Here is a 72,089-nt window from a genome sequence, read left to right as displayed (position 1 = left end):
TAAGCTTTCTGTGCGTATGGAAAATTATTAATTCACCGCATGAAACATGGGACCTGGGACACTTTACATGTTTCATTTATATTTTTGTTCAGTATACTTGGAGTATGCTAGTGTCCTACGGTCAAGTGTTCCTAATTAAAGTATTTATCGCAAGGTCTGAGGACGTGAAGTACTTTAGCTTTGTTTAGGGCCAGATGTTTAGGGCGCACAATTGTAGGCCGTCATTGTAAATAAGAATTTGTTCTTAACTGACTTGCCCAGTTAAATAAAGGTTCAATAAAAATAAAAATAAATGTTGAGGTGCATGTGACACCTCTGTTTTAACACCCCAGATATAATGATACTGATGATTGAGAGGGGCAGCAACCCCTGGAGCCAAGCCTATGCAGCCTTCCATCATCATCTAACCTGGACAGTGGGAGTAAGATCTCCAACATTATTTCAATCATCAGACAACATGCTGCTTACAAGCGGGAGAGGAGTTTAATTAGATTAAATTGGATCTGAGATTTAATTATGATCCCCCTACCTTGTCTCAAACCTCATCAGCCGTACAAGGTACATTAGATAATATGGGGCAGTCTTTTATGCCAGCATCTGGGAGTCCACACTCTTTTAGATGTGTGATCATCTGCCAGTCATTTACCTGATTACTTTAGGCTCACACAGCCAGGCCCTTCTCTGGTCCTGCAGCTGGGAAACCAGGGAATGGTTCCTGTGTAGAGAACAGGTGGATGGAGAGCTTTTCCCACAGCCAAGATGATAGTGACCAGGCCTGTGTAGTTAAAAACACAAAAGGACCTCTCAGATACAGTTTCCCAAAAGGAAACATCAAATGCATTTGTGAGACTCATAAATCCATTTAATATTACTGTATATTGGTCAAATGACTTTACCACATCAATGAAATGCATATGATCTTCTCATTCAATTAGCTACAGTATATGCTGTCCCAGACTATAAAATCCAGCAAATCTAGAGGCCCTGTCTATTTCCGTGAGAAACATTTTATTTAACATGGTAAATGTAGTTCAGTTAATGAATCAAAACATACATTCTTGCAGTGCAATAACATAAATTTTGACCCAGTTTTGATTGAATAGAACCAGTGTAAATCCTTCAGTTTCATTTATGTCCTTCTCTGTTTGCCAAAGTTGACAGAAGGCAGGAGGGAGCATACATGCACTGTAGCCCAAAGGCTGGCAGATGGCGATATTGAGTCGTTTCATCTTATCGTCCAAACACTTTATATGCAGCCTGCAATACACTTGTATCCCTTGTAACTGGATGTCATTCCCCTCAGAAATAGAAGGTGGTCTGAAAACGCTAGTTTTGGATAACTTGAGTTAGTGCAGTCCTCCATTTTAAAGAGGGCCTACTGAGGCCAGAGGAGCAGAAAGGCTTGATTGTGTGTTTTTGTGGAGCATGTTAGCCCAAAGGCTGGCAGATGGCGATATTGAGTCATTTCATCTTAGTGATATCCCCCGTGGACCAGTTCTCACCTAAAACATTCTCTATTCAGGCTGCAAATGCTTTGATTTAATGGCAAGAAGGTGAAATTGAAATTATCCATACTTTCTTTATGGAACACAATTTTTTTTTTCACTCTCGCCATTAAATAAAGTTGAGGAAATTGAAGCATTTGCAGCCTGAATGGAGAATGTTTTAGGGGAGAATTGGTCCACAGGGGATACGACTGTATTACCGGCTGCATACAATGCGTTTGGACGGTAAGATGAAACGACTCAATATCGCCATCTGCCAGCTGGAGTAACATCCAGTTCTGGTTTAACTTAGTCTCCTTGAGGAAATTAGTTCTAGGCCCAAGCGAAGTTTCATTGCTTCCAAATAAATCTCACTAAATAGAGTATCCAAGTTCCTGGTCTTGTGGAGTCCTCTTTTAGTTTTCAGATAAGGAGAAGATAGTTGCAAAGAGAGAGAGACATTCTTTGAGGGAAATTACACATGCTCTTTTCAGTGAATCATCCATATTGTTTACACTTTCAGGCAAACAGATAATCAAAATGTGGGAATTGTGAAAATAGTAATATTGTGAATGAGATGAGTTGACCCTATCTGTAAAAGGCTTTGAAATCATGACAAAAATACATATAATCTAATGTAAATTCAAATGTAGTGCAAACATTACCCTTTGATCTCTGTTTTTTAAGTTCATATGACATAGGTAGCAAAGTTGTATTGTTGTTCAGCAATATGTTGATTATTCTCAGTTCAAGAGTAGATTTGTACCCATTACAAGCCAGTTTTCATGAACTTGTTTCCCACATCAAAGAGCGAGCTATTCTCCCATTCAAGCTGACACATTAAAGCATATCCAAAAGGAATGAGAAACACTTTTAGCATTCCTCTAGTTCCCCCAATGCCACATAGGGTTTTCATTAGCTCACTCACTGGCAAACCTGAGACAGCATAAACTTTTTAGATAAGTCTCACAAAATCTGGCAAAGAAACAATCATATATAGGCCGCCATGATTAGCTATGATAATCTGTGTGCCATCTGTAATGTATCAGCTCACTTAAGACAAATTATTCTTTATTTTCCATGGCACCCACAAAACATTGCAATTGGAACATTGCCTTTTGCCCTGAATATCTGCCCATATCGTCCAATGGCCAAAGGACCACAAGAACATGAGGTGTTCTCGCATATATGTTGTTGTAAGTCACACAAACACAACACAACGTGAAAGGACATTCTTGTCACTGAGGGTTAACGGCTCATTTGGCCTGGTTAACCAGGATGACATTCACCCCCCACTCTCACCTCTCCCCCCTAGTGGAGTGTGGCATCAGCTGCAATGAGCTCCAGATGTGGCCTGGCACCCCTCCAGTCACGCCACTGGATGTAGTTTGAGGGCCGCAATGGAAACACCGCCCACCAGCCGGGCCCAATGAAAGTTCCTCAGACTCCAGTGTGTGGTTTCTTTCATGTATCCATATTTACACTAAGCCTGTTGGGAGAGAAAAGCGGAGCAGGGCAGAGAATGACAGAAGACCAATAGGTAGGGTCAGGATAAAAGGAAAGAAAGGGGAGGCAGGAATAAGAACCAAAAACAAAACTAAATGTGGACTATACATGAAGCAGAGAGGAAGGGCATGAAGGGTGAGACTAGAGATTGGGGATGGTGAAGGTGGTGTTCCAGAGTGAGAGAGAAAGTGAGGTTCACATAAGGAAAGTCATGAGCTGAGATCTAATCAGCCTGAACAGACAGCAGACAGAGCAGAGGCATAATGTTTAGCCTCCCACACTTCACAGCTGATACTCTAAACCATTTATTTGGCTAATTATTCATAGGAAAGGGTGTTGGCCAAGTAGCTACTGTCCAGAACATATAAGATGATATTTTTCCTCTGGTGTGCGTAACCACAAAAGCTATAGACTTGATCCAATAAAAGATCTATTGTCAAGATAATAAATCCATTAATTTACACATTATCCAAGTTTTATACAGCAAAATTGAACAGACATTTTTCTTTAAAATGCTTCTCATTAAATATATAATTTATTTGTTGTCAAACTAAAGCCACATCATTTTCTTGATTAATCCTCTTTTTGTGAGGCTGACACTACTTCCTTTGTCCATGGAAAATCCTAGGCTGTCTTTAATGCAGCTGAAGAATTAGTTCTTCCTCACAACACGATCATACACAAAGGTTGCTGGATCGAATCCCCGAGCTGACAAGGTAAAAATCTGTTGTTCTGCCCCTGAGCAAGGAAGTTACCCCATTGTTCCCCGAGCGCCGAAGATGTGGATGTTGAATAAGGCAGCCCCCTGCACCTCTCTGATTCAGTTGTACAACTGACTAGGCATTCCCCTTTCAGTCTCACACCATGGTAAATGTGCTCGCACCATATGGAAAGCCTCTTTTCAGTTTCACAAAGTTCTATGAAAAACAGAAGTACAAGAAGCAAACTACTGCCAGATTTATTCTTGACCCCATCATCAGTTTTCCAGTACATCTTTTTCACAGACGTGAAATTGCTCTATGGCTCAAAGCAGCTAATACAGACAAACAGGCGTCTGCTACTGCAGTTATCCAAGAGCCATCCAGACCTCGTAAATTCAGGGCCAGGTTGTCAGGATCAGCATGCCATGTAGTGATGTAAAGTACTTAAGTAAAAGTACTTTAAATTACTACTTAAATACATGTTTGGGGTATCATTATTTTACTTTACTATTTATATTTTTGGCAACTTTTACTTTACTACATCCCTAAAGAAAATAATGTACTTTTTACTCCATACATTTTTCCTGACACTCAAAAGTACTTGTTACATTTTGACAGGAAAATGGTCCAATTCACACACTTATCGAGAGAACATCCCTGGTCAGAGAACATCCCACTGCCTCTGATTTGGCGTACTCGCTAAACACAAATGCTTTGTTTGTAAATTGTGTGTTGGAGTGTGCCCCTGGCTATCTGTCAATAAAAAAAACTTGAAAATTGTGCCGTCTGGTTTGCTCAATATAAGGATTTTTTTGATACTTAAATACATTTTAGCAATTCCATTTACTTTTGATACTTAAGTATATTTAAAACCAAATACTTGTGAATTTTTACTCAAGCAGTATTTTACTGGGTGACTTTCACTTTTATTTGAGTCATTTTCTATTAAGGTATCTATACTTTTACTCAAGTATGGCAATTGAGTACTTTTTCCCAACACTGATGCCATAGCACTCTGTGAACATTCAAAAATAGCTAGTTCACAAAGTAAACCAATTGCTGGTAGACTTGCTTCCCCTGCTGGTTGACAAAAAACTACACCTGATAAAATCAATCTCATGCCAGGCAGTTTAGGTGGGGACCTCAAGAAAACAAATACAGAACAGCTGCACAAAAGTGAATGTCTCACTGATAAGCTGCTAGTAAACCAGGTGGCTAATGTGTTGAGCTCGATGTTCCAGTGTTATTGTGGGTGTTCAAGGAGCTCCTTCAACAGTCCATCTGGTGCTAGCTGGTAAGGTACCTAGGACTTGTTTGCATGGCTCCAGAGGGAGGGACAGCACTGGAAAAGCAGTCTACATACCTCTTCTTGGCCCTACTCTGCAGCCTGCTCCATTTGTCAACACACAAAAGACACACCATTGTGTGTAATATAATTACAGTATTGCCTTACAACAAATGTTGCACTTATTGTTTTTGAATTGCAGTTTTCGTGTTGCATGATCGCGGTCCTGTGTGGCTCAGTTGGTAGAGCACAGTGCTTGCAACACCAGGGTTGAGGGTTTGATTCCCATGGGTGACCAGTACAGAAATGCATGCACTCACTAATGTAAGTTGCTAAAGGACTAAAATGTATTAATTTCTTTTTTTGACTAGTACTGAACCTTATGTAATGGAGAGGATCCATCATAATCACATAGCTGGGGATCTGCCCCATGGTGACGCAACAGCTGGATGTCCACAGTAGGCCGATCGGTGAAGAGGAGTGGCCCCACCTGGCGTCTGAGGGTTGGCACATGCCCCACCCCACAGAAGGAACTTACATACAGACTCATGCCGACTGCGACTGGCAATGTCCTGAAATAAAATCACAATACAATACAATACAATACCACTGATAGTTAGGAGGATCAGTTCAACTCATTCCTGTGTTATAAAAATATCATAGGTTACAATGATCATGATCATTGATCATGAGCCTAGGAAGCCACATCCTCACCAGAGCAGTGTAATTAGCTGAATATCTTAGGTTAGGTTCTGTACCCTTCTGGATAAGTGATTTGACCTGCTCCAAGTCTCCATCCATTGCAGCAGACCAGTTACCTGTAAAATCACTCACATTTCAGTCACTACAGCAGGGACGATCTTCAGGTCTAGTAAGAGGCCCAGGTTCCCGACTTGCAATTCCGAGTTGGATGACCGTTCAAAACATATTTTCTCAGTTGGAGCATGTTTTTTCCAAGTTCCCAGTTGTCTTGAACTACCTGAAGTCTGAGATTTCCCAGTTACGACTTTTGAGTTGTTTTGAGCGCAGCAGAAGTCATGCTGGTTTGACAGCATGGCCAATGTTGAATGTTTATCCTTTTAAGCTTGGAAAAGAGACCCTTAAACCCAGACTTGGACAACACAAGTCCACTAAATAGCATGCTGGTGATTGCTTTGCAATACTTGCAGTTAGCCACTGTTTCTTTCCAAACCACTCATTGTTGAATTTGCGATTTCCAACTTGTAGTGTAATATTTGTCCAATGAGCACTGATAAGTTTTATCTATAATTTCTCTTCATTATTTATCTTCATATGACAAAAATTGAACAGGATTTGCCAGTGTATTGTCAACTTGATTCATGATGAAAGTATAATGTTAACATGATCAATCCAATCAAAGCTACTGTATATACAGTGGGGCAAAAAAGTATTTAGTCAGCCACCAATTGTGCATATTCTCCCACTTAAAAATATGAGAGAGGCCTGTAATTTTCATCATAGGTACACCAACTATGGCAGACAAAATGAGAAAAAAAAATCCAGAAAAATCACACTGTTGCTGGTATTTTGGCCCATTCCTCCATGCAGATCTCCTCTAGAGCAGTGATGTTTTGGGGCTGTTGCTTGGCAACACGGACTTTCAACTCTCTCCAAAGATTTTCTATGGGGTTGAGATCTGGAGACTGGCTAGGCCACTCCAGGACCTTGAAATGCTTCTTACGAAGCCACTCCTTCATTGCCCGTGCGGTGTGTTTGGGATCATTGTCATGCTGAAAGACCCAGCCACGTTTCATCTTCAATGCCCTTGCTGATGGAAGGAGGTTTTCACTCAAAATCTCACGATACCTGGCCCCATTAGTTCTTTCCTTTACACGGATTAGTCGTCCTGGTCCCTTTGCAGAAAAACAGCCCCAAAGCATGATGTTTCCACCCCCATGCTTCACAGTAGGTATGGTGTTCTTTGGATGCAACTCAGCATTCTTTGTCTTCCAAACACGACAAGTTGAGTTTTTACCAAAAAGTTATATTTTGGTTTCATCTGACCATATGACATTCTCCCAATCTTCTTCTGGATCATCCAAATGCTCTCTAGCAAACTTCAGACAGGCCTGGACATATACTGGCTTCAGCAGGGGGACACGTCTGGCACTGCAGGATTTGAGTCCCTGGTGGCGTAGTGTGTTACTGATGGTAGGCTTTGTTACTTTGGTCCCAGCTCTCTGCAGGTCTTCACTAGGTCCCCCCATGTGGTTCTGAGATTTTTGTTCACTGTTCTTGTGATCATTTTGAACCCACGAGGTGAGATCTTGCGTGGAGCCCCAGATCGAGGGAGATTATCAGTGGTCTTGTATGTCTTCCATTTCCTAATAATTTCTCCCACAGTTGATTTCTTCAAACCAAGCTGCTTACCTATTGCAGATTCAGTCTTCCCAGCCTGGTGCAGGTCTACAATTTTGTTTCTGGTGTCCTTTGACAGCTCTTTGGTCTTGGCCATAGTGGAGTTTGGAGTGTGACTGAGGTTGTGGACAGGTGTCTTTTATACTGATAACAAGTTCAAACAGGTGCCATTAATACAGTCCTCCCGTAGTGGAGGACAGAGGAGCCTCTTAAAGAAGAAGTTACAGGTCTGTGAGAGTGAGAAATCTTGCTTGTTTGTAGGTGACCAAATTTTCCACCATAATTTGCAAATAAATTCATAAAAAATCCTACAATGTGATTTTCTGGATTTTTTTTCTCATTTTGTCTGTCATAGTTGAAGTGTACCGATGATGAAAATTACAGGCCTCTCATCTTTTTAAGTGGGAGAACTTGCACAATTGGTGGCTGACTAAATACTTTTTTGCCCCACTGTACAACGTGATTTGACATAATTTGATCTGTGGCCAATGACTTTGAGCCTTGTTGGATGGGCACTTCTAATGTAACTCTATGGCATCACCCAAGGGCTTGGATTTTCAAGCTCTACCCGTAGATTTTGTGGTGACATAGTTTCCCAATGAGTGACAGAACATTGAGGCAATCATGGAGCAGCTAGAGAACATTACCAAACCCTACGTTCCGTATTTTCCACTGGCTGCTACACCACAACAGAGAGCACTGAGCTAGGCTAAAACACCTGAATTTTGGAGCTGCGTTACTCAAGAAAGCAAAAAAAGAGACCCAAGTTGTATGTGGCTTTATTAACTCAATGCTAAATTTTTTTTTACATTGTTTGCAAATTGATATGTGGGGCTCTGCCCCATCTGCCTTGAATGATGGGTCACTATTGGCTGCTGCATTTGCCTATAGGCTATCTCTGAGTTCTTTGCTCTTATTTCTTTAGCCGCCAATGTATCACAGTGTATAAATGTGTCCATATGGCAGAAGCTAGTGCTCTCCTCATAGTTTAATTTAAACTTTTAGATTTGTATAATTTTACTTCAGATTTGTATGATTAACCACGTGACAATGATTTTGAGAAACAAAAACGTTATTATTGAAATGAAACTGTTCCACGAAAATGCGCATATATAAATCATAACTGGCAGATCGGTAGAAATGGTTGGATAAAGTGCAAGCTTCCCCAAGCTTGAAACTCACAAGATGCCTTTGGTCTTTACAATTCCAACCATTTAAAAATGTGTGAACGGGCAAGCCGTGCAAACATTGGAGGTCCATTGAAAAAAGGGCCCATCTATGGAAATCAAATGCCCATCCAACTGATTTGTTCTGGCACCGGGTTTTCATTACACTTCTATTTGTGTTGTATAAAAATCTAATCAACGTTTATTTGTATTTATTAAGGATCCCCATTCGGCTCGATCCTAGGCCCCACACTCTTCTCAATTTACATCTCTCACCCATTTATATGCATATGATACAGTCTTATACTCTGCTGGCCCCTCCCTGGATTTTGTGTTAAACACTTTTCAACAAAGCTTTCTCTGCCCTTAACCCTGTTCTGAACACCTGCAAAACAAAGGTAATGTGGTTTGGTAAGAAGAATGCCCCTCTCCCCACTGGTGTGATTACTACCTCTGAGGGTTTAGAGCTTGAGGTAGTCACCTCATACAAGTACTTGGGAGTGTGGCTAGACGGTACTGTCCTTCTCTCAGCACATATCAAAGCTGCAGGCTAAGGTTAAATCTAGACTTGGTTTCGTAATCGCTCCTCTTTCACCCCAGCTGCCAAACTAACCAATTCAGATGACCATCCTACCCATGCTAGATTACAGAGTCACATTCTGTTAAAGGTCCCCAAAGCACACACATCCCTGGGTCGCTCCTCTTTTCAGTTCGCTGCAGCTAGTGACTGGAACAATAATAATAACAACAATAATGTTTGTACCATGTTTGGTGCTACCATGCTGTGTTGTCATGTGTTGCTGCCATGCCATGTTGTGGTCTTAGGTCTCCCTTCATGTAGGGTTGTGGTCTCTCTTGTCATGTGTGTTTTGTCCTATATTTTTAATCCCAGCCCCCGTCCCTGCAGGAGGCCTTTTGGTAGGCCGTCATTGTGAATAAGAATTTCTTCTTATTAACTGACTTGCCAATATTAAATAAAGGTTAAAAAAATATAATAATAATGATTTTTTTAATGCTACTCTTCCTGGGGTCCCGCAGCAGTTATATACAATTGAAAATATCATGACATTACATTTCATAACACTTTACACAATACATTAAGTGTGTTCCCTCAGGCCACTACTCTACAATACATATCCATGTGTAGGTATATGTAGAGTGCTTGTTTTATCATGTGTACAGTATGTCTGTGCTTGTGTGTGTGTCTATTCACAGTCCCTGCTGTTCCATAAGGTGTATGTTTATCTGTTTACTAAATCTGATTCTACTGCTTGCATCACTTACCTGATGTGGAATAGAGTTACATGTAGCAATGGCTCTATATAGTACTGTGCACCTCCCGTTGTCTGTTCTTGACTTGGGGATTGTGAAGAGAACTTTGGTGGCATGTCTTGTGGTGTCCGAGCTGTGTGTACCGAAGTATAATTACACACATTTCATAAGTGTCAAAGGCTTTTATTGACAATTACATGAAGTTGATGCAAAGAGTCAATATTTGCAGTGTTTGACCCTTCTTTTTCCAAGACCTCTGCAATCCACCCTGGCATGCTGTCAATTAACTTCTGGGCCACATCCTGACTGTTGGCAGCCCATTCTTGCATAATCAATGCTTGGAGTTTGTCAGAATTTGTGGGTTTTCGTTTGTCTACCCGCCTCTTGAGGATTGACCACAAGTTCTCAATAGGATTAAGGTCTGGGGAGTTTCCTGGCCATAGACCCAAAATATTGATGTTTTGTTCCCCGAGCCACTTAGTTATCACTTTTGCCTTATGGCAAGTTGTTCCATCATGCTGGAAAAGGCATTGTTTGTCACCAAACTGTACCTGGATGATTGGGAGGAGTTGCTCTAGGAGGATGTGTTGGTACCATTCTTTATTCATGGCTGTGTTTTTAGGCAACATTGTGAGTGAGCCCACTCCCTTGGCTGAGAATTAACCCCACACATGAATGGTCTCAGGATGCTTTACTGTTGGCATGACACAGGACTGATGGTAGAGCTCACCTTGTCTTCTCCGGACAAGCTTTTTTTCCGGATGCCCCAAACAATCGGAAAGGGGATTCATCAGAGAAAATGACTTTACCCCAGTCCTCAGCAGTCCAATCCCTGTACCTTTTGCAGAATATCAGTCTGTCCCTGATGTTTTTCCTGGAGAGAAGTGGCTTCTTTGCTGCTCTTCTTGACACTAGGTCATCCTCCAAAGGTCTTTGCCTCACTGTGCGTGCAGATGCACTCACACCTGCCTGCTGCCATTCCTGAGCAAGCTCTGTACTGGTGGTGCCCCGATCCCGCAGCTGAATCAACTTTAGGAGACGCTCCTGGCGCTTGCTGGACATTCTTGGGCGCCCTGAAGCCTTCGACACAACAATTGAACCTCTCTCCTTGAAGTTCTTGATGATCCGATAGCTAGGAAGTTTAACACAAATGGTATATATTTACAACAGAAACTATTTAGCTCCAAACAACAAGTAATTTCTTCTAAGGAGGTAAAATAGGCAGGAGAGAAAAACAGATTGATGATCAGAATGGAAATTACAGACTGCCTGAGGCCCTGCCTGGCCAGGTATTACCCTATGTCCCTGGAAAGAAAGCTGCTGATTGGCTAATAAAATTATGATGATTGTCGTGACCTTATTCCAATAGGAAAACCAACGCTTGGCATTGCGCATAGTGATTTTAGACTTGTGTGCGGCTGCTCGGACACGGAAACCCATTTCATGAAGTTCCCAACAGTTCTTGTACTTACATTGCTTCCAGATGCAGTTTGGAGCTCGGGGGTGAGTGTTGCAACCGAGGTCAGATGTTTACGCACTACGTGCTTCAGCACTCAGCAGTCCCGTTCTGTGAGCTTGTGTGGCCTACCACTTTGCAGCTGAGCTGCTGTTGCTCCTAGATGTTTCCACTCCACAATAACAACACTTAAAGTTGCCCGGGGCATCTCTAGCAGGGCAGAAAGGTGGCATCCTATGACGGTGCCACGTTGAAAGTCACTTCACTCTTCAGTAAAGCCATTCTACTGCAAATGTTCTATGGAGATTGCATGGCTTTTTTTTCTTTCTGTCAGCGAGGGCTGCCTACAAAAAAAACTAAATTAAAAATATAGTTTACAATTTGGATAAAACCTTGAGAGAAAAAAACACATCAATGAAGAAAGTAACTATGAACACAATTTCCATTTATTTTCAACTTATAGCCTCTTGAAAGGAAACTGCCCTATTTGCAAAATAGTAAATGTCACTCACAAATTCCCTTAGCCTGTACATTTTGGCATGAGGTGAGACATCACAGCCAAACAAACTCCATCTTCAGCTATCTGTAGAATTGTCATTTAGCTAGAATTTACTATGCAACTATAGGAACATCCCTCCAATCATTGGATAAGCACCAACACAACCTTTAGTGAATAGACCTACTTCCACATTATGAATAGGTAAAATACTTACATTTCCCATGGTTTCAGACAGGCTGCCAGACTGTCTCTTCAATGCTGACAGTAGTTCCACCACCAACCACAGGACATGTTTGTCTTCTATTCGACAAATAGTCAGCCTTACTCTATCTGAGCAGTTAATGTGTCTGAGGTTGTATTGGCTCCTTAGTCCCATCACGTCTGAGGTCACAAAAAAAAGTGGAATTAAAGAATAAAGGATCCACTCAAAAATATATTGCAGAGCAGCACGAAGTATCTCCACTTCAGGAACCCAAAGGGCATTTTAAAAGCCTAAAATTCTTTGGGCATGATTGTGCACTTTTACAGCAGCAACAATTAAATTAATTAGGCACAGGGCATAGACTTATTTTGGAAAGTTAGTGAAAAGATACCATTATTTAATTTGCACAAGTAATTAATTACACAGATAGTAAAAAAAATAATACCAGTAATTTATTGAATTACATTTTTGTAGTTGAGTGCAATAATTATAGACAGGGAAAGAGAAACACACCTATTTAAAGAACTTTCATCCAATAGTTCTTGAATACAATGTTATATCAAACTAAATAACCATTGTTCTTTCAAGGTTCTGATAATGAGGATCGCCACACTCAAGGTGCAATATTCTTTATGATTGCCTTCATTATCATGACAGATGAGTACCTATTGACAGTGAAATAGAGTATAGAGGGAATATTGCATCTCAAAATCTTTCAGCCTCAGCCAGAGAAAATGCTGTCTTTTAACATGCAGACATTGTTCTAAAAGAACTGATGTGAGATTGTAAAAATCACAGTCCAGCAGTGATAACATTTTGCTATCCTAATAACGTTTTGGAAGCACTAGATTTGAAATACATTGTTACAATCACATTTAACTTGGTGTCCTATGAGTGAATAAAACTGAAGTTATTGACCAACACATACCATTTAGACATTTGTGCAAAGCAAAATTAAGACATGACTGAATGAGATGCCCTGTTCATTGGTTGTCGTCTCCTTGAGGGGAGTGTTATACAACTAAGTGCTACACAAGCTTGAACACGACAGTAACACAATTAAAACACACATTCACTGTGATAACTTATCATATTTGGATATGAAGTTCATACAACAAGAGCCAAAAACTACAGTGAAATGCATGCAACTAGATATCAGACAGGGGTAGAAAATAAGGAGGTAGATTCAGAGAGAACACCAAAAACGACAGGCAGCAAGGAAGAAGAGTACATTGCATACTTGAAATTCAGTTGAATACAGGTCAACACCCACAGTCTTATATGAAAAATGAATTCCACAGCAATTGTGTGGTGCAATAACAGCAAATTATTTGCCATTTTCACCATGCTACGGTATGGCTTTGACTTAGAAAATAAACATCCTAATCATAAAGCATATCTGGCACTTTAAGTACATTGATAAGTATGTACAGTCACAATGTCATCTCCCATTTATGCTTTACCACAGTCTTGATTGAGGCCCTTTTTTACTTTCATGCAATTATAGTTTGATAATCTTTGATTTACAGACATTAAATAATCAAGAAAATACACATCTAGAAATCATAAAAATAAGTTAGGATTGAATCCAGATATAATAGTAAACATACATAAAGAACATTCAATATTTTGGTTTTGCTAAATAAAATAAGGAAAGACAGACATTTAAAATATTCCACTACATAACAGAAACGAATAACCCTGGATGTGCTGTAGTGCAAGAGATTTAAAGCTAGTATATCAGGTGGAAGGAATGTGGGATGCCACGGATGTGCATAAAATGCATGTATTGCATAAGGGTCCAGGAAGCTTGATATAGTAGGGGTGGGTGGGATTTGCTGGCATAATAACATCGTAGCCAGGCATTCATGAGATTAACCAGCCTGAATCCAGGTGGGATGTGCAGGGGAGTCATCTAACACTCTGAGACATGTGCAATGCAGTCAGCATCTCTTCAAAAATGGCCCCCTTCACATTGGACCCTCTCAAGTTGGCCTCTTGTAGGTCACAGCCAGACAGATCACAATTCTGTGATGAGTAAAACAAAAAACTGTCAGTATTCTTGGTACTACCCAGTCAGTACTCTTTGCAATAACCTTAGATGTCACAGTAATAAAACTGTAATACTTTTCTTAAAATGGATGCTACTTTATGGTATCTGAAAAAACTTGAACAATTATTATAAGAGTTGTCTGATTCCATTTGTTTCAGATTTACTTGATCATTTAGTCTTAAGTTTAATCCACTTAAATACCTTCTGCTTACCTCAAGATCAGTTCCTGCCAAAGTGGCACCCCGTAGGTTACAATTCTTCAGTTTAGCATTTTTTAGAGTGGCCACACGCAGATTAATTCCAGTCATCTGACTTCCCTCCATGTCAACACCTTTTAGATTGGCACCTAATAAGACATACATTAGACGTTCAACACAAGAGGTTATACAAGTGTTACCAGTTCCATATTTCTCATTCTTCTTATAATACAAATAAATTAAAGTTCACCCTCCAAGTTGGCCTTTAGACCAGATGGGTCTTCAAAATTACATCCTTTGAGAGACGCCCCCTCAGCATTTGAACAGAGCATTTTTACACCCTGCAAGTTAGCACCCTAAAACAGAGAAACAAAATGAGTCCCCTCAAAATACTGTTAATTTTTCAAATGTTGACACGCTGTAACAGGTAGGCTTCACAAGCTAATGAAGGAGCTAATGGGTTTACATCGAGGTTGGCCCCAGAGAGGTCAGCCCGCTCCAGGTTTGAACAGCATAGGTTGGCATGTGTCAGGTTGCAGCGACTCAGGTTGGCCATCTTGAAGTTGATGTAGCGCAAGTCGAGGCGAGAGAGATCAGCACCACTGAAATTAAGTCCCTTTTGGATGGAGACAGGTATTATTTGTCATGGTCACATTTTAGGTACACTGCATCGAATGTTCAGCAGTGCGTTGTCCTTGTGGAAAATGTGGTTTTACCTGACAGCGGAGCTCTGATTTGGTGGGTGTAGCCAGCAGAAACCGAACAAACTCCTTGCGAGAGATGGGAGAGTGGTCCTCAGGTGGCTGGTTATTCTGGAGAAAAGCATGTGGTGACATGGATCAATATGCTGTGACAAAATTAAATGAATCATTTGAAATATGGAGCTTGCTTGTCATCCATAAGGCCATGAATTCATCACCTTTATTGCTACTTCCAACTGATCAGCCAGCTGCTCAATTCCAAAGAATCGAGCCTCTTCCAAAACCCCTGAAAAACAGATTCGATTTACTAATCAGAGCAAATATGTTGTCAAGATTTCATGCTGTAGTCAACATGCACAACTGAAGTGATATCATTCATCTGTGAGCTTTATCGTAGAATAAAGATAATGAAAGTGTCACCTGTAAATGCCATACTTACCAAGTAAATTGATACCTTCATTGATAATGAGCTGGCCATGTCGCAGGTAATTAAGAATAGGCTCAAAGTATTCTGGGCTGCGGTCAATCAGATAAGCTCCCCGTTCATCCTGCTTGTTACCCCATACATCTGCAGAGCAAAGAGCTGATAATTATGGGTAAATCACAACAGAAAAGGTCTCATGTATAAGGTCAGCCGTGTTAGAGGTGACAAACTTCATTGTTTACCCTTCTCCCGGAACATGCGAGCAAGCATGCTCTCTGGCTCCTTGCTGACCAAGGTACTGCTGTAAAAAGAACCATAGTTTGTGAGGAAAAAAAGTGACCAAAGAAAGCAGATTTCAATAATATTAACAGAGATATTCCTATGTGACTTTTGATATTCATAGACCATTGAAACAACTCCTCCATTTCTTACCGTGTGGTGGTGAAGAGACGCCCCCCAATATTAAGGGTCAGCCAATCTGTGTGTGCCCTAGGCAGGCCGTCTGTAGTCCTGACATCAATCTGTGGGTCTAAGATAACATTATTCAGAGGGATAACTCACCACATTCTTCAGAACCAAATGGTTTGAAAAGACTAGGAAAGAATTAGAGGACAAACCCACCAACAAAGGGGTCTCCCTCTGAGACATACAAAACATCATCATCCCTATAATAAAGGGATAGTAGAGAAATTAATATGTATTATTGGCTGGAGTAAGGACATTCCAAAGACATAAAGCTACAAAGTGTTGAAGGAAATGTACACTACCTGATGAGCGCTATGTCATCTATAAGACCACCCTTTCCATTGTATAAATTACAGGCTTTGATTCCCAACTTATTGCTTGCTACAGATAACAGGTCGGCCAAGGTCCCATACACAGCTACAACCTAATGAAGGAAAACAGAGCTATTGTCACAAAACATACTTATTTGGGAAAACCCATTCTATCTTGCTAGCAAACTAAAAGGTAGACTCAGCAATATAACATGACGATACACAGCTGGACGACTGCTTATATAGATGTCAACAACAAAGTTAAAATCTTCCAAGACTGGCACCAGTTCTTCCAAATGTGCCCCTCCCTTAAAACATACCAACAGTGTGACGAGGCAATGGTGGGTGGCAGGTTTAAATGTTGTTTGAAAAACTTGACTTCTGTAAGAAGGAAATGGCCCCATTTTGAATGATGTCATATTGCTGAGTCTACCTGTAATGTAGCCATATAGCTAGCTAGGAAATTAGTTAGTCGATAGCTACGTTTGTTCGTGTTCCCAATGCCAAACAACCTCAGATTAACTAGCTACACAAATGATATGGGCCGCGTAGCATCGATGCAACTAAGCGAGTTTGTTGGGACATTTGTCTGTTACAAACTCGCTTAGTTGCATCGAAGCTTAGGGCCGCATTAACGTTACATTACATAGACAGTCTTACCGTACAGTTAGCTATCGTTAGCCCAATAGCTAAGCTAACTGTACGCACCTTGCCATTTTTGGACGTCCCGTTCACAAAAAGAGTAACTCTTCTCATTCTTTGTAACACGTTTAAATACCAATCCCAGAACAATGAGCCCCAGCAAGACGTTCCAGAGCAGCTCGCTAGCAGATTTGACAGTGGGACGAAACGCAAGAAGAAAACTCCAGCCTACCAATGGAATGGACATATTTCTTAGGGGTTCACAATCAAACCAATCAAATTTTGAAACAGAAAGTAGGTGAGCCAATCAAGGGACAACATTGGGTGTACTCGCTTTAACAAGCCAGTGCGTGCCATCATTCTTGAATATGGTTAAGTATTTATGTCACACGGTTCTTGTATAGCCGGATCCACACCCGCTCAGTCGTATGGAGGTCAATTAGTGTTGAATTTGGTCAACAACAAAAATTTATGAATTATTTGCGATGTGAGATTTATTTGATCAAATAGAACTTTCGTAATGCTTAAGTTGTTAAGAGTGTAGGACACATGACATCCCTGGAACTTTGACATAAAACATTTTATATCGGAGTTGTCACAAGATGGCTATGCATATTCATACAATTATGCTAGTAGCATAGCATCCCCATTGGATACAGCCCTCATCGAATATTTAAAAAATGTTTTTAGTGATCTAATGATTCTCTCTCTTCGCAGGAAAATCTGCAGAGCTGGGATGGTTGTATCTCTTTTATATACACTGCTCAAAAAAATAAAGGGAACACTTAAACAACACAATGTAACTCCAAGTCAATCACACTTCTGTGAAATCAAAGTGTCCACTTAGGAAGCAACACTGATTGACAATACATTTCACATGCTGTTGTGCAAATGGAATAGACAACAGGTGGAAATTATAGGCAATTAGCAAGACACCCCCAATAAAGGAGTGGTTCTGCAGGTGGGGACCACAGACCACTTCTCAATTCCTATGCTTCCTGTCTGATGTTTTGGTCACGTTTGAATGCTGGCGGTGCTTTCACTCTAGTGGTAACATGAGACGGAGTCTACAACCCACACAAGTGGCTCAGGTAGTGCAGCTCATCCAGGATGGCACATCAATGCGAGCTGTGGCAAAAAGGTTTGCTGTGTCTGTCAGCGTAGTGTCCAGAGCATGGAGGCGCTACCAGGAGTACATCAGGAGACGTGGAGGAGGCCGTAGGAGGGCAACAACCCAGCAGCAGGACCGCTACCTCCGCCTTTGTGCAAGGAGGAGCACTGCCAGAGCCCTGCAAAATGACCCCCAGCAGGCCACAAATGTGCATGTGTCTGCTCAAACGGTCAGAAACAGACTCCATGAGGGTGGTATGAGGCCCCGACGTCCACAGGTGGGGGTTGTGCTTACAGCCCAACTCCGTGCAGGACGTTTTTAATTTGCCAGAGAACACCAAGATTGGCAAATTCGCCACTGGCGCCCTGTGCTCTTCACAGATGAAAGCAGGTTCACACTGAGCACATGTGACAGAGTCTGGAGATGCCGTGGAGAACGTTCTGCTGCCTGCAACATCCTCCAGCATAACCGGTTTGGCGGTGGGTCAGTCATGGTGTGGGGTGGCACTTCTTTGGGGGGCCGCAAAGCCCTCCATGTGCTCGCCAGAGGTAGCCTGACTGCCATTAGGTACCGAGATGAGATCCTCAGACCCCTTGTGAGACCATATGCTGGTGCGGTTGGCCATGGGTTCCTCCTAATGCAAGACAATGCTAGACCTCATGTGGCTGGAGTGTGTCAGCAGTTCCTGCAAGAGGAAGGCATTGATGCTATGGACTGGCCCGCCTGTTCCCCAGACCTGAATCCGATTGAGCACATCTGGGACATCATGTCTCGCTCCATCCACCAACGCCACGTTGCACCACAGACTGTCCAGGAGTTGGCGGATGCTTTAGTCCAGGTCTGGGTAGAGATCCCTCAGGAGACCATCCGCCACGTCATCAGGAGCATGCCCAGGTGTTGTAGGTAGGTCAAACAGGCACGTGGAGGCCACACACTACTGAGCCTCATTTTGACTTGTTTTAAGGACATTACAACAAAGTTGGATCAGCCTGTAGTGTGGTTTTCCACTTTAATTTTGAGTGTGACTCCAAATCCAAACCTCCATGGGTTGATACATTTGATTTCCATTGATAATTGTTGTGATTTTGTTGTCAGCACATTCAACTATGTATAGAAAAAATGTATTTAATAATAATATTTCATTCAGATCTAGGATGTGTTATTTTACTGTTCCCTTTATTTTTTTGAGCAGTGTATAACATTCTATTTGTTGCAAGAATTTAGTATAATTTAAATTGAATAAAAACATTTCTGGCGTTGTTTTGTACATCGCAAATCTCCTTCCAACTATTTTGAAACCTCTTGTGGTTGTCCATTTTTTGGTCCTTAAATTAAACTAGCATACATTTTTATTTCGCACAATTTTCTTTTGCCAATTTTGGTATTTAGTGCAGGGCTGACGGACAAGTTCCATACGATCTCTAGAGCAGACATTGTCAGTATATTCATAATATTTGGTGTAACACACCCATGGTAGGTGGTAATTGGAATCCTTGGGACGTCATTACACTTAACCCTACCCCTAATTTAACCCTTTTTAAACCCGTTTTAAATTTCAACCTCAATGGCACAATGTCAGAGTTGGACACCCCAAGGATCCCCTTTTCCACACATAAAATAATCAAAGGTAGTGCAAATGTATATTATTTTGCCATTTTAATCAAAATCTTACATTGTATCAGCATTGCTAATGTATTCAGCATAATAAACAATCACATCCCAGCAGAGTGCACTCATTTATTGTAACTAAATTGACTAAATTAAAGTGCAAGAAACGCTCCAATGTACAACTCAATTAAAAAATATTATTTCAGCAATACTGTTATTAGTGTTAGTATTTGCCTCTAAGAGTTATGCCAGCAGGATATGGTCAAACTGTTACCCTTGAAACTAACACAATACATATTTTGATCTAAAATGAAGTCACTAATACCAATTCTGTTTAGCTTGCAAACATCTGCCAGAAAAAGCATGACAACCGACCCATTGTCATGTCACCTTCGGTCCAGTTTAAAAGTTTAGCAAACCATGCAGGTTTGGAACATGAATTCAATCAGAATATTCTCCATCAGCACAACACTGAAAGTGCTTTTAACTCATGTGGTCCACTAAAGATTTAATGTTTAATTCCCTAACAACATTGATTTAAATGGCACCAGGTGATAAACCGATCAAATATTTTCAATACAATTTACAACAACTTGGGTTTGAAAGTTGAGAAGACACTGATGGACTGTTGAAAGACGCTGATGGATATTCAGACAGTGGGAAATAAAGAACTTTATAACAAGAAGTTCTTAAGGTGTCTTTGCACACTGTTTAATGTGCCACAGTAACAAAACCCAAAAGGTAAAAACACATCTCTTAATTGAATCTATACATCAAAGTAAAGCAGAACGTTCCCCTTCATTGCCATTTAAGTTAAGGATTTTATGATCCATTTCATATGGGGCATAACAAATCGTAGAATAAATTAAAGAATTTGCTTAAATGTTAAAAATAAATAAAGTCCACAATATCAAGAGATGCAACTTAAAGCCTTGTCATTGGGACAGGTTCTGGGTCTGTCTGGTAATGGCTGCCCAACACTTTGCCAGTCCTGGCCAGTGTCCCTGTCATTTGGTGTGTGGAGGGGAGTCTGTAGAAGGCATGCCATAGGGAGCCATGAACTCTCCTTATCAAAGGGGTAATGGGGAAGGGGGTGTAGTTGAGTAGTTGGTGGACTTGAACCAGAGGTTTTTGGGCATAATAGGAGCACCGCCCACCTCTTCAAAAGGTCTTCCGATGGATGGCACGTGCTCGGTCTTCCTCATACTCCTTCTTTGACACCCACATCTTCTTGAAGGTGTCCAGTGACGCAAGGATGGAGCCCCTTCAAGCATGCAACAAGAGAGGATCATAACTCTGGAAACAGAGACTAATCTGTTTAAGTCTCTGGAAACAGAGACTAATCTGGCTGATCACATGATGTTACTTACCCTATCCACGTGGAGTAGAGTCGTTCTTGGGGTGCAGAGATCTAACAAAGAGTAACACGGGGAAATAAATGGACTGTGACACAGCGCAACTAGTTCAGAAATGGATGATAATTGTTGAACCAACATTAAACATTTAATACATTGAAATTGCTGCTCATACATATGTAAACGAGTCCCCAAGGTTAGGGCAGCAAATACCTTTATTTTCACATCTTTGGGTGCCAACTTCTTCACTTCACTTAACAATCGATCACCAAAACCTTAGGGAAAGAAAACATGTAAAACAAGGACAGATGAAGACAATTAGCCAATGCTTAAGGAGTGGAGTGAAACGTTTGTTGTTTGCCAGTCCTCAATATGTAATTGGCGGGAAAGAATTCTAATGAATACCTTTGAGGAGAGTGGAGCCCCCAGAGAGGACAATGTTGGAAAAGAGTGTACGTCGCAGGTCCATGTCTGACTTCTGAATGGCAAAAGCCAGAACCTCGTGTATTCCTTCACTCTCGTCCCCTATCAGGTCTGGACGGAAGAGAAGCTCTGGGGCTCGGAATCGAGCAGGGCCAATCTACACAGAGTATAACAAGCTGTCAATACTTTGGTATAAATACAAAAGTTTACGTGCCATGTCAAAATAGCAATATTGAACAACTTTCAGAACAATGCATGTTGCAAATGCATCTAAAATGACTCACATCCAATGTGCTGCCATCAGGAAGAGTGTACTGTGCCTTCTCCGTCTCCAAGGTTTCATCTTTCTGTGGGTTCAGAGATAGGTAGCATGCTCTCTGCAGAGGTAAACAAGATAAAAGTGACAGATGTCAAGGACAAAGGTTGAATCAACAATCTAAATAACAGGACTGACAGAGTGTCTTGTGAAGATTGTAGGGGTTGTCAAACAAGTTAGTCACAATTTTTGAATTTGGCCCTAATGGAAGATTTCTTCTAGAGGTCGACCGACTAATTAATTAACTTGAAATCGGCCATGGCTTCATAACAATCGGTAATCAGCTTTTTTGGACCTGATTACATTGCAATCCACGAGGAAACTGCGTGGCAAGCTGACCACATGTTATGCGAGTGCAGTGTCAAAAGGACCTTGTGGCTGCAAGGAGCCAAGGTAAGTTGCTAGATAGCATTAAACTTATAAAAAACAAATCTTCACAAAATCACTAGTTAACTACACATGGTTGATGATATTATTAGGTTAACTAGCTTGTTCTCTTGCATTCAGTGCAGAGTCAGGGTATATGCAACATTTGGGCCACACCTGGCTCGTTGCGAACTGTGAACTAATTTGCCAGAATTTTACATAATTATGACATAACATTGAAGGTTGTGCAATGTAACAGCACTATTTAGACTTAGGGTTGCCACCCGTTCAATAAAAAAGGAACGGCTCCGTATTTCACTGAAAGAATAAACGTTTTGTTTTCGAAATGATAGTTTCCAGACTTGACCACATTAATGGCTCGTATTTCTGTGTCTATATTATAATTAAGTCTATGATTTGATATTTGATAGAGCAGTCTGACTGAGCGGTGGTAGGCAGCAGCAGGCTCGTAAGCATTCATTCAAACAGCACTTTACTGACTTTGCCAGCAGCTCTTAGCAATGCTTGAGGCACATCACTGTTTATGACTTCAAGCCTATCAACTCCAGAGATTAGGCTGGCAATACTAAAGTGCCTATAAGAACATCCAATAGTCAAATAAATAGGAAATACAAATGGTAGTGAGAGAAATAGTTGACACGTCATAATTCCTATAACTACAACCTAAAACTTCTTAAAACCTCTTACAGCTACCCCCCTACTTTTTTCAATTTCCACCTGAAGACATACCCAAATCTAACTGCCTGTAGCTCAGGCCCAGGACCAAGGATATGAATATTCTTGGTTTCATTTGAAAGAAAACACTGAAGTTTGTGTAAATGTGAATTGAATGTAGGAGAATAACACAATAGATCTGGTTTAGATAATACAATGAAAAAAAACATGTGTTTTTGTCCTAAATGAACAAGACAAAACAAACATTCAGATAGGATGATGGGGACAATTTCAGTGAAAAACATAAGAGGGCAACAGTACTTGTGCAAAGTTTCAGAATGATAACTTCCAAAATGAGTGTGCTACATGACATTTATCATGAAGTCACCCAGGTGTCCCACACAAGTAGCCCAAATGTACCCAAGTGGCCAAATTGGTGAAGTTATACATTTTGAATGGAATAACTATACACAACATACCAAAATGTTATTTTAACACACCCCCTCCCCCCAGAAAAATTGAGAAAAAACATGAAAAAAAATATATACATTTACAAAATAACACTTTCAATATTTGGAAGACCCTCAGTCCTCTACACAATATTGTGCTGCTGATGCCAGGTGCCATAGCAGTCTCTTTCTGCTGTAAAGCAGAGGGTCACCAAGCATGTGGTGCAGGTGATGGGGGACTTCATTTAGCAAAGAACACGGCGACGCCTCCATGCTGTGCCCTTTTGGCCCTGAGGCACATCCATGCCTGCAGAAATACATTTGGGCAGATGAACACCACTTGTGGCAGGAGCTGGATGAACCAGCTTCAGTGGGGGATGGACACCTTGGCACTGGGGGCTCCCATTCGGAGTCAGTGTTACTGTGAAAGAAAATGTTCAGTTAGAATAGTTTCACATATCAGCCCTGTATCAACAGGTATAATAAACACATATGAGTACAGGGAACATAAGGTTGAATATATTATGACAGACCAGCTAGATCTGTCTATTTTATATTATGACATTTCAGCTAGATCTACTGTCTCTATTATATGATGACAGACCAGCTAGATCTACGGTCTCTATTATATGATGACAGACCAGCTAGATCTACTGTCTCTATTATATTACAACAGACCAGCTGTATCTACTGTCTCCATTTCACTTTGGCCATTGTTGTGGGCCTGCCCTCCCCTCAACAGCCTCAAATAGGCTATTTCATTTCACAAATAATATTTTCTACGGCATTGGCATGAGAAAAACTTACCAGTCCAAAACGATGTCCTTTCTGTTCAAAAAATATTCCTCCATTTGGGAATCGCTAAATGAATCGTCCTCCAACAATACCTGTCTCACTTACCCGATCAATTTCTTCTAAAATTGTGCGTACATCTGTATATCTAGACTTAGATTTAGCTTTCCCTGAGTTAGTCGCCATACTGATTGATATATAAACAGCTGAAGATGCTCTTTACCAAAACAATGCTGTACGTAACATGTGGCTCCTTCCGGTATGAATCTTCAATGGCGAATGAACCTCCTTACACCGGAGTTTACTACATGGGTTGGTCTTCCAACACATAAACAGCCACCAATTGTGCAAGTTCTCCCACTTAAAAAGATTAGAGGCCTGTAATTTTCATCATAGGTACACTTCGACTATGACAGACAAAATGAGAAGAAAAAAAATCCTGAAAATCACATTTTTATGAATCTATTTGCAAATTATGGAGGAAAATAAGTATTTTGGTCACCTACAAACAAGCACGATTTCTGGCTCTCACAGACCTGTAACAACTTCTTTAAGAGGCTCCTCTGTCCTCCACTCGTTACCTGTATTAATGGCACCTGTTTGAACTTGTTATCAGTATAAAAGACACCTGTCCACAACCTCAAACAGTCACACTCCAAACTCCACTATGGCCAAGACCAAAGAGTTGTCAAAGGACACCAGAAACAAAATTGTAGACGTGCACCAGGCTGGGAAGACTGAATCTGCAATAGGTAAGCAGCTTGGTTTGAAGAAATCAACTGTGGGAGCAATTATTAGGAAATGGAAGACATACAAGACCACTGATAATCTCCCTCGATCTGGGGCTCCACACAAGATCTCACCCCGTGGGGTCAAAATGATCACAAATCCCAGAACCACACGGGGGGACCTAGTGAATGACCTGCAGAGAGCTGGGACCAAAGTAACAAAGCCTACCATCAGTAACACACTACGCCGCCAGGGACTCAAATCCTGCAGTGCCAGACGTGTCCCACTGTTTAAGCCAGTACATGTCCAGGCCCGTCTGAAGTTTGCTAGAGAGCATTTGGATGATCCAGAAGATTGGGAGAATGTCATATGGGGTCAGATGAAACCAAAATAGAACTTTTTGGTAAAAACTCAACTCGTCGTGTTTGGAGGACAAAGAATGCTGAGTTGCATCCAAAGAACACCATACCTACTGTGAAGCATGGGGTTGGAAACATCATGCTTTGGGGCTGTTTTTCTGCTAAGGGACCAGGACGACTGATCCGTGTAAAGGAAAGAATGGGTCATGTATCGTGAGATTTTGAGTGAAAACCTCCTTCCATCAGCAAGGCCATTGAAGATGAAACGTGGCTGGGTCTTTCAGCATGACAATGATCCCAAACACACCGCCCGGGCAATGAAGGAGTGGTCCTGGAGTGGCCTAGCCAGTCTCCAGATCTCAACCCCATAGAAAATCTTTGGAGGGAGTTGAAAGTCCGTGTTGCCCAGCAACAGCCCCAAAACGTCACTGCTCTAGAGGAGATCTGCATGGAGGAATGGGCCAAAATACCAGCAACAGTGTGTGAAAACCTTGTGAAGACTTACAGAAAACGTTTGACCTCTGTCATTGCCAACAAAGGGTATATAACAAAGTATTGAGATAAACTTTTGTTATTGACCAAATACCTAGTTTCCACCATAATTTGCAAATGAATTCATTAAAAATCCTACGACGTGATTTTCTGGATTTCTTTTCTCATTTTTTCTGTCATAGTTGAGGTGTACCTATGATAAATTACAGGCCTCATCTTTTTAAGTGGGAGAACTTGCACAATTGGTGGCTGACTAAATACTTTTTTGCCCCACTATACATACACGCACGCTACCAATTAACTGATTTTTGCTTACTGTTTTGTATTGAATGTCTACAGTAGCCACAACAGCACTCTGTAGGGTAGCACCATCGTGTAGCCAAAAGACAGCTAGCTTCCGTCCTCCTCTGGGTACATGGACTTCAATACAAAACACAGGAGGCTCATGGCTCTCACCACCTTCCACAGACTTCCACAGTAATATTGACAACTTCCGGAAGAACGTCCTCCAACCTATCAGAGCTCTTGCAGTATGAACTGACATGTCCACCCAATGAAAGTACTGAAACAGTTTTGAACAAATTCATTTATTAAAAAATAAAGCAAAAGAGAACTTTCGTATTTTTCCCCACTTACTTAGCTAGCAAATGTAGCTAGCTAGCTGGTTTACCCTACTAAAACGCCAGTCTCAAAAAGAGTGATGCAAACTAAACAAAATCAAGATAAACATACCTGGATTTCTCCAATAGTAACTTGTTTGCAAATGTTGGACTAATCATTACACCCTAGACCAGCTAGATGCAGGCAAAAGTGTAGAAGGCGGTATTGAAATGTGTCACTGTCTGTCCATGTGTCACCTCAAATTTCTCTCGACCTGTGTGCAATTAAGTTGTAAACTTTAAATCATAGGCTAGGTTGTAGCAACCCTCATGATGGGTAAAGGAAAATTTACAGTATGTAGTAGACTAAACCTATAAATGTTAAATTGAACGGGGTAAATGGAATATGAATGACAATCATCCAATTTGCTGTAATAGAAATAAGGCCATGGTTACGAGAACAAATAATAATATAATCAACCCTCATCTTAAACTGCACCAACCGCCTCACACACACACACACCTTTAAGTACTGTTAAAACTTCAGGTATTCTCAATCAAATAAAATCAAGTTTATTCGTCACATACACAGATATGCAGATGTTATGACAGGTGCAGCGAAATACTTTTGTTTCTAGCTCAAAGTGCAGTAATTGTTTTGTACCAAGCAATACAAAATAAATAAATTATAAAATAGGAGTGAGGAATATAAATATACACGGAACAAAAATATAAGTGGAACATGGAAAGTGTTGGTCCCATGTTTCATGATCTGAAACAAAAGATCCCAGAAATGTTCAACACACAAAAAGCTTATTTCTCTAAAATATTGTGCACAAATATGTTAACTTCTCTGTTAGTGAGAATTTCTCTTTTGCCAAGACAATCCATCCACCTGACAGGTGTGGCATATCAAGAAGCTGAGTAAACAGCATGATCATTACAAAGGAGCACCTTGTGCATTCTTCCGAAGGCATTGAGGAGCACATCACATCAATAAGTGCATCGATGACCATACCCCAACCAGAAACCATGGATCACAGGCAACATCTGCACTGAGCTAAAGGGTAGAGCTGCCACTTTCAAGGAGCGGGACTCTAAACCGGACGTTTATAAGAAATCCCGCTACGCCCTCTGACGAACCATCAAAACAGGCAAAGCGTTGGCCTGGGGGTAGGTTTATGACAGTCATAAATACCTCTTCCCCTCTTTTTCCTCTCTCTACCCTACTGATGTGACATTTGAAAACCCCTTGGTTTTCAGAATAGAGATTACGGGAACATCAGAAGGTGGGGGGAAATGAACTATATTCTGGTAATCCGACCAATTGAACATATGTGGTGGTACTTAATGAATATGATGTCAGTTCGGTTGTCATCTGAGAAATTCTCATCGATGATATGATGATAAACTAACGTGGAAAGTCTACACAGAGTTATCGGATTCACATGGAATTGTTGTTCAATTTAAATGTTTGAATATAAAATTATTGGTGGATGTCATTCGAAAACATAATGTTAACTTTCACTGCTATGCGGATGAAAACACAGCTGTACATTTCAATGAAACATGGTGAAGCCCCAAAATTGCCCTCGCTGGAAGCATGTGTTTCAGACATAAGGAAGTGGATGGCTGCAAACTTTCCACTTTTAAACTCGGACAAAACAGAGATGCTTGTTCTAGGTCCCAAGAAACAAAGAGATCTTCTGTTGAATCTGACAATTAATCTTAATGGTTGTACAGTCGTCTCAAATAATACTGTGAAGGACCTCGGCATTACTCTGGACCCTGATCTCTCTTTTGACAAACATATCAAGACTGTTTCAAGGACAGCTTTTTTCTATCTACGTAACAGAAATCTGAAACTTTCTGTCCAAAAATTATGCAGAAAAATGTATCCATGCTTTTGTTACTTCTAGGTTAGACTACTGCAATGCTCTACTTTCCAGCTACCCGGATAAAGCACTAAATAAACTCCAGTTAGTGCTAAATACGGCTGGTAGAATCCTGACTAGAAGCAAAAAATGTGATCATATTACTCCAGTGCTAGCCTCCCTACACTGGCTTCCTGTCAAGGCAAGGACTGATTAAGGTTTTACTGCTAACCTACAAAGCATTACATGGGCTTGCTCCTACCTATCTCTCTGATTTGGTACTGCCGTACATACCTACACGTGCGTTACGGTCACAAGACGCAGGCCTCCTAATTGTCCCTAGAATTTCTAAGCAAACAGCTGGAGGCAAGACTTTTTCCTATAGAGCTCCATTTTTATGGAATGGTCCGCCTACCCATGTGAGAGACGCAAACTCGGTCTCAACTTTTAAGTCTTTACTGAAGACTCATCTCTTCAGTGGGTCATATGATTGAGTGTAGTCTGGCCCAGGAGTGTGAAGGTGAACGGAAAGGCGCTGGAGCAACGAACCGCCCTTGCTGTCTCTGCCTGGCCGGTTCCCCTCTTTCCACTGGGATTCTCTGCCTCTAACCCTATTACAGGGGCTGAGTCACTGGCTTACTGGTGTTCTTTCATGCCGTCCCTAGGAGGGGTGCGTCACTTGAGTGGGTTGAGTCACTGATGTGATCTTCTTGTCTGGGTTGGCGCCCCCCCTTGGGTTGTGCCGTGGCGGAGATCTTTGTGGGCTATACTCGGCCTCGTCTCAGGATGGTAAGTTGGTGGTTGAAGATATCCCTCTAGGGGTGTGGGGGCTGTGCTTTGGCAAAGTGGGTGGGCTTATATCCTTCCTGTTTGGCCCTGTCCGGGGGTATCATCAGATGGGGCCACAGTGTCTCCTGACCCCTCCTGTCTCAGCCTCCAGTATTTATGCTGCAGTAGTTTGTGTCGGGGGGCTAGGGTCAGTTTGTTATATCTGGAGTACTTCTCCCGTCTTATCCAGTGTCCTGTGTGAATTTAAGTATGCTCTCTCTAATTCTCTTTCTTTCTCTCGGAGGACCTGAGCCCTAGGATCATGCCTCAGGACAACCTGGCATGATGACTCCTTGCTGTCCCCAGTCCACCTGGCCGTGCTACTGCTCCAGTTTCAACTGTTCTGCCTGCAGCTATGGAATCCTGACCTGTTCACCGGAAGTGCTACCTGTCCCAGACCTATTATTTGACCATGCTGGTCATTTGTGAACATTTGAACATCTTGGCCATGTTTTGTTATAATCTCCAACCCGCACAGCCAGAAGAGGACTGGCCACCCCTCATAGCCTGGTTCCTCTCCAAGTTTCTTCCTAGGTTTTGGCCTTTCTAGGGAGTTTTTCCTAGCCAACGTGCTTCAACACCTGCATTGCTTGCTGTTTGGGGTTTTAGGCTGGGATTCTGTACAGCACTTTGAGATAACAGCTGATGTATGAAGGGCTATATAAATAAATTTGATATCAGAGGAAGGCCCCAAAAAATTGCCAAAGACTCTAGCCACCCTAGTCATGGCCGATCCTTCTCTGCTACCGCACGACAAGCGGTACCGGAGCGTCAAGTCTAGATCCAAAAGGCTTCTTAACAGCTTCTACCCCCAAGCCATAAGACTCCTGAACAGTAAATCAAATGGCTACCCCGATTATTTGAATTGACCCCCCCCACCCCCCATTTTCTTTTTTTACAGCTGCTACTCTGTTTAATATCTATGCAGTCTCTTTACCTCAACCTACATGTACAGTACCAGTCAAAAGTTGGTATACACCTATGCATTCAAGGGTTTTTCTTTATTTTCACTATTTTCTACATTGTAGAATAATAGTGAAGTCATCAAAACACAAACATAATCATGTAGTAACCCCCCAAAAAGTGTTAAACATATCAAAATATATTTTAGATTCGAAAAAGTAGCCACCCTTTGCCTTGACAGCTTTGCACCCTCTTGGCATTCTCTCAACCAGCTTCACCTTGAATGCTTTTCCAACAGTCTTGAAGGAGTTCCCACATATGCTGAGCACTTGTTGGCTGCTTTCCCTTCACTCTGCGGTCCAACTCATCCCAAACCATCTCAATTGGGTTGAGGTCAGGTGATTGTGGAGGCCAGGTCATCTGATGCAGCACTCCATCTCTCCTCCTTGGTCAAATAGCCCTTACACAGCCTGGAGGTGTGTTGGGTCATTGTCCTGTGGAAAAACAACTGATAGTCTCACAAAGCCTGAAATAGATGGGATGGTGTATTGCTGGTGAATGCTGTGGTAGCCATGCTGGTTAAGAGTGCCTTGAATTCTAAATAAATCACAGACAGTGTCACCAGCAAAGCACCCCCACACATCCTCTTCCATGCTTCACAGTGGGAACCACACATCCAGAGATCATCCGTTCGCCTACTCTGCGTCTCACAAATACACGGCAGTTGGAAGTAAAAATCACACCTTTGGATTCAGACCAAAAGGACAATTTCACACGGTCTAATGTCCATTGATCGTGTTTTTGGCCCAAGTAAGTCTTCTTATTGGTGTCCTTTAGTAGTAGTGGTTTCTTTGCAGAATTTCGACCATGATGGCCTGATTTACTCTGAACAGTTGATGTTGAGATGTGTCTGTTACTTTAACTTTGTGAAGCATTTATTTTGCCTGCCATTTCTGAGGCTGGTAACTCTAATGAACTTATCCTCTGCAGCAGAGGTAACTCTGGGTCTTCCATTCATGTGGCGGTCCTCATGAGAGCCAGTTTCATCATAGCGCTTGATGGTTTTTGCGACTGTACTTGAAGAAACTTTCAAAGTTCTTGAAATGTTCCATATCGACTGACCTTCATGTCTTAAAGTAATGATGGACTGTCATTTCTCTTTGCTTATTTGAGGTGTTCTTGCTATAATATGGACTTGGTCTTTTACCAAATAGCGCTATCTTCTGTATACCACCCCTACCGTGTCACAACACAACTGATTGGCTCAAACGCATTAAGGAAAGAAATTCCACTATTTAACTTTTAACAAGGCACACCTGTTAATTGAGATGCCTTCTAGGTGACTACCTCATGAAGCTGGTTGAGAGAATGCCAAGAGTGTACAAAGCTGTCATCAAAGCAAAAGGGTGGCTATTTGAAGAATCTCAAATATATTTTGATTTGTTTAACATATGATTCCATATGTGTCATTTCATAGTTTTGATGTCTTCACTATTATTGTACAATGTAGAAAATAAAACCACCCGAGGGCCAAATTCGGCCGGCAGTTAGGGAACCCTATTCTAGATTGTAGCGGGGTGAACAGGCCGTGGCTTAGGTGGGTAAGCTCCTTGATCTTCCTGTGACACAGAGAGCTGTAGATGTCCTGAAGGGCAGGCAGTGTGCCCCCAGTGATGAGTTGGGCTGACCTCACCACCCTCTGGAGAGCCCTGTGGTTGAGGACGGTGCAATTGCAGTACCAGGCTGTGATACAGCCCAACAGGATGGTGCAGCTGTAGAGGTTTGAGGGTCTTAAAGGTCAGGCCAAATTTCTTCAGCCTCCTGAGATTGAAAAGGTGCTGAACTTAAGGGACAATTCAAGGTTGTGTGCACACGGAGAAACTTTAAGCTTTTGACCTTCTCCATTGCGGCCCAGTCAATGTGGAAGGGGACGTGCTCTCTCTGCTGTTTCCTGTCATCCACAATCAGCTCCTTCGTTTCATTGACCTTGAGGGAGAGGTTATTTCCTGGCACAACTCCACCAGGGATCTCACCTCCTCCATGTAGGCTGTCTCGTCATTGTTGGTAATTAAGCCTACCACGGTTGTGTCGTTGAGTTGATCATTCAGTATGAGACGAGCGTGGCCACGCAGACATGGGTGAACAGGAGGGAGTGTCTGTCTGCCCCAGGTCCGTGTTTCATAGCAAGTGAGTCATACTACAAGACAGGTCGTGGGAGACAATGCTCGGAAATTGATTTTAAATATTGACAAGTGGCAGTTGGGACGTTGAGTGCGCATTGTCAACATGCTCATTTTGGCCAAAACACTTGCAGACTCGAGTGTTGACTATCGAACACAACAGCAAGTGGTTCTCGATAAAGGGGTTAAGGGCCAAGTGTTCGGTTTGAGATTCAGCCCTCTCACTCACACCACTCTTGCATATGCAGCCTACCTTTGAAGCATCTTTTCGAGTAGCATATTCCTCTTCAGTTCTTCCTGTGCCATCCACATATGTGCATTGGTCAAGTTATCAGGTTGCTAGCTAGCAAGGTAACATGACTAGCTAGCTAAACAATGTTTGTTATCAAACCAAAAAAATAGCAGCTCAGGAGTAGTTTAAAACGGCCCATGATATGCACATGAATCTGGGGCAGAAAAAAATAAAAATAGCTCCGGTAATATTGGGAGTAACTTTTACATCATTTTGGTTAGAGGCATAGCAACATAAAGGCGCAAGCATCAACTGTACCATCTTTGCTGTAGCCGTGTTTTCCCTTAAAAAGATCTGTGTGGAAACAGATGCACTTAAAACTTCTAGCGTGGTGACGAAATGGACTCGCAATGAATGGAAGAAAAAAAATGTACGCCGATAAATATGTCACGCGTTATTAACACATCAACTTTGACAGCTCAGAAGATTAAAACTATTCGACTAGAATTGTCACATTTTACCCCATCAAAAACGTAACACAATCTCCCCATCCATACCTCTTTGATAGTCCGCACAACCTCAAACTCAGCTGAAGTGTGGAAGTCATAGCCTTCCTTGCGCAGTAGCAGGCGTAGGTAGCGTGAGACATCCCGCCCAGCAATGTCCACCCGCATGATAGAGTGAGGGATGGCAAAGCCCTCATAGATGGGCACAGCATGGGTTACCCCATCACCAGCATCCAGCACCACTCCTGTTGTCCGCCCTGTGGCATATCTGCAATATCCAAAGAGATATTCAAAACTGTTCCACTGTTTATGCTAATGATTATTACATCATTTTCATCTCTCTACAGTTATTAATGCATTATACATGCCATATTAGCCTGGATTTTCAACCTCTGGAGAATTAATTTTGTAATGTTCTGGTATGTCCAACATTACCCTGGCAAACAAGAGCCAAGATAGCTAGCTACAGAGGACAGACAAACTTACAAGCTTAATACTGCCTGCATGGAGATGAAGAGCGCTGGTACATTGAAGGTCTCAAAGAACACCTCTGCTGCACGCTCACGGTTTTTACTTGGGTTTAAGGGGGCCTCTGTTAAAAGCACAGGATGCTAAAGAACATTAGGAGAGATGGAAAAGAAAGTCAATGCAGTTAAACAGTTAAAAACAAAACCCCACATTAATATTCACCTTTCAAGAAACCCTGAGAAAAAAAATTATAAAATCAAATGTTATTTGTTTCGTACGCCAAATACAACAGGTGTAGACCATACAGTGAAATGCTTAGTTACGTCTCATGATCGAATTAAAAGTACCCAGAATGTGTGTCATAGAAACCAGAAAAAAATACCTCTTCAGAGAAGGTCTGTAGTTGCTCCTTAGAGTACACATATTGCCAGATGCGCTCCATGTCATTCCAGTCCTTAACAATACCATGCTCCATAGGGTACCGCACAGACAGAAGTCCCCTGTGTTCCTACAACCACATGGAGATCAACAGGTGTTGGGAATAATGGCCATAACTATATTATTGTATAAAAATACAGCTTCAGTGTCACAACGGCCTAAATATAAGCATACACCACGAAGCCCATTAGCCTACATTGTGAGTTACACAATAGGGCCGTGGGCATCGGTCTTAGAAACCACTGTAGATACCTCTGCTTTTGGGCCAATGAAGAGATCTCCCTCCAGCGCACCTGCCATCACCCGAACATGCTTTGGACGACCCACACTAAAAGGTAAAGACATGGATTATATTACATACTTTAATTTAATCAAAGCATTTCAGTAAAATACATTACAGTGCCTTGAGAAAATATGAATACCCCTTGACTTATTCTCAAGTCTTGCCATAGATTTTCAATCAGATTTAATACACTGTCTTCTTGGTAAGCAACTCCAGTGGGGATGTGGCCTTGTGTTTGAGGTTATTGTGCTGCTGTATGGTGAATTCATCTCCTAGTGTCTGGTGGAAAGCAGACCAGGTTTTCCTCTAGGATTTTGGCACTGTTTTTTATCCTGAAAAACTCCCGTCTTTAACGATTACAAGCATAACCATAATATGACGCAGCCATCACTATGCATCACTAAATGTTGTATTGGATTTGCCCCAAACATAACACTGCCACATTCTTTGCAGTAAAACTTTAGTGCCTTGTTGCAAACAGGATGCATGTTTTTAATTATTTTTATTCTGTACAGGCTTCCTTTTCTTTCAATTAGGCTAGTTTTGTGGAGTAACTACAATGTTGTTGAGCCATCTTCAGTTCTCCTACCACAGCTATGAAACTAACTGTTTTAAAAAGTCACCATTGGCCTCATGGTGAGATGTCTGGCAACTGAGTTGGGAAGGACGCCTGTATCTTTGTAGGTGACTGGGTGTATTGATACACCATCTAAAGTGTAATTTATAACTTCACCATGCTCAAAGACATTCAACGTCCAATTTTACCAATAGGTGGCCTTCTTTGCAAGGCACAGGGAAACCTCCCTGGTCTTTGCGGTTGAATCTGTGTTTGAAATTCACTACTCGACTGAGGGACATTACAGATAATTGTATGTGTGGTACAGAGATGAGGTAGTCATTCAAAAATCATGTTAAACACTATTATTGCACACAGAGTCCATGCAACTTCGTGTATTATGGGACTTGTTAAAACAATTTTACTCCTGAACTTACTTAGGCTTGACATAACAAAGGGGTTGAATACTTGACTCAAGATATTTCAGCTTTCATTTTAAAATGAATTTGTAAAAATTTCTAAAAACATAATTCCACTTTGACATTAGGGTGAATTTATTGTAGGTAAGCCCAAAAGACAAAAAAAATATACGTTTAATCAATTTTAAATTCAGGCTGTAACAATATGTGGAAAAAGTCAGATGTGAATACTTTCTGAAGGCACTGTAGGTATTTAATATTATAGCGTTGAGATGGCTGAAGGTGTGTGATCTTACTAGTTTGGAAAGCAGTATTTGGGGATCTGGTCTCCTGCAAAACCAGCTTTAACAACACCAGAGCCCTGAAAGAGAAAGTAAGAAAATCCAAATGTGGCCCCTTGCAAGCTAGCTACATAAAATAACTAATTTATTATAGAGGCCGAGGGTGGCTCTGACACCATCTGTTCATCTTGTTTGTATAGTGATGTCATGAGACAGTGCTGAGGGGGAAACACCAGCATGCAGGAATCCTATAAACTACTGTATCAGACCCCAATATCAGAAGTAAAAAATATAATTTTCCTTGTTGTTCATCACAATTATTGTACTCTAATGCTTGAATACGGTCAGTAACACAATGATGCACAAGTAAATTAAGCTTTCTTTAATTTCCCAATGATGCTGATTTCAAGTAGCCTGAAGCGGAAACTGATAATCTAACCTAGATGAGCTAATTATCCACCCAAGATGAACTAATTTCCTCATTCATGTCCCTTCTTTCATTGCTTACGTCTTAATTATAGCTGGCTAGATAGCTAGCTCACCCTGACAAGCAAGATAATAGCGAATGTTTGACTGTGAGCTTTCCCTAGTTAGCATAGGGATGAGGATGGGTCGGGGATGCAACCGTCCATTAGCTAACTGTTAGTTATAGGTTAGCTTGGTTACCACCCACATTCCCTACTGCTATAGTAGATTTTAGCTAGCAAGACTAAATTACTGACTGATGAGCAAAACTAGTCTGAGGCTTCAGCAAATATTTCTCTCTCTGGCTTTAGCTAATTTACCTCATCTACACAGAACAAAAATATAAACGCAACAATTGTTGGTCCCATGTTTCATGAGCTGAAATAAAAGACCCCAGAAATGTTCCATATGCACAAAAAAACTAATTTTGCTTACAATTGCAACAAATTTGTTTACATCCCTGTCAGTGAGAATTTCTAATTTGCCGAGATAATTCATCCACCTGACATGTGTGGCATATCAAGAAGCTGATTAAACAGAATGATCATTGCATATGTAGGTGCACCTTGTGCTGGGGACAATAAAAGGCCACTAAAATGTAGAGTAGTCACACAACACAATGTTACAAATGTTTCAAGTTTTGAGTGAGGATGCAATTGGCATGCTGACTGCAGGAATGTCCACCAGAGCTGTTGCCAGATAATTCAACGTTAATTTCTCTACCACAAGCTTTCTCTAACGTAATTTTAGAGAATTTTCAGTATGTCCAACCGGCCTCACAACCACGTGTAACCACGCCAGCCCAGGGCCTCCACATCCAGCTTCTTAAACTGCGAGATCGTCTTGAGACCAGCCACCCGGACAGCTGATGAAACTGTGGGTTTGCACAACCTAAGGGAAGCTCATCGTCCTCACAAGGGTCTTGTCCTGAATGCAGTTTGGCATTGTGACTGACTTCGGTGGGCAAATGCTCACCTTCGACTGTTACTGGCATGCTGGAGAAGTGTGCTCTTAGCAGATTAATCGTAGTTTCAACTGTACCGGGCAGATGGCAGAGTGTATGGCATCGTGTGGGCGAGCGGTTTGCGGATGTCAACATTGTGAACAGAGTGCCCCATGGTGGCGTTGGGGTTATGGTATGGGCAGACAAACTACGGACAATGAATACGATTGCATTTTCTCGACAGCAATATACCGTGACGAGATCCTGAGGCCCATTGTTGTGCCATTCATCTGCCGCCATCACCTCATGTTTCAGCCTGATAATGCTTGGCCCCATGTCGTAAGGATCTGTACACAATTGCTGGAAGCTGAAAATGTCCCAGTTCTTCCATGGCCTGCATACTCACCAAACATGTCACCCATTGAGCAAGTTTGGCATGCTCTGGATCGATATGTACAACAGCTTGCTCCAGTTCCCGCCAATATCCAGAAACTTCATTCAGCCATTGTAGAGGAGTGGGACAACATTCCACAGGCCACAAACAGCCTGATCAACTCTGCGAAGGAGATGTGTTGCTTAGGCAAACGGTGGTCACACCAGATACTGACAGGTATTCTAATCCACACCCCTATTTTTCTGTTTTGTTTAAGGTATCTGTGACAAACAGATGCAAATCTGTATTCCAAGTAATGTGAAATCCATAGATTAGGGTCTACTGAATTTATTTCAATTGACTGATTTTCTTATATGCACTAACTCAGTAAAATCTTTGAAATTGTTGCATGTTACGTTTATATTTATTTAACTAGCAAATGAAATTGTTTGCAAAAGATAACCGTGTTTTCCCCTACTAACACTGACTTTGCTGATACTAACGTTAGTTTATTGAGGTAAATGTAGCTACTTAGCTAAATTATAGTACTACAGTAGCTATATGACTGAAATATGTGGTTGTCCCACCCATCCACTAAAACCCACCTGGCTAGCTTTAGTTATCTAATGAATGGACTAATTGTAGCGGTGGCTACATCGTTCGGGATTAAGAGTACGGATAATATAACTAGCCATTTGATAAGAGCATCTGCTAAATCACTAAAATGTCAATGTAACGTTAGCTAGTGTACGTTAAACAGCTTGCTAGCTAGTTAACGGGTATAAACAAGACAGCAACCACATTGAACCGCAGACTAACGTTAGCGAGTGATGCATTTATTTTTTACTAAGGTCAGTTACAAATTATGTTTGCGAGCTAGCTAACGTTAACCACTTACATTATCAATCACCACAGGCTGATTTGCTATTATATCGTAGGACTCCATGGTGATACAACGAGCTATCCACTCTTTATTGAATCCTGTTTTCCTAGCTAGACCGTAATATCGTCTGTTGGTGGAAAAGCGCAACGCTGAAGAAAGAACATGTACGTATAGAGCTTCTCAACTATAATAGCTAATCGACGTACAGTCGAAGACTACGTACAGCCCCATAAGCCAATCGCAAGCCATTGCAAGTGAAACGTTGACGTTGACGTTGACGCTACAAAGGAACGTACGGCCACAACGTTGCAAAACTTTGAAAAACATTTTTGGTCTGAGTAACTTCTTTTAGATAGACTGTGACCAGACGTTCTTATTATTATACACTTCAAAATATTAAAGGAAGGTCAGCTCTTTGTACATCACGTTACTAGAATTTATGTTAATAGATTAGTTAGGCCTAACTCAAAATGTAAATGTGTTCAAACCATGCAATTACCAGTTATGACTGACACAATAACATTTTTATTTTATCTGATATCTCCATACAAATTGAAAAAAATCTGTGACAAATCTGCAAAAACGTATGTTTCGATTAGGCTACAGCACCACCAGATGGCACTGAAATAACGTGGAATGTGGGACTTTACAATTAGGATAGTGTCTTCCCACAGTTACTGTAGAGTGCCATTCTTTCTTCTGGCAACATAAGCAAGACTACAAATGGGATGTTTCACTTTTCTTACTTGCAGATGTATCATTCAGGCCACTATGTTGTCAAACAATATAAGCCTACTTTGAGAATTTAGAGGATAGTATTAAGAACTGTAAGAAACATTAGCTAAAACAGGCTATATTAAGAATCTAAATGGCATTGGTTATGCTCTTTTAGTCTGACTGACAGATTCAATTTACTTTACATAAGTTATTATTTCTACTCTCCACATTTTGCATGGACCAATGCACTCGACCTGCTTTTCCTTTCAACCACTTCATGTAAAAAGGAATGAGATGGATCTAATTTTCTCTGTGATTATACAGCCAGCCACCAGAGCAGTTAGTACAGTAAGAGAGAGTATCTGTATCCTTTGGTGGGCACCCTATCACTAATGAGATGTCTGCTAAACCAATCTCAAGACTTTCACACAGACAGAAATGTCCTTGTCTGAAACTTCTTTCTTCATGTTATGGTGTTTTAACACCATCTACAGTGGGAGAATGTAACCTCGTCTCGATGACACTACCAACAATGTGTAAATTAACCTTGGCCTAGAGATAATTGTTTTCCCCCAGAACGCTTTGTAACAATTTTACTTTACCACCCACCTTGAGAGGTGGCATGCCCCTAATGATTTATGAAAGGGTACCGGTGTCCAGATCTAACTTTCAATTAATCACTAGTAAAACATGCTATCTTCTAAATGTTTTATCCTACAAATTGATAACATTACAGGAGGATGATCTTCTGCCCTCTGATAACTTTGTCAAGTCTTCAAGCTCAACAGAGAGATATGTGGAAGAACAGTAGAGGTATGAAGATCACTGTCATCACTGGAGACAGTTGATCTTAAAAGTGCAGCAGCTTGGACTGGCTTCTCTGTCAGAGAGGGTCCAATGAGAGAGGAGATAGACAGTGCTCTTCAGCAACAAGGCAACCCACTGGAAGCCCTGTGGAAGCAATAAATAGGCAACCACAGCAGCATTTCAAGGTCTACCTCTCAGTCCTACTCTCATGATTAAAGAGGGAAAGGCCAGATGGAGAGGCCACAGATTAAATATAAAGGCAAACATTGACAATGCACTTTACCAATAAGATTAGATAATATTACGACAAAAGTTGTTGTAATTCACCTGTTTATTTTATTTACTCGATGTGTGTATTATTTCTCATTATGGTGAGAAACATTATCAGTATAAAAAAGTGTTTGTGTTGAAAGCACAGGTGGCACCCAGTGTTGTTACCAGCAGACCTTCTAGAGTTGGAAACATCACCAATAGACAGCAGCACCACATAAATTAATCAGCAAGGTTGCAGGGCTTTGTAAATTCATGCTTGGTTTACTCTGCATGGGAAACTGAGAAAATATAATAAAGATGAGAAAATAGGAGCGTTGTATAGACCGAGAGTGGCGAGGTGCTGTGGCACAATGGTTGGCAATCAGGTTGTGATTTCTGTAATTTCATGTTCCTGTTTTCCTGATCAGTTACAGGGGGGTAGGGATCCATACAAGGTACGTAAATGAAGGCCAAGACCCGCACAGTCAAATGCCATCCGTGTGGGGAAATGAGACTCATCAAGTGGCAGCTGCTTTCAACTGTCATTACCCCTTATACACAGCACAAAGAGACAAGACAATTTTGACTAAAATATGAGATTTATTAAGATATTGTGTTTACAAAGACACAGATGAGTCGTTCTGCTATAGCATAATCTTGAGATGAGTGTGAGGATCTCTGAAAAATATTTCTGTGGCAAAGGTTATCTTACAAATGTCCTTGTGTTCCAGTAGTCATAACAGATCTATTGGCCACACTTTTCCCCAAGCAACTAAAGCTATCAGAGCAACCAGGGCATAAGGGCATCAGGAAATGCCTAATAAAAAATATATGGCATTAGGACAATTCAAAAGCAACATGGAGGAACTGGTAAATATGGACTGAGCCAATATGTGAGTATGGCCCCAGGTGACTGTTTCAATGCAGGTACACGTTCTTGCATGTCTAATACCAGGGTTAGAATTCAAGAGGCAGAGCTGCTTTATATGACCTATTCAACTGCCAAGAACAAAAAGGAATACACTACAAATCCCTCTATTTTTCTTCCACAGAAGTGAGGTTACACACAGGCCAATGTGACTTTGTTCTGTGACCACAGGAGGTATTGGTGGGAATTCATTAACATTTGAACCAATGGCATTTGACTGGGTGATCCCTGCTGTTTCAGACTAAGGATGGGTGGACTAGTGCAGACTTCCTACATCCCAATCCTCATGTGTTTACGAATATGTTGTGTACCTGCTCCAATAAGGAAAAGGGACAGTGTGGTTTTGTTTCATCACTTTACTTGGGTTCAAAATACCCACATAACCCTATAATTTAACATACACACACTTGCCATAACTATTCTTGACAGTCCACAGAAAACATCATCAGCTGAGCAAACTGTTTACAGGGCAAATGCAGATTCGGCTTATTTGGAAGTATCTATATTGGCCCCAACAGGATAAGTGATAAGAAAAGTAAACCCATGAATTGATACAGATTTCTGTTTCTGGGAGAAAATATGTGACTCTTGAAAAAGAATGTCAAACTCAACCCTGTAATCATATCTCACTGAAGAACACAGAATGTGACCGCTTTCTCATCTGTGAATAATGAACAACTTATTAATTAGCTTTTTTACAGCATATGTTGTCTCATAAGTATTGTATAAGTGAGGGATTGATAGTGAGAGAGGTAAGGGGGAGGAATAGAATGCTTGAGAATCTGACATTTTTATTCTTGACTGTATTTGTGTGTTTGGTGAGTGAGTGAGTGACAGGGAGTGGAAACAGAATAGAAAAAGATACCAAATAAGAATCAATAAACAAATTAGAAATGGATACAGTATAGTTTTGTGACAGTTTTACTGCTTGGCTACAAATGGTCATTAACACACTATACATGTTTATTTTCATCTATTTGGAAGACACTTATCTATAGCACCCTGCAAAAAGTGAAAACAATAAGTTTGGGTGGATCTTTCAGTTTCATTAGAGTCAACCTTTAATATAAATATTTTCACATACAGATCTCAACCATTTCCCATTGGTAGTGATATTGATTTTACAGGTATGGGTCACACAGTCTTACTTCAACATTGTCTGCTCATGTTTAAGAACATAAACACTTTCCCTTTGGGGTGTGGATAGCATTTACTAGACTGCTGTAAAACCAGGGTTGCAATTTAAGGTAGTAGAAAATGTGAGTGCACCACAAAATCAAATGTATTATTTTGTGAAAGATTCACTCTAAATCATAATGAAATAGATTGGGGAAAGGAGAAAATGCTGACAGACATTGCTTTGATATATCTAAGGGCACCTACAGAAAAGAAGAAAGAAAAACATGAAATGCAATAAAATACAACTTTTTTTATTTATCTTCTGTAAAGCTACTGTAACATCTTTTGGCATTCTAACTTTTTTCTTGATAAAGATTAACCCTGCAGAAAGGAATACATAGAATGTACAAAACTTTATCTGGCTTATAAAAGCTCATCGCTAACTACCCAGTAAACAGAGAACTTTCTTCAGACATTGGATAAAAATTAAGCAGAGCCATACATTTAAATATATGTATCTGACAAAATTTGAATTATCCAAATTTATGACCTCAAATTATTAAAACATCCTAGAAATGTTCTGAGATTTATATATTTTTAAGAAAAGGCAGCCAGCTTACAAATGTTTAGAGAAAACCTGGCATGATATTTGCAAATACTTACTGTATATGGCATACTGAACTTTATTTGACCTGCAAAAGGAAATATTGCACACATTCATGAATGAGTTACAGTTTGGTCATATTGGATAATCATTCTTGTAACTGCCAAATGGAATGGCTGAAAATGTGTTTACAAGAATAGACTAGAGGGTAAACAGATGGAATGATTTATTCCCATTTATATTATAAACCAATTATCCCACATTGCAATACAAGAGGCATATCAGGTACCATACACACCACACAGGGCTAAACTACACACCAGATCTATTACTGTACATACAAAGACTCAGTGGACCTCAGTGAGAGAGCAAGGATATACAGTAGGATATTATTCCATGTGCTGCTGTCAGAGTACAGAGTGTATTCATTTACTGCCCCTTCTATTTTGTTATATGGCCCTAGATGTATGGTTGCTGCATGGCACATTTTATTATCAAAGTCAGCCACTAGCACAGTAATATATTTGGCAGTAAACATTGGTGGGTACAAAACATGTCTGTGACAGGTACTGTGCTTTAAATCACTAGTTTTCAATGTCAGTCCTTGTCAAAGTTTTGTTTCAATACAAATTCCATAACTTTATTCTGTCATGGGTCTGTTTACAAACAAACCAGTTATGAGGATTTTATTGACATGGTGTGATCTTAGCCAAGTCATTTGCCGGTGTAAAGATCACATGATTCCTATCTATGAAGAAAATCATTAACACATGCTTTTGGAGAACTATCCCTTTAAACCCACATCAATATCATGAATGAACCATTGGAAGTGGTTAGCACTTGGCATCCCTTAACATGCATATTCCATGAGTCTCTGCATGAGGGAAGGAATTGCACAAAGGAGGGTTGAAAGGATAGCGAATTCTATAAAAACACAATTATAGCAGTAGCTATCCATGATCCAGGATTAACAGGAGTAAGATGTGAGAAAAGGACCATCTGAAAATCTCACATTATTCAAACATGACTTTGTGAGTGGAACCCAAGAGGAGTTGAAGGTCAATTTAAAAGTCCTTCAATTATAGTCGATTTTAAAGACTTTTGTGCTGCCATGCAAGTTTGACTATCATGACAACACATTTGGCTACAATCTATAGCAGTGGTACTCAAACCTTTCAAGCAGGAACCCTCTTTTTCTGGCCAGATTATCTTTCTGGCCAAATTATCCAGAAATTATCCTGGCCAAATTATCTTTCTCAAAAAATATATATATATATTCCATTTAGCAGGTGCTTTTATCCAAAGCGTGCATACATTTTGTCCTATAAATTAATCGTACGTTTTTGTTGCATTTTTTTTTTATCCCGCGACCCCACCTCAACTTTGAATGTTACTGCTCTGTAGAGACCCAAATAATACATTGCAATATTATGTTGGTGTTAAGCACATCTTTTACTCCACAGTGCTTGCAGTGAAGAAGACCTTTGCACCGTCATAAAATCATCGACTTCCTCTATGGTGTAAAAACACATACCTAATTGAAAACACTGTAAAATGACTGTTGGGGCACAGTGTTCTCTTACTTTCACATTTCTCTCCATTCCCACTGAAGAGGTCAACCATTGATTGCTAAGAAACAAAACATTGACATGTGAATCATTTGAACAACCCCTGTCAACCCTTGCTCCAGCAAAAATCTCAGCAAGACAATCTTCAATGCATGGTCAAGACAATGACAAGTTCTATACTTTCGCTCTCCATGTCTGAATGGGTTGGGACTATACATTCATGCTGATCGATCCTTTGCTCAAGATCGACCCCTTAGTGACCTCTGTGCTGACAATAGAGAGAGGGAAGCTCTCATAACTCTCTGGTGCCCCCCAGCAGCGGCAGCGGTATAGGGTAGATTTGAGCTCTTTCTGGAAGTTACTGTTGAGAAAGCCATAGATGATGGGGTTGACACAAGTAGAGGCCATGGCTGTGAGGTGGCAGGCAGAGAAGATGATGTCATGCTGGCAGGATGGTATGGCCTGGTGATTCCAGTCAAACACGGTGTTGAAGATGTTGAGCGGGAGCCAGCAGAGGGCAAACACTGCCACGATGGAGGCCAACATGGCATTGATCCTCTTTGACCCCTTGGCCTTCTTCTGGCGGTTGTCCCTGGTTCGCTCCACCATGTATTTTCTCCGTCTGAGACGCAGGAAGATGCGCAAGTAGCAGACCAGGATGAGGATGAGGGGAAGGCAGTACTGGAAGAGCAGCAGGGAGGTGGTGTAGGCCAGTCGTTTGTGCTCTGAGGGCCACCGCTCCATACAGATGAAGTGGTCCGTGAAGGGATTGAAGGGGAGGCTAATGTTCTGGAAAGGACTGTTGGTGAGAACGTTGAAGGAGAGGAAAGGCAGAGAGATGAAGCAGGCCACCATCCAGGTGATGGCTACAGCCAGGTAGGAGTGGCCCACAACAGGCTTCCATCCAGTGGGGTGGATGATGAGTTGGTGGCGCTCCATGGCTATGAGGACCAGGGAGAAGACAGAGACTGTGACAGAGATGCACTGGACAAAGGGTGTGACCTTACAGAGTGCCTCCCCCAAGATCCAGCGATCCATTAGGGTGTAGATGATGGTGACCGGCAGGCACACGATGCACATGAGGATGTCAGAAATTGACAGGTTGGCGATGAATATGTTGGTGACATTCCTCATCTCCTTCTGCCGTGTGATGACAAACACCAGGCAGATGTTACCGATAAGGCCCACCCCAATCAGTGCGCTGTAGGCAACTATCAGGAAGGTTGTGCCACTCATGGAGGTGGGGCACTCGTCTGTGTCGCCCCATGGCATCTCTTTCCACCAGGCGTGATGACTACTATTGTTCATATGGGACATCTCAATGATAGAAGTCAGAACTTATTTTGTAGACTGGGATCCAGAAGTATTAGTATGGTGTTTCCCTCCACTTCAATATGATATACTATCTAATGTGTCTTTATTGTATGTTTGAGTTTGCTGGGGTTTTCATCATACCAGTATTCTTATTAATGGCTGGAACATTGATTGCAGTCTTTGTTTGCTGTCTGAAAGAGAAAACAACACTTATAAGATGACATCTTTCACTGAGCTGATTTCCCAAATGTGAATGCAGTTATTTAATAAACCCAGGATAAATAAAGGACTTGTCTTTGCAACCATGTTAACTCCTGCTCTGAAAATAGCTGGAAGCAGGAAAATACTCTACTTTCGGATCCACTTTAGGTAGTGTGTTTTTGGAGTAAAACAATCTTGAAATGTAATGTAATCTTTGCTTTCTATAACATAGGTTCAATGGGTTCCACTTTGGTGGACACACAATATACTCTGAAATAAATTTAAAAATAAGATAGTAAGTGACTAGATATGCCTACACATTTTAAATTGGTCAAAACAAAACTTAGCCTTGGCTATCACTGCAGTATTCATTAATCTTTGTTAAGGATCTTGAGACGCTTGTGTAAGCACTGAAATTCGATTTATTAGAGTAGACTATTGCAAACCAGAGGAGAATGAATGATGAGAGAGCTTCAAGAGGCGGTGACTGAAAAACATGCAAATGTATCCGCCTGTCTACTTGAGTACTAGCATTCATAACTAACGATGTATTAACACCATATCATCAAGCAAACAGCATGGATGAACGCTGAAATGTGTTACCATCAAAAGGCCTCATGATATCATTTTGACTCCCCATACCAAAGACAACCCGTTCCAGCACATTTCCATGACAATAACCATGTCAATGACATGCCATCCGAATGAAACATGAGAAGGTACTTAATGTCAAGGACAGAATCCTGCTGGGCCACCTCAACTGGGTAGCATACACAATGGATATATTTCTTCCTCTCTCACAATCCAAGAGCTAGATGTCTCCTGTGCGGAAAATTACTCCCCTTCTTTACTCTGTGTCTGACTATGACCTCAAGCGTACCACAAAGATTGTGATAGCTTGAGGAGTCATCTGTCAAAGGGTCAGCTGTACTACAGCATAGGTACTGGTACAGTATCCATTGACATATGTATTTAACCCACTGCCACCTCCTGACTAATATGTGATGTGCAATATGACTGGACTCCAATTCCAAGGATGAAGAAAGACTTGAGGTGCAGGAAATAGGAAGGGGGAAAGGGGGAGCGGACGTCAAGAGAAGGAAGCAGCACTGATTAATAGGATGTTTAGCCCAAGGCTACAACATCGCTCCTGAGAGCAATTGGATAGGATTAAATGAATGTCTTGGGAACTAGTGAATGTCTTGGGAACTAGCAATTCAGGATAAGATCAGCATTCCATTCCAAAGACAACCCATGTTCTTTAACTGCAACAATTTCAATTTCAGTCAAAGCACAGCAAACTCTTGAGTTGAGATGAAATAACACATGGTCATTATTATTACCCCCATCATCATTGACACTATTGTTATAGGGTGTAATTTCCCATTCACCCATTGTGCATAAATGCACCTTTGAGATGATAAATTCAATATTTCTCATGTTTTTGCATCTACCTTTGATGGACCACAACAGATTTATATTCAGTGAGTAATGAAGTGATCTTTTCTTCTAAATGAAGTAGCCTCCAGGTTCTTAGGATGATTATTATCACTTAGTTCAAGGCCCTATGTGATTATAAGCTAGAGACAGGTCTCTGTCTAATCAAACTTGAATAAACCACTTCTGCCTGGCGCTTAACCAGGGTTGTTTCTAATGATTATGTTGACAGTCACACTGCAGATTCTGTGATGATATAGACCTAATCAAAACATAATTACCAAATGGATGGTGGTTCATGTAGGATTATTTATGTGTCTGAACTTTATGTACAAAACCCCAAGGCTCATTACATCAATGGTACAGATGATCTAATGTAGAGCTTGTGATCTAGAGGGAACAGTTTATCAAATAAACAAACAATGCAATTGAATGGGCTAATAAAAGTTAGGCATACAGTACATCTGGTCACAAAATGTGCTACAAGAATCAATATGACTGGAATCAATTCAATGATGTGCTAGACTATAACATAGCATGCTGTTAATGCCCCAGAATCAGATTTAAACCCATTAGGCCTATACTGTACAAAACAACTTAACTGTTTCACACATGTTTATCTACATCATTAACTACTTATTAGCCTACTTAGTCATCTTTAGTATGTGAAACACAAGGCTTCCAAAACGTTAAGCAATTGGCAATATTCAAGACAGTTAAGACACTATCAAATGTATTATATGGACATATTGAGACACTTCCAGCAACAATGTATTGAATTTGCCACCACATGAAGTCATACATACAGTCCCTTAAATGTGTGTTGAAGCTTTAAATTGGCATTATCTCAACTCTATGTTATTATATCCTGGTTATAGGTACCCAAAGAGATCTCATTGAACTAAAGCAAATATAGACAAGGGGTAATGAGGGGTGTCATGATACAAATTAAGTTTATCTTAACATGTATGCAGAGTGAGTTAGCATAAATATACATAGTTTATCCTCTCATTGAACATCAATAGTGAATATTGTTTTTGAAGCATTAGTTAAAAAGCAGTAGTTCAGAAATTAATGATCGTTGTCACAATGTTTCCTAGTGTAATATAGCCCAACAAATATAATAGGCTATATTCTAAATGGCATTATGCCAAAAAGAATATTAAAATTCTGTCTGTATAGCTTTAGCATATGTTTTTTTTTAATTATACCTAATAATTACACCGAATGTGAGAATAAAAGAAAAGACGGATTCTTACCCGCTTCGCTCAACGTTTTTCTACATTTCACTGAGTTTTTCGTTGCTATTGACTATTCGAGAGCTAAGGTTCCGTCTCATCTACCAAATGATGCAGACGCACGAGGAACGCTCTTCCCCCGCCTGAAACGATGAGAGACTCCCGCCGGTAGTTCGAGCCTCGGTGGTCATACAGGTCTTCCGTTCAAGCGAACAACCACATGAGTAATGAGGCTAAAACAACGTTCTCTCTCGTAAGCCTACTCCGGTCATTAAATGAATTATTAAGCGACAACTTATTGAGATCAACAAGTTCCCGTTTTGAACATTGAAGCCACAAACATTGTGACAGTATAATAAATCATCATTGCCTAATTTAGCAACCAATTAAATGCAACAAAGGGCTTCAACATCATATAGCCTATAATAGCTAGCGTAGCCTATCCCATGATAAAGGCGCTTATTCCTTCAACTACACATCTGCTGCCCACAGCTGGAGAATACCATCTGAATCCCCAATTAAAGGTCCCTTACTTTGCCCATCCCTTCGTTTAATTATTAATTATTACACAATTACAATGCTATGAAAATAAATGTATAATTCATTGCCTATTATTCTACGTTTGCCGTTATTTTCTCACCCTTTTCCGAACTTCACACTAAAGGTCAGGTCTGCTGCAGTAATCAATATTTGGAACCAAATCTCCACAGAAGATATTTTATCAAGCATGCACAGGAAGGTAGGAGGTGGCTTGCCGGCATCAAGCATAAAACCTGTAGCATACTTCCCTCTCGAAACAGTTCGCGCATATAACAACATTTTGTGACGTTTTTGTTCGTTTTCTTCTTGAAGCCAGTCAAAGTTCAGCAGCCGAAGTCTATTGCTGCGTTCAAATGGTAGTCGGAACTAGAAAACTCTGACTTTTTTGATATGCTAAATCGTTGAATGAGGCAGCTTGATTAACTACAATCGAAAATGTCCCAGTTTTCTAGTTTCGACGAGCCAGTGAACTCGGCATCAAGCATAAAGCCTGTAGCATGCTTCCCCCTCGATGATTGCTCAACAGTACTTCTCCTAGTAGAAGTGAAACTATTGCTAGTTTCATGTGCTAGTCAGAACTCGGAAATGTACGACTTGCTAATTGGTTGTATTTATACACCTGCCGTGTTTTTATTGAACTAGGGATACCAGTTAAGAACACATTTGTATTTACAATGACCGCCTACCCTGGCTAAATCCTAAATCCTAAACTGGACCAATTGTGCGCTGCACTACAGTATGGGACTCCCAATCTCGGCCGGTTGTGATACAGAGCCATTGACCGCTGGGCCACTCCGGAGCCGAACCAATTATCAAATTGGGAATTTCTGAGTTTCCTTGTTCCGACTAGCACATGAACGCGGCATATATACTGGATTCTTCAATGAAGTGTTTGACGTCATTCAACAATAGACGACTAGTTTTCATGCACATTCTTTCACTTGAGAAATACTGCACCAGTTAGCTAGATGTAAAATTGTGCACATAAGCCTTCCAAAAGGTTTGGTTCGGCTGGCGCCTAGCTGATCTCTGCAAGGAGAACCGAACGAGACCGCAAAGCCTACTCCTTTAAAATACCTTAGCTTGAAAAACGAGAAAAAGTGGCAATAGTTTGTCCATCTTGAGACACCGTAATAAAATAAAATCAAGGTTTATTTATATAGCACATTTCAGACACAATGTGCTTCACATTTCACATAAAAACAATGAAAAAAGAAACAAAAATATTTTGGCAGCAGACACTGAAAATATATGGTCTGAAGCTGTTTTTCAGGAGGCTAGTATACAGTATATACACAACAAAATGAAAGCATCTAGCAGCACCCACCTGTAGCACGCGCTCCAGCAGGTATATCTCACTAGTCACCCCCAAAGCCAATTCTTCCTTTGGCCGCCTCTCCTTCCAGTTCTCTGCTGCAAATGACTGGAACGAACTGCAAAAATCACAAAAGCTGGAGACTCTTACCTCCCTCACTAGCTTTAAGCACCAGCTGTCAGAGCAGCTCACAGATCACTGCACCTGTACATAGCTCATCTGTAAATAGCCCATCCAATCTACCTAATCCCCATACTGTATTTATTTATTTATCTTGCTCCTTTGCACCCCAGTATCACTATTTGCACTTTCATCTTCTGCACATTCTACCATTCCAGTATTTAATTGCTATATTGTAATTACTTCGCCACCATGGCCTATTTATTGCCTTACCTCTCTTATCCTACCTCATTTGCACATGCTGTATATAGACTTTTTTGTACGTAATTATTAATTGTATGTTTGTTTATTCCATGTGTAACTCTGTGTTGTTGTTTGTGTCGAACTGCTTTGCTTTATCTTGGCCAAGTCGCAGTTGCAAATGACAACTTGTTCTCAACTAGCCTACCTGGTTAAATAAAGGTGAAATATATATATATATTTTAAATCATGTCATTTGCCTGATGTCAATCAATATGGATGAGTAGCGATGTGTCATATGAACATTTTAGTCTCCTCTTTCAAAACTAAGCAACAACATGGATATATGGTGAATAAGTTAAAGGGAAAAAAGTGTAGGCCATCACACTCAACTGGTGAAAGTAGTCACATCCCATGCAGACAGGAATTCTGACCTCTCTGTTTCCATAGCATAGCTGACTATTGCCCCCCCCCCCCCCCCAAATCGACCAGTTTCCCTGTGTTTTTCCAAAGGTCAATTAAACTGGTAAGAAAATATTACAGATTGGCATTCCTCCTCAATGCAAAAAATGTAGGAAGCTAGGTTAGAATTTGAGAATCACAGCTACCATGCCCACCGGTGTCAAACTGTGTGTTTCACATCCTTCCTAATTGAAACAGCATCCCAAGACATGATGACAGATCCTACAGGCTTTCACAAAGAAAACTATTTAATTGAGATTTTGCACTTGATGAGCCAGAAGATGACAGGTTCTTACTGTCCCCACGCACTTCCCCTAGAGAGGGATGTGAAGAGAAGGAAGACCTGAATGAGTCAGATTTCGACTGACTGTGCTTGAAAACCAGACAGACAGAACATCTAAAATTAACACACAGCATGGTGTTCCTATGGAGCGTGGATGCAGGTTTGAACTTCCTGAACAATTAGGTAATACACACATTTACATTTAGGTTCCTGTTTTAGAACTGCTGTTTTCACAGGTACAAAGTAAAAAATCTGCACAATATTTTTAATATTTAGGATTTTATAGTGGCCAAACAGATTATTTTATTTGACCATTTGGAAGAGAGTGAGTGTGCATGCTCCTTTGCTGAGAGAAAGCAGAGGGACAATTTTTTTAACCTTTATTTAACTAGGCAAGTCAGTTAAGAACAAATTCTTAATTTCAATGACGGCCTAGGAACAGTGGGTTAACTGCCTGTTCAGGGGCAGAATGACAGATTTGTACCTTGTCAGCTCAGGGATATGAACTTGCAACCTTTCGATTACTAGTCCAATGCTCTAACCACTAGACTACCCTGCCGCCCCAATCTCACACCAGTAACTCAAATGCCCATCCCTACATCCACACTATTTTTAACTGGCCTTGCTGTGAGGAAAGACAGACATGAAGGAACATTATTTCAGAATGAATCAAATATACTCTACCGTTCAAAAGTTTGGGGTCACTTAGAAATGTCCTTGTTTTTGAAAGAAAAGCTAAACATTTTTCCATTAAAATAACATCAAATCGATCTGAAGTACTGTGTAGACATTGATAATGTTGTAAATGACTATTGTAGATACTGCAGATTTTTTATGGAATATCTACATAGGCGTACAGAGACCCATTATCAGCAACCATCACTCCTGTGTTCCAATGGCATGTTGTGTTACCTAATCCAAGTTTATCATTTTAAAATGCCAATTGAGCATTAGAAAACCCTTTTGCAATTATCCAGCATCCCGGAGTCGCCTCTTCACTGTTGATTTTGAGACTGGTGTTCTTTAAAAAACAAAGACATTTCTAAGGGACACCAAACTTTTGAACGGTAGTGTATGTTTTTCTGGGTGAAGGTCATAGTCTGAAATAGTGACTACAGTTGAAGTCGAAAGTTTACATACACCTTAGACAAATACATTTAAACTCAGTTTTGCACAATTCCTGACATTTAATCCTAGTAAAAGTTCTCTGTTTTAGGTCAGATAGGATCACCACTTTATTTTAAGAATGTGAAATGTCAGAAAAATCGTAGAGAGAACGATTTATTTCAGGTTTTATTTCGTTCATCACATTCCCAGTGGGTCAGAAGTTTACATAGACTCAATTAGTATTTGGTAGCATTGCCTTTAAATTGTTTAACTTGAGTCAAACGTTTCGGGTACCCTTCCACAAGCTTCCCACAATAAGTTGGGGGAATTTTGTCCCATTCCTCCTGACAGAGCTGATGTAACTGAGTCAGGTTTGTGGGCCTCCTTGCTCGCACACGCTTTTTCAGTTCTGCCCACAAATTTTCTATAGGATTGAGGTCAGGGCTTTGTGATATGGCCACTCCAATACCTTGACTTTGTTGTCCTTAAGCCATTTTGCCACAACTTTGGAAGTATGCTTGGGGGTCATTGTCCATTTGGAAGACCCATTTAGAACCAAGCTTTAACTTTCTAACTGATGTTTTGAGATGTTGCTTCAATATATCCACATAATGTTCCTTCTTCATAATGCCATCTGTATTGTGAAGTGCACCAGTCCCTCCTGCAGCAAAGCACCCCCACAACATGATGCTGCCACCCCCGTGCTTCACAGTTTGGATGGTGTTCTTCGGCTTGCAAGCCTCCCCCTTTTTCCTCCAAACATAACAATGGTCATTATGGCCAAACAGTTCTATTTGTTTCATCAGACCAGATGATATTTCTCCAAAATGTACGATCTTTGGCCGCATGTGCAGTTGCAAACTGTAGCCTGTCTTTTTTTTATGGCAGTTTTGGAGCAGTTGCTTCTTCCTTGCTGAGTGGTCTTTCAGGTTATATCGATACAGGACTCGTTATACTGTGGATATAGTTGCTTTTGTACTTGTTTCCTCCAGAATCTTCACAAGGTCCTTTGCTGTTGTTCTAGGATTGATTTGCACTTTTTCGCACAAAAGTATGTTCATCTCTACGAGACAGAACGCATCTCCTTCCTGAGCGGTATGACGGCTGCATGGTCCCATGGTGTTTATACTGGCGCACTATTGTTAGTACAGATGAACATGGTACCTTCAGGCGTTTGGAAATTGCTCCCAAGAATGAACCAGACTTGTGGAGGTCTACAATTTTTTTTCTGAGGTCTTGGCTGATTTCTTTTGATTTTCCCATGATGTCAAGCAAAGAGGCACTGAGTTTGAAGGTAGGCCTTGAAATACATCCACAGGTACACATTCAATTACTCAAATTATTAGTCTATCAGAAGCTTCTAAAGCCATGGCATTATTTTCTGGAATTTTCCAAGCTGTTTAAAGGCACAGTCAACTTAGAGAATGTACCCTTCTGACCTATTGGAATTGTGATACAGTGAATTAAGTGAAATAATCTGTCTGTAAACAATTGTTGGATAAATGACTTGTGTCATGCACAAAGTAGATGTCCTAACCGAATTGCCAAAACTATAGTTTGTTAACAAGAAATTTGTGGAGTGGTTGAGAAACAAGTTTTAATGACGCCAACCAAAGTGTATGTAAACTTCTGACTTCAACTGTATATGTACCATTCTCTAAAAGCACGTCTTCACAGGGTGAGAGAACATTGACACATTGAAGATTCATGTTCAATGTGATGTTAGGACACAATCCACTTCTAATCCACAAAATACTAAGGTGGATCTGGAATTTATCATGCAGAAGTTGAAAAAGGAAATACAGTCTGTTTTCAACTCAGTTATCAACTGATCTGAAATGAAAGGGGGAATGGTATCCTTCATATTACAATCTCAGCCTCAGTATCAGCATGTCCAAGTAGCTAATAATACTGACAATTAGATAAGGACAACTGTATTCTGTCTTCTGTAATGGTTAGAAAGGGAAGGACAGGAGAAGGGTGGATATTCTTTGAAATTCTGAAACATAGAAAAGGGAGTCATTTGAAACCATTAAATGATCAAATACTGCAAGTAGGTTTTTGTACAGAGAAACATTCATATATCTATGAAAAAGACAAGGTTATGTTATACAGTGCATTTGGAAAGTATTCAGTTCAGACCCCTTGACTTTTTCCACATTTTGTTACGCTACAGCCTTATTCTAAAATTGATTAGGAATTTTTCCCCTCATCAATCTACACAAGATACCCCATAATGACAAAGCCAAAACAGGTTTTAGACATTTTTGCAAATGTATTTAAAATTAAAAACTGAAATATCACATTTACATTGGTGGAGTAATGCAGAGATGGTTGTCCTTCTGTAAGGTTCTCCCATCTCCACAGAGGAACTCTGGAGCTCTGTCAGATTGACCATCGGGTTTTTGGTCACCTCCCTGACCAAGGCCCTTCTCCCCCGATTGCCCAGTTTGGCCGGGCGGCCAGCTCTAGAAAGAGTCTTGGTGGTTCCAAACTTCTTCTATTTAAGAATGATGGAGGCCTCTGTGTTCTTGGGGACCTTAAATGCTGCAGAAATGTTTTAGTACCCTTCCCCAGATCTGTTCCTCGACATAATCCTGTCTTGGAGCTCTACAGACAATTCCTTCGACCTCATGGCCTGGTTTTTGCTCTGACATGCACTGTCAACTGTGGGACCTTATATAGACAGGTGTGTGCCTTTATAAATCATGTCCAATCAATTGAATGTTCACAGCTGGACATCTCATGGATGATCAATGAAAACAGGATGCACCTGAGCTCAATTTCGAGTCTCATAGCAAAGTGTCTGAAAAAGTATGCAAATAAAGTATTTCTGTTTTTTATTTTTAATACATTTGCAAAAAATCCTAGAAACCTGTTTTCACTTAGTCGTTATGAGGTATCGTGTGTAGGTTGATGAGGACATTTTTTTATTTCATCCATTTTAGAATAAGGCTGTAACCAATTGTGACAAATGTGGAAAAAGTCAAGGGGTCTGAATACTATCCGAAAGGCACTGTAGACAATATGTAACAACCTGCCCAGTTGATCATCAACTTTATGTTAATTGTCATTGATAAAGTATTTTAAGTGGTGATACGTAAATGTGTTCAGATCTTTTTAGCACACAGAACCAACGGTTCTAGAACAAATAATCTCTCTAGGAATGAGGTGATATTAGGGGGAGACACCTATTACATAAACAAGTAGTTGGACATAGTCTTTTGTGGGGAAAATGGTTGAGATTCTTTATGTGTCACTGGCAGTGTAAATCAATAAGTATCTCTGCCCCATGGACAGTAAATTGCATCTTAGCTTAACGCTAAGATACCCATAACTCACGCTGCTTTCTGACAGATCACTGTACTGTAATATCCCAGTATGCTTGTTTATCCTTGATTTATCTGTCTTGAGACTGTGAAGACCTGCCCTGCTATTTATCTTCAAGACCACTCATTGTCCATAAGGGCTGAATTATTTGGTTATCATTAGATGCCTCCTTACTGGTACAGTGGTTCTTCCTTTAAAAGATTTGAGCTTATGCCGCGACCATTTGTGGTAGATGGTGGCAGATTGTGGTAAATTGCATCATTCTGGCAACAATGGCTAACACTTAAATAACGTTCCATAGACTTTTGCGGCACTCCGCAAGCTGTGCTGCAGTACGCCGCAACTTTTAAAGGAAGAACCACTTTATTGTTTACTTTTAAAATACTGTAGCGATCCTCGCTATGTGAGCCACGTTACAATTTCCACCAAGTGGGTTCACCCTATTGGTGCAATGCATAGGGTGTTTGCCTTTGTTTGTGTTTGTGCCTCACGGCCGCCATCCCACTTCTGACACCAGTGTAGCGAACGGCAGGGCAGGGAAGAAAACCTGGGATGCTGACGTGAAAGGCAAACACCCTATGCATTGCCTGGACGTGTGAGGAAGCTGAGTAGGCCTGGACGTGTTAGGGAGCATCCTGTTTGGAGGGGGCAGTGGAGTGACCCCTTGCTATTTGAGCCAAATTACAATTCCCAACAAGTGGGGTAATCCTATTGACCCGATGCATCGTGTGTTAGCCTTTCACACCAGCGACCCTGGTTCGCTGCTCTGCTGTTTGCTACAGTACATGTAACATATATGAATGTGGAGTAATTGACTATCCCCATATCAGTTATAAGACAGCAAATAGCAGTCTGTCACCTAGGTATTCATGATCGAAAGACATGTTGTAACATGTTGACATGTTCAGTTCTCATTCATCAGTTCTCCAAAGACTGCTCTCATTTAAAGTCAGGGTGTCACCCAGAATCAATATGCTCTTAAAATGAATGCTTTCTGAGCTATAACAAGTTGACCAGTGTGGAGAGAATATTAGAGGTATTGGTAGGTACTAGGCATTCTCCACTGCTACAACCCTGTCCTTAGTCTAATTCTTCACTCCATCTCTCACCCATGCCAATTATGTCCCAAAACGATTTATATTGAGGAATGATCGGCATAATATTCAATATCCCCCTGAAACAGCAGTCCCACACATGAACCACAGTTGAAATAAGCCTTGACACCAACGCTGGGACACAATCCTATAACTCCCATGAGGCTGTAAATTACCCTGCCCTAGAATGGAGGCCACAATGCCTCTGGCTCTGAGGGATGACAAATAGCCCCTTCCATCCAACAGATCACACTTAACATTGAGCTCACCCTGATGCTGCTTTGTTCCAATCGGCTTTTATGGAACACCTGAGATGTATTTTTCTAATTACTCCTCATGATAAGCATTTTTTATTTTTTATTTATCTAAGCAAGTCAGTTAAGAACAAATTCTTATTTTCAATGACAGCCTAGGAACAGTGGGTTAACTGCCTGTTCAGGGGCAGAACGACAGATTTGTACCTTGTCAGCTCGGGGATTTGAACTTGCAACCTTCCGGTTACTAGTCCAACGCTCTAATCACTAGGCTACCCTGCCGCCCCATGATAAGCATGAAATAAAAACAAGAATAAAATGTATTTTAGCATTGGAGGGTCTAACTAACTGTATTGGCTAGAAGAATCAGGAGACAGTCAAGTATGCCAGGGCTGGACATCCAGTATCTAAAATCAAGTTAAGACCCTTCTTTCCCACTCTAAACCCCAGTGTTTCCATGACCAGGTGGCTTAGAACAGGACAACTCAACCCGTCATGATCTTCCTGAAGCATCTGGACAACCCTCCATGAACTCCGCATGATCCCTGCATCTTTACAATATATAGCCTGGGGAGTTAATGTAAACAACGGTATTATTCGAATTTATGATATGAAATTAAAATTAACAATGTTGCTTTCATTGTAGTGGAGCAGTAATCCTTTGATCACAACACAAATACAACATAAATGTTGTAAATATCACACAAATAATGTAGTTTTGCAGCCTTGCATCATTGTGCCTCCTACTGTATACATAAAGTAACACAATGAGGAACAAAGGTGAGGGGAAAAGAACAAAAAGCAACACAAAATATTAGCATAGTAAACCGTTTTTTAGTTGCACTGGTGTAATATAGGGCCCTTTAAGGCTGACATTTTGTTTAGCTGTAATTGAATAAAATGTTCAGAGCCCATGGTATTGAGGGGAGCGGGGGAGAGATGGGGGGAGAGAGAGAGGGAAGAGAGCGAGAGATAAAGAGGGAGAGAAAGAGAGCGCACAAACTGCAATAGGGTTTATTAAAAAACAATTACATTAGCTGAATTAAAGGTATAATCCATCTACCATGCATAAGATCTACTGATTGTACAGAACTAATTCATATTAATGTTCCAAATCTCCTTCCTGTTCTTCTTCGAAAGCTATATAAGTATTCCATGCAGTTCCAGACAAATCAAGTTTCATCCACAGTTCAGTGGATCAGTGGAAACCATCTGGCCTCGTAGTTGGTCATATAGGCTTCATCTGCAGTTCATTTTTATTTTATTTAACTGGGCAAGTCAGTTAAGAACAAATTCTTATTTTCCAATAACGGCTTACCCCGGCCAAAACCTCCTTTCCCCCGGACAACACTGGGCCAATTGTGCACCATCCTATGGGATCGAATCAGGGTCTGTAGTGACACCTCTAACACTGAGATGCAGTGCCATAGACCACTGCACTACTCAGGAGCCCCTAGCAGTTCAGTGGATGTAATGGCTATCTGTAATATAATTGTCTACTTTATGTTCAATAGACAGATTTTATGCTTTAAATAGGTAATGTTTATAGCAAAAAGTAACACCACCAACACCAAATTGAGGTGTTGAATTTCACATCTGAAAATAGAACACTTATTGGGGAAAAAGGATTGGCAGAATGCAGATGGCAGCATCCAGTATGATGGAGCAGAAATTGACAAGTTAATAGTGATCCTCAGCAGCCTAGTTTAATTTTCAGGCCATACCCACTGACACATGGCAGATATGACCAGCTGGTTGCTGAGGTTCCTGGGCACAGTAATAGCCAAATTAAGAGCTTATTCAATTTAGCACCTGATGATTTGAAAGAAGTCATCTGTCTAATTTCATCATAAGCCTCATTGTTAGTCTGTACCAGAGCACAGGCTTGAAAGCAGGGAATAATTGTTAATGGTTACATTGGCAATGAGATTACTGGTGCAAAAATAATGAATGACTTTGTACATGCTCAATGAGCAGAAACATGCAACAGAAAAAGAAGAGATTAGTCCAAATAGGATTTGGGGGTATTATTGCTGTATAAAACAATCAAATCGAGAAAGCATTACAGACAGGGTTTAGGAGGTACGTTTAGAATGGAAGGCCTTTAGAATGGCCACCAGGACCGGAAAACATTGTCTTTACAGTTTCCCTGACTCCACCCCGTTTTGTACCTTTTACTCTGCAGACAGATGCAGAGCCAGAGTCCAAATCCCTTTCAGACTGTTACTGTAGAACAGGGCAGTGTTGCTGGCTGCATGCAGGCAGCCCTCAGTAATTCATTTAACACTTCCACTGGGGAATGTAATTTTTCTGCCACCACACATGGGCCCTACATGCAGAAATGCACTAAAGGGGAACTCATCAGCAAGGACATTGTCACGCCCTGGCCATAGAGATGCTTTTATTCTCTATTTTGGTTAGGCCAGGGTGTGACTAGGATGGGCATTCTATGTTCCTTTTTCTATGTTTTTGTATTTCTTTGTTTTTGGCCGGGTATGGTTCTCAATCAGGGACAGCTGTCCATCGTTGTCTCTGATTGAGAACCATACTTAGGTAGCTCTTGCCCACATGGGTTTTGTAGGTAGTTGCTTTCTGTTTTTGTGTCTGTACCAGACAGAACTGTTTCCGTTGTTGTTTTGTTCATCAGTGTTCAGTTCCATTAATAAAAGGATGAACACGTACCACGCTGCACCTTGGTCCTCACCTTCTTCCACCAACAGCCGTGACACCCATACTACATCACCTGTCTCTAAGGGAAGAAATAAACTGTTTGTGCGTTCTTGCATTCAATGGCTCTGAAATGTTCTGGCCTTGAAAGCAGGGAATAATTGTTAATGGTTACATTGGCATCTGCTACTGACCTCTAAGCTAACCGAAGTGCTGTGTTATTTTTATCGTTTGGAGCCTGTGAGCTGCCATAATACTGTATGCTGGCTTTTGTCACAAACTCTTAGGTCAAACATTTTAAATGGTAATGTTTACAATATTTACTTGAACTGACTGAATTTAGTAAAAAGAGAAGTAATTCCAATACTATAAACATGTAACAAAAAACTGTAATATGACAGTTATTTTTCAAACATATCTTAGCTATTTCCAGAAGAATACCCTGTGATAAACACAAGTTGCTTTTACACAGAATGATTTATGACAATGACAAATGTAGCAAGTGCATCTGTTCAAATCATTACTGATACGACCCAATAAAAGTGGAGGAAAAACCCACTGTTTATCACTTGGAGAGAGAGAATTATATATCACTTGAAGAAAGCCAGCTGAGACTGACAGTAGGCTTCATCAAACACGGGGCCTTTGAGCTATTGTATTATAGGATCTCGCTGTGGAGGAGAATTGATCGTACATTCGTAATCACTGAGCAGCCAAAGAAAAATGGCAGCTGCCAGGATCATACTTCAGTCTCTACCCAACCATTCCTCTGATTTACACCACCACAGAGAACAAAGTTGGTTCATTGTAAAGCATATTGGGATCTGTTAATTCGTTCCAATTATTCCATTCTGTGAAACAGATCTAATAAAAAATATTCCAAACAAATTATCACTAGACTAGGCCTATTTGCCAAAATTAGTAATACCGGGTCCTTAGCCCCAGGGAGCCACTTGGGGGCTATACAGCGCTCCTGTGTAAAAGGCAGACTAGTTGACATGGAAACCATCTCTGTAACATGAGTGTGAATGGCAGTGCTGGTACCCACCTGTCCTGTGCTAATCAGTTGTATTGTCCACAGGGTTGCAAGTTCCGCAGACCTCAGTCATGTACTGAAGTATAGTAGCACCATGTTGAAGAGGGGAGCACGGTTGGTTCACCCGCATTTCAACAAGCCTTAGTGATAAGCCTCATTACTTTCTATTGTAGTTCTACCTAGCAGCTGATGCTGAAGACTCCTCTACTATTCTCTCCAGAACTCGTAAAGGCTTGAGGACCTTATTTTAGTGATTCATTACTATTTTGACAGACAATCATCGTGTCAAATTAATAGATCCTTTTCTTTGCATGCCGACAGTAGTTGCTTGTTATGAATAGATTAATTCTTCGGTGCGTTTTCTCAGACACAGATTAATCCTAGTCCTGTAAAAAGCAAGCTCAATAGAGAATCTCCATTGAAAATCCTTTTTAGTCCTGGTTTATGCTTAATCTGTGTCCAGGATACTAGTGTTTGGACTACTCTCATGAATGACTTTACTAGGCATGATGTGGTCCAACAACAACAAACAACCTATCCACATTCTCACATGTCAAATAAAACAACAAGACGAGGGAGAAGAAAAAACATGTGATAACATTACAGTGCTCTCCTCAGTCTAGTACTCTGATTACTTTATTTTGCTCAAGTGTTTGATTCAACCATGCTAGGACCAATGTCAAAAGGAATTATTCAATCACCACTTGTGAGGAAGGCAGATATATCTAGTGGAGCTGCATCAGCTTCACCTTTCAGTTTCAATGCAATCAGCGTAACATAATTTATTAATGTGACATGGGTTTTTGTGGGCCAGCTCAAGCCATCTAGAATATAGGAACAACATCTACCACATTGCCTTTGGGTCTGTTAGATGGAATTTGGGTTGACAGGAAACTTTGCCCTCTGTTACTTCTGGCCTCTCTTCCTGCAACTATAGACAGTGACGCAGAACACTGTGTCAAGCTTTTACAGTGAGAGGACAAGAGGTGAGAAGGAAAAGGATGAAATGAGATAGAGAACCAACCAGTGTGCTGATAGGATTAAAGACCACCAACAATTGAAGCCCACCAACGTGCATGGTGTTGTAAGGCACTGTGCAAAAGTATACAAATAAAAATAATATCTAGCCTTCTTAGATTTTTTTATGTAATCAGGTGTCATTATTAATCATAGTCATAACTGTTTACATACAGTGCCTTCAGAAGGTATTGATAACCCTTGACGTATTCCAAAATGTGTTGTGTTACAGCCTAAATTTAAAATGGATTCAATAATTTTTTTCTCACCCATCTACACACAATAACCCATAATGACAAAGTGAAAACATGTTTAGACATTTTTGCACATTTATTGAAAATGAAATACATAAATATCTCAGATACATAAGTATTCACAACACTGAGTCAATACTTTGTAGAAGCAGCTTTTGCAGCAATTACAGCTGTGAGTCTTTCTGGGTAAGTATCTAAGAGCTTTTCACACCTGGATTGTGCAACATTTGTCATTATTCTATTCAAATTCTTCAAGCTCTGTCAAATTGATCATTGTTAGACAACCATTTTCAGGTCTTGCCATAGATCTTCAAGTAGATTTAAGTCAAAACTGTAACTCGGCCACTCAGGTAAATTCACTGTCTTCTTGGTAAGCAACTCCAGTGTAAATTTGGCCTTGTGTTTGAGGTTACTGTCCTGCTGAAAGGTGAATTAATCTCCCAGTGTCTGGTGGAAAGCAGACTGAACCAGGTTTTCCTTTAGGATTTTGCCTGTGCTTAGCTCCATTCGGTTCATTGTCTTTCTTCCTTCTTTTCACTCTGTCATTTAGGTTAGTATTGTAGAGTAACTACAATGTTGTTGATCCATCCTCAGTGTTCTCCTATCACAGCTATTAAACTCTTTAGCTGTTATGCGTCATGGTGAAATCCCTGAGCTGTTTCCTTCCTCTCAGGCAACTGAATCAGGAAGGATGCCTGTATTTTTGTCGTGACTGGGTGTATTAATACACCATCCAAAGTGTAATTAATAACTTCACCATGCTCAAAGGAATATTCAATGTCTACCTTTTTATCTTTCCCCATCTACCAATAGGTACCCTTCTCTGCGAGGCTTTGGAAAACCTTCCTTGTCTTTGTGGTTTAATCTGTGCTGCAAATTCACTGCTTGGCTGAGGGACCTTCAGATAATTGTATGTGTGGCGTACAGAGATGAGGTAGGCATTCAAAAATTATGTTAAACATTATTATTGCACACAGAGTGAGTCCATGCAATTTATGTGACTTATTTAGGCAAGCCATAACAAAGGGCTTGGATATTGACTCAAGACATTTACGTTTTTTATTAATTTATAAAAATGTCTAAAAGGATAATTCTACTTTGACTTTATGGGATATTGTGTATAGGCCAGTGATTAAAACGTCTAAATGTAATCATTTTAAATTCAGGCTGTAACACAACAAAATGTGAAAATAGTCACAGGGTGTGAATACTTTCTGAATGCACTGTATTAGTATCTGTGCTTTCTGATAAAGCAAACCTTTGGACTTCCACTCATCTTTGTAAACCATAGAGCGAATTCAGAGGTTGAACATTATCAGCCAACATTTCACAATCAGTATAAAAAAATACATTATATAAAAATACATGAAATACATCAGTATGAAAAATACATTATAATGTCTCTTTGTGAAACAGAATTTGTTATATTTTCCCTGCAATATAACCTGGAAATTGACACACAGATGAACAGATTACAATTGCCTCATGTTGACAAAATCATGTACCCTTCTGTCATTGGTGATTTTGTTCCTGATTGAACAATTGTTTAATTTTACCAGTGTACTACTTACTCTCTCTAATAGCACCAAGTACTTGACACAAGGGTAGGACAGAGTATAAATCATGTCTGGTAAAGCAATGTCAGAATCAAGACCATGGAAACAGCATGAAGAGAATAGTAATCCAATTTATAAGAGCTGTGATTACATTGATACATGCTTAAACTAAGTATAACGTAAATATAGGGATGTGTGCTGAAGAAAGAAACATCCCAGATGAGGACTTTGTTTGAGGGTTAGAAGTAAGTGATGATGGTTAATGCTTAATGCCATATCAGTTTTAGTGGATTATGTATGTCTTACATGTCAGAAATGATGTATGCAAATGGTAGCTTCCCCAGAAGATGAATGAGAATGTAAAACCAAAGCAATAATACAGAGGCCTTGATAGAACAGGACAAGCAGCCTCAGAAAAACTCTTTATGACATAACAACTGATAATGTCTAAACAGTTTGGGAAGATGTTTCTGAAATTAAAAGTATTTATTTCCATTTGTGATCCAACATACAGTATGATTAATACATGCAGTATTGAGATTGACAGAACCTTTAACTCTGTGGGAACTTGATGAGATCTCAAGGGATAGATATAACCTGGACCCATGAAGATGTAAAATAGAAAAGGTAACTTCTGGCTTGAATCCTATGGAGATAGCTGGGAACATTGGTATTATAGCACAATAAAACATGAAGGTGAATATCATTTGACATATAAAGTTGCCAGGTTGATTACAGTCCAAAGAACAGTCAGACTGGTGGGAATTTGTCCTTTGGTCTGACGAGTCCATATTTGAGAGTTTTGGTTCCAACCGCCATGTCTTTGTGAGACGCAGAGTAGGTGAACGGATGATCTCCCCGCATGAGTGGTTCCCACATGAAGCATGAAAGAGGAGGTGTGATGGTGTGGGTGTGCATTGTTGGTAACACTGTGGGCGATTTACTTAGAATTCAAAGCACACTTAACCAACATGGCTACCATAGCATTCTGCAGCGATAAGCCATCCCATCTGGTTTGCGCTTAGTGGGACTATAATTTGTTTTTCAACAGGACAATGACCCAACACACCTGCATGCTGTGTAAGGGCTATTTGACCAAGGACATTGATGGAGAGCTGCATCAGATGACCTGGTCTCTACAATCACCCAACCTCAACCCACTTGAATTGGACCGCAGAGTGAAGGAAAAGCAGCCAACAAGTGCTCAGCACTCCTTCAAGACGGTTGGAAAAGCATTCCAGGTGAAGCTGGTTGGGAGAATGCCAAGAGTGTGCAATGCTGTCATCAAGGCAAAGGATGGCAACTTTGAAGAATCTAAAATATATTTTGATTTGTTTAACCCTTTTTTGGTTACTACATGATTCCATATGTGCTATTTCATAGCTTTGATTTCTTCACTATTATTATACAATGTAGAAAATAGTCAAAATAAAGTTTTTTTTTTTGAAAGAGTAGGTGTGTCCAAACTTTTGAATGGTACTGTATATATGTATATCTTTCTGTTTACATTTTCATGTAAATGGGGAGAATCTCTCTCAAAAAGAGAGCCATTGTCATGAAAATGGTTGATGGTCAGGACTTTTGAGGAAAGAGCGTCCTCTTCTGGTCAGTAAACTAATGGTGATACATTACATTTATTCCGCATCTGCCACATGCGCATACAACTCCCTGCAAGAAGTACATTTCCTGACAGTTTATTCCAGAGAAAATTGTAGACTACCACAAATTGTGTCACTTAATTTACATTTTATACAAGTCTAGTCACCACAACATAATATACCCTGTCCACATCTGACAGTCTCCCCTCCTCAGTTTCTTTCACAGCATTAGCCCGAATCACTGTGAAATCCAGCACAATAGGCAGGCTATGCATAATTTCTATAAAACAAACATTTATGATGGTCATGCTTTATCATGCACTGACTGCACGCTCAGAAATAATATTGTACACAGAAATGACCTCACACAAAATGGCCTTATATAAATACTGAAAGCAAATGGCTGGCTAGGTAGCTATATTGTTGACTGGTTTGCTGCTACTTATTTTTCTAACAACATTGTTAAAGTGGGAATATTACTTCCGCTTCAAAAAATCGAAAGTGAAACGTCAGCTAGCTGAAACAACCTAGCTATTATTCAATCGACTTGAAAATGCAAACTGATATTAGCCAATACAAACATATTTTCACGATTTCTCTAATATCATCTAAATCAATAAATCATAGCACGTTTTTGGGCTCATTCGGTCATAGTAGAATCCTGTCGAAAAAATATGTACAAAACACAATGTATTCTTCAATCTTTTACTACAGTTGGCTAAATCAGGGTCACACAGAGTGCTTCTTGGTAGTCTTTCTTGGTAAAAAATAAAAAAATCTACTTTGAAACAAAAGTATACACCTCACACACGTGGTTATGGGCTTAAACAAAAGAAGGCACCTGTACTTGTGTCAGATATAGAGTTTAAATGTATTTAATGTGGAGTTTGCATCGCAATATTACACTTTATATACATCACAGGAGACTGAAATATAACAAAACCGTTTAACATAGAAACACTGGATTGTTTTGTTTTTTAAGAATAGTTATTCATTCATTATGGAATTATTAACAATATTAATAACGTTCCACCAATGAGGCCACTAGAGGGCGATGTTGGTCATTTTAATGCAGAAACTACACATACGTTGAACATGATACTGTTGCTGCTTCCTGTTGTCATTGCTTTTTGATTCATGGCTGAGTGTCAAAACACTGGTTTTAGATGTCCAAATTCATATTCCATATGCTGAAATAAGTTGTTCTATTTTGAAGACCAATACTGTAATGAAACAGCAGGGAGCAGGTCTCGAATCCTCGACCTTCTAGCCCGAGGTCAGGCGCGCTATCGACTCTGCCGCAAAAGCATGCTCGAACGGCAGAGTTTATAAACCCAGGGTCGTTACACTACTCCCTCCTTTCGTTACAATACATACAAGTTACACACTCGTGTCACGCTTGTATTCAGATTACTTGTATTTTGCTAAATTAGTATATTCTAAACTGCACACGCACCAATATTTACCAAGTGGTCACTCAAGACTGGAATTGATTAGCTTGTTCTACTGTAATAAATAACTTGCGTAAATGAAACCCTCACATCGATATTGTATTGAAATCAATGGAACTGGGACATGAACCGTTTGCGCTCTTCTAACAGACAAACGTAAAATAACTTCGGTATACTACGTGTTTGTCGATAGACGACAAGCTGCCTTAGCCATATATCAAATTATGTCTCTAGACTGTGAGAAAATTCCTTGGGTAGATGTCATAACGAAACGCAACACCTTTTTGACTGGATAATTTCAACAAATCCCCACCGCACATCGGTTTCTAAGTAGAGACAGGGGTTGGCTTTCATTTGAATGATAGTTTAGCTAAAGACAGTAGAGTATGAAGATAGGCAGAAACTGGTTCTCCAAATAGAAATCCCCGATCACCCTTGTAGGCCATGTCACCGCGACCTTGGCTAGCTAAGATCATGCGCAGAAACACGTCATCGGGTCTAACGGTAGTTACGCGCAGAACTGCGCATGTGCATGCGTTCAGGTAAAGGCATGCCTTTAACATAAAGTCGTTTTTGACAAAAATGAAAATGTGTCAGTTTGTCACTTTCAGGAGGTTGGAGTAATAACATGTTTAACTACTAAAGACATTGGCTCGAATCTAGGTTGTGCCTTTAGATTTCGAGAAAATTAACAACTAAGGAATAATTTTTCACTTCACTCATTGACTTCTCTAACCTCAAACCCCAGCCTGGTTTGCTTGGTCTGCTTTGCAAGCGTTCTCTGAAGTCTCATGACGTAATAAAACAATTCCAATAAAAAACTATAGATAAGCTAAGAGATGGGTGGGGTGAAAGGTGGCAGATCTACAGAGGTGTTTGTCAGACAATGAAACATCCCGAAAATTGGTCTTCTCACGAACACGTCTGGTCTGTGGCTTACAAACAGTTTGGCCTACTATTATGACCCATTTATAGAAAGTTGAGACTCTCACGAACATGATGGTGTTCTGCGTTGCGTCACGGGACTTGTCTGAAGTCAGTACAGCCGATCTACCAACTTTTGCCTGTCACTAATATGACCCCTCTATGGAAATGTGAGTCTCTCATGAACATGTACGCCCACACGGATGACCACAAGGATGTCCACAAGCCTCACAAGACGAGTCTGAACGTAGCTGGGTATCAGTTTAAAAAAATGAATGCAAGTACAGTGAGGCAAAAAAGTATTTAGTCAGCCACCATTTGTGCAAGTTCTCCCACTTAAAAAGATTAGAGGCCTGTAATTTTCATCATAGATACACTTCAACTATGACAGACAAAATGAGAAAAAAAATCCAGAAAATCACATTGTAGGATTTTTAATGAATTTATTTGCAAATTATGGTGGAAAATAAGTATTTGGTCAATCACAAAAGTTTATCTCAATACTTTGTTATATATCCTTTGCTGGCAATGACAGAGGTCAAACGTTTTCTGTAAGTCTTCACAAGGTTTTCACACACTGTTGCTGGTATTTTGGCCCATTCCTCCATGTAGATCTCCTCTAGAGCAGTGATGTTTTGGGGCTGTTGCTGGGCAACACAGACTTTCAACTCCTTCCAAAGATTTTCTATAGGGTTGAGATCTGGAGACTGGCTAGGCCACTCCAGGACCTTGAAATGCTTCTTACGAAGCCACTCCTTCGTTGCCCGGGCGGTGTGTTTGGGATCATTGTCATGCTGATGTAACGGATGTGAAACGGCTAGCTTAGTTAGCGGTGCGCGCTAAATAGCGTTTCAATCGGTGACGTCACTTGCTCTGAGACCTTGAAGTAGTGGTTCCCCTTGCTCTGCAAGGGCCGCGGCTTTTGTGGAGCGATGGGTAACGATACTTTGTGGGTGACTGTTGATGATGTGTGCAGAGGGTCCCTGGTTCGTGCCTGGGTATGGGCGAGGGGACGGTCTAAAGTTATACTGTTACACTGAAAGACCCAGCCATGTTTAATCTTCAAAGCCCTTGCTGATGGTAGGTTTGAGTCCCTGGTGGCGTAGTGTGTTACTGATGGTAGGCTTTGTTACTTTGGTCCCAGCTCTCTGCAGGTCATTCACTAGGTCCCCCGTGTGGTTCTGGGATTTTTGCTCACCGTTCTTGTGATCATTTTGACCCCACGGGGTGAGATCTTGCGTGGAGCCCCAGATCGAGGGAGATTATCAGTGGTCTTGTATGTCTTCCATTTCCTAATAATTGCTCTCACAGTTGATTTCTTCAAACCAAGCTGCTTACCTATTGCAGATTCAGTCTTCCCAGCCTGGTGCAGGTCTACAATTTTGTTTCTGGTGTCCTTTGACAGCTCTTTGGTCTTGGCCATAGTGGAGTTTGGAGTGTGACTGTTTGAGGTTGTGGACAGGTGTCTTTTATACTGATAACAAGTTCAAACAGGTGCCATTAATACAGGTAACGAGTGGAGGACAGAGGAGCCTCTTAAAGAAGAAGTTACAGGTCTGTGAAAGCCAGAAATCTTGCTTGTTTGTAGGTGACCAAATACTTTTTTTCCACCATAATTTGCAAATAAATTCATTAAAAATCCTACAATGTGATTTTCTGGATTTTTTTCTCATTTTGTCTGTCCTAGTTGAAGTGTACCTATGATGAAAATTACAGGCCTCTCTCATCTTTTTAAGTGGGAGAACTTGCACAATTGTACTTCCGGCGCCGACAGAGATGGCCGCCTCGCTTCGCGTTCCTAGGAAACTATGCAGTTTTTTGTTTTTTTACGTGTTATTTCTTACATTGGTACCCCAGGTCATCTTAGGTTTCATTACATACAGTCGAGAAGAACTACTGAACATAAGAGCAGCGTCAACTCACCATCAGTACGACCAAGAATATGATTTTCGCGAAGCGGACCCTGTGTTCTGCCTTTCACCCAGGACAACGGAATGGATCCCAGCCGGCGACCCCAAAAAACGACTTCGAAAAAGGGGAAAACGAAGCGGTCTTCTGGTCAGACTCCGGAGACGGGCACATCGTGCACCACTCCCTAGCATTCTCCTCGCCAATGTCCAGTCTCTTGACAACAAGGTTGATGAAATCCGAGCAAGGGTAGCATTCCAGAGGGACATCAGAGACTGTAACGTTCTTTGCTTCACAGAAACATGGCTCACTGGAGAGACGCTATCGGAGACGGTGCAGCCAGCTGGTTTCTCCACGCATCGCGCCGACAGAAACAAACATCTTTCTAGTAAGAAGAGGGGCATGGGCGTATGCTTTATGGTTAACGGGACGTGGTGTGGCCAAAACAACATACAGGAACTCAAGTCCTTCTGTTCACCTGATTTAGAATTCCTCACAATCAAATGTAGACCGCATTATCTACCAAGGGAATTCTCTTCGATTATAATCACAGCCGTATATATTCCCCCCCAAGCAGACACATCGATGGCTCTGAACGAACTTTATTTGACTCTTTGTAAACTGGAATCCATATATCCGAAGGCTGCATTCATTGTAGCTGGGGATTTTAACAAGGCTAATCTGAAAACAAGACTCCCTAAATTTTATCAGCATATCGATTGCGCAACCAGGGCGGGAAAAACCTTGGATCATTGCTATTCCAACTTCCGCAACGCATATAAGGCCCTACCCCGCCCTCCTTTCGGAAAAGCTGACCACGACTCCATTTTGTTGATCCCTGCCTACAGACAGAAACTAAAACAAGAAGCTCCCGCACTGAGGTCTGTTCAACGCTGGTCCGACCAATCTGATTCCACACTCCAAGACTGCTTCCATCACGTGGACTGGGATATGTTCCGTATTGCGTCAGACGACAACATTGACGAATACGCTGATTCGGTGTGCGAGTTCATTAGAACTGCGTTGAAGATGTTGTTCCCATAGCAACGATTAAAACATTCCCAAACCAGAAACCGTGGATTGATGGCAGCATTCGCGTGAAACTGAAAGCGCGAACCACTGCTTTTAATCAGGACAAGGTGACTGGAAACATGACCGAATACAAACAGTGTAACTATTCCCTCCGCAAGGCAATCAAACAAGCTAAGCGTCAGTATAGAGACAAAGTAGAATCTCAATTCAACGGCTCAGACACAAGAGGTATGTGGCAGGGTCTACAGTCAATCACGGATTACAAAAAGAAAACCAGCACTGTCACGGACCAGGATGTCTTGCTCCCAGGCAGACTAAATAACTTTTTTGCCCGCTTTGAGGACAATACAGTGCCACTGACACTGCCCGCAACTAAAACATGCGGCCTCTCCTTCACTGCAGCCGACATGAGGAAAACATTTAAACGTGTCAACCCTCGCAAGGCTGCAGGCCCAGACGGCATCCCCAGCCGCGCCCTCAGGGCATGCGCAGACCAGCTGGCTGGTGTGTTTACGGACATATTCAATCAATCCCTATCCCAGTCTGTTGTTCCCACATGCTTCAAGAGGGCCACCATTGTTCCTGTTCCCAAGAAAGCTAAGGTAACTGAGCTAAACGAATACGGCCCCGTAGCACTCACTTCCGTCATCATGAAGTGCTTTGAGAGACTAGTCAAGGACCATATCACCTCCACCCTACCTGACACCCTAGACCCACTCCAATTTGCTTACCGCCCAAATAGGTCCACAGACGATGCAATCTCAACCACACTGCACACTGCCCTAACCCATCTGGACAAGAGGAATACCTATGTGAGAATGCTGTTCATCGACTACAGCTCGGCATTTAACACCATAGTGCCCTCCAAGCTCGTCATCAAGCTCGAGACCCTGGGTCTCGACCCCGCCCTGTGCAACTGGGTACTGGACTTCCTGACGGGCCGCCCCCAGGTGGTGAGGGTAGGCAACAACATCTCCACCCCGCTGATCCTCAACACTGGGGCCCCACAAGGGTGCGTTCTGAGCCCTCTCCTGTACTCCCTGTTCACCCACGACTGCGTGGCCACGCACGCCTCCAACTCAATCATCAAGTTTGCGGACGACACAACAGTGGTAGGCTTGATTACCAACAACGACGAGACGGCCTACAGGGAGGAGGTGAGGGCCCTCGGAGTGTGGTGTCAGGAAAATAACCTCACACTCAACGTCAACAAAACTAAGGAGATGATTGTGGACTTCAGGAAACAGCAGAGGGAACACCCCCCTATCCACATCGATGGAACAGTAGTGGAGAGGGTAGTAAGTTTTAAGTTCCTCGGCGTACACATCACAGACAAACTGAATTGGTCCACCCACACAGACAGCATCATGAAGAAGGCGCAGCAGCGCCTCTTCAACCTCAGGAGGCTGAAGAAATTCGGCTTGTCACCAAAAGCACTCACAAACTTCTACAGATGCACAATCGAGAGCATCCTGTCAGGCTGTATCACCGCCTGGTACGGCAACTGCTCCGCCCACAACCGTAAGGCTCTCCAGAGGGTAGTGAGGTCTGCACAACGCATCACCGGGGGCAAACTACCTGCCCTCCAGGACACCTACACCACCCGATGTCACAGGAAGGTCATAAAGATCATCAAGGACAGCAACCACCCGAGCCACTGCCTGTTCACCCCGCTATCATCCAGAAGGCGAGGTCAGTACAGGTGCATCAAAGCTGGGACCGAGAGACTGAAAAACAGCTTCTATCTCAAGGCCATCAGACTGTTAAACAGCCACCACTAACATTGAGTGGCTGCTGCCAACACACTGACTCAACTCCAGCCACTTTAATGGGAATTGATGGGAATTGATGTAAAATATATCACTAGCCACTTTAAACAATGCTACCTAATATAATGTTTACATACCCTACATTATTCATCTCATATGTATACGTATATACTGTACTCTATATCATCTACTGCATCCTTATGTAATACATGTATCACTAGCCACTTTAACTATGCCACTTTGTTTACATACTCATCTCATATGTATATACTGCACTCAATACCATCTACTATATCTT

At 41.0% G+C, this 72,089-nt stretch overlaps 3 protein-coding genes across 6 annotated transcripts; all 3 read right to left on the bottom strand.

The window, feature by feature from the left end:
• Positions 1–12,380: 12,380 nt before the first annotated feature.
• On the bottom strand, positions 12,381–17,140 carry LOC109879249 (BTB/POZ domain-containing protein KCTD9). Of its 2 annotated transcripts, none has more exons than XM_020471436.2 (12): positions 16,810–17,140; positions 16,093–16,214; positions 15,947–15,990; positions 15,758–15,854; positions 15,568–15,626; positions 15,341–15,469; positions 15,120–15,187; positions 14,917–15,012; positions 14,667–14,816; positions 14,451–14,556; positions 14,216–14,349; positions 12,381–13,978 (listed from the first exon to the last, which is right to left on the bottom strand). In XM_020471436.2, the coding sequence occupies exons 1-12, from the start codon at positions 16,855–16,857 to the stop codon at positions 13,862–13,864; spliced, it is 1,170 nt and encodes a 389-aa protein (XP_020327025.1). In that variant the 5' UTR covers positions 16,858–17,140; the 3' UTR covers positions 12,381–13,861. The 2 variants fall into 2 exon arrangements, with proteins under 2 accessions (XP_020327025.1, XP_020327019.1); XM_020471430.2 differs by having other exon boundaries at positions 15,341–15,484; positions 16,810–17,034.
• Positions 17,141–19,493: 2,353 nt separating this feature from the next.
• On the bottom strand, positions 19,494–37,826 carry LOC109879230 (beta-centractin). Of its 2 annotated transcripts, XM_031819809.1 has the most exons (12): positions 37,665–37,811; positions 36,800–36,949; positions 35,001–35,065; positions 33,699–33,774; positions 33,391–33,516; positions 33,027–33,151; positions 32,592–32,808; positions 21,525–21,617; positions 21,223–21,397; positions 21,031–21,092; positions 20,833–20,873; positions 19,494–20,726 (listed from the first exon to the last, which is right to left on the bottom strand). In XM_031819809.1, exons 4-12 carry the CDS (start codon positions 33,744–33,746, stop codon positions 20,624–20,626), a joined length of 990 nt encoding a protein of 329 aa, XP_031675669.1. In that variant the 5' UTR covers positions 33,747–33,774; positions 35,001–35,065; positions 36,800–36,949; positions 37,665–37,811; the 3' UTR covers positions 19,494–20,623. The 2 variants fall into 2 exon arrangements, with proteins under 2 accessions (XP_031675669.1, XP_020327010.1); XM_020471421.2 differs by lacking the exon at positions 36,800–36,949 and having other exon boundaries at positions 37,665–37,826.
• A 3,432-nt stretch (positions 37,827–41,258) lies between these two features.
• Positions 41,259–48,921, bottom strand: LOC109871936 (neuropeptide Y receptor type 1). 2 transcript variants are annotated; one of them, XM_020462977.2, is made up of 2 exons: positions 48,475–48,921; positions 41,259–45,149 (listed from the first exon to the last, which is right to left on the bottom strand). In XM_020462977.2, exon 2 carries the CDS (start codon positions 44,959–44,961, stop codon positions 43,855–43,857), a length of 1,107 nt encoding a protein of 368 aa, XP_020318566.1. In that variant the 5' UTR covers positions 44,962–45,149; positions 48,475–48,921; the 3' UTR covers positions 41,259–43,854. The 2 variants fall into 2 exon arrangements, with proteins under 2 accessions (XP_020318566.1, XP_020318574.1); XM_020462985.2 differs by lacking the exon at positions 48,475–48,921 and adding an exon at positions 47,856–48,349.
• Positions 48,922–72,089: the final 23,168 nt, after the last annotated feature.

This window comes from Oncorhynchus kisutch, linkage group LG3 (genome assembly GCF_002021735.2).
Source record: "Oncorhynchus kisutch isolate 150728-3 linkage group LG3, Okis_V2, whole genome shotgun sequence".
Lineage (NCBI taxonomy): Eukaryota > Metazoa > Chordata > Actinopteri > Salmoniformes > Salmonidae > Oncorhynchus > Oncorhynchus kisutch.
Note: the sequence above shows the minus strand (reverse complement) of the source record. Positions and strands in the feature narration are given on the sequence as shown.

What these genes read in the sequence shown, in the direction of transcription:
- LOC109879249 (XM_020471430.2), bottom strand. Translation starts at nt 16,857, where the DNA reads ATGAGAAGAGTTACTCTTTTTGTGAACGGGACGTCCAAAAATGGCAAG. An exon ending in GGACGTCCAAAAATGGCAAG is followed by an intron (nt 16,215 to 16,809) that starts GTGCGTACAGTT and finishes TTCCTTCATTAG; the next exon opens with GTTGTAGCTGTGTATGGGAC. An exon ending in TGGCAGGAACTGATCTTGAG is followed by an intron (nt 13,979 to 14,215) that starts GTAAGCAGAAGG and finishes TACTCATCACAG; the next exon opens with AATTGTGATCTGTCTGGCTG.
- LOC109879230 (XM_020471421.2), bottom strand. Translation starts at nt 37,712, where the DNA reads ATGGAGTCCTACGATATAATAGCAAATCAGCCTGTGGTGATTGATAAT. An exon ending in AAATACTGCTTTCCAAACTA is followed by an intron (nt 33,775 to 35,000) that starts GTAAGATCACAC and finishes TTTACCTTTTAG; the next exon opens with TGTGGGTCGTCCAAAGCATG. An exon ending in CTGATGGCAGCACATTGGAT is followed by an intron (nt 21,398 to 21,524) that starts GTGAGTCATTTT and finishes TACTCTGTGTAG; the next exon opens with ATTGGCCCTGCTCGATTCCG.
- LOC109871936 (XM_020462977.2), bottom strand. Translation starts at nt 44,961, where the DNA reads ATGTCCCATATGAACAATAGTAGTCATCACGCCTGGTGGAAAGAGATG.